Raw genomic sequence first — 60,948 nt, 5'->3', positions numbered from 1 at the left:
AAGTCATAATCCCAAAGAGATCAAAGAAAAAGGATAAGGACCTATTGATACAAAAATATTTTTTGCAGTTATTTTAGTGATGGCAAAAATTGGAAAATGTGATATCTATCAATTGGAGAATGGCTGAGCAAGTTGTGATATATAACTGTGACAGAATAAGTTTGGACCATCAGAAATGATAAACAGGATAGGTTCAGAAAAATCTGGGGAAATTTATATGAACTCATATAAAACAAAGTGAGCAAAACCAACATAATACCCTACACAGTAAAAACATATAGTATGATAATCAACTATGAATGACTTAACTATTGTGATGAATATAATAATAAAAGACAATTCCACTTTTTGATACTTTTTTAACTTTTGATTAAAAAAAAAAATGCTAGCTATCTCCAGAGAAAGAATTGAACGTGACTGAATGCATATCAAAGCATACTTTTTTCACTTTCTTCATTTTTCTTATTTTTGCAACATGGCTAACATGGAAATATCTCTTGCATGATTTCACATGTATGATTTATATCATACTTCTTTCTTTCACAATTTGTTTAGGGAAATGAGAGAGAGAAAAAATTCTGAACTCAAAAATATTTGAAATGACTCTTAAGAATAAATAGATATTTTCTAAAAACAGTTATGAGGACAAGGGATTTCTTTCTGAACCATTAAAAGTCATGCCCCTGGACCACAGATAATTGAGAAATACAGGTGGACATAATTCTAGTCATATTCCTTTTGGAAACTGTAGAAAAGGCTACATATCTTTGTGGTTCCTGGGGCCTCTTTTCTACCCCATCCTCCAGCTACCTTGTTAGCAGAACAGGCTTTATCTCTGGCTTTCATCTTCTCTTCATAAAAGGAATGGATTCCAGAGACATCTTTCCCTATCCTTGTCATCTGCAAATTATATACATATCTTTAAATAACCCATTTGGATATGTCTATCTTTTTTCTGGATTACCAATCAAACATTTCTACCCATAACCTCAGACATATGCTTCCATATGATCTATCCATAAGTTGAGTGGAAAAGCATTGCTTGATGTTACTCTATCTTTTTTGATCAACAATGTTTCCAGGAGCACCTCTACTAACTATACACTTACAAATTCTTGAATTTATATTAAGTCTTCAGCTGAGATGCTACCTCCTTATCATGGGATCTAATATTTTTTAACTTAAATCCTAGAACCCTTTTGATCTCTATATTCTTTAGAAAGACAAAACTTCAATACACTCAATCCTAAGGCTAGAGAAATAATATTAGCAGTTTTTCCTCCTGTAATGTAAGTGTTGCTGTTCACATAAATTGAAATTGACCTTTCTTTTCTAGGAGGCTTACCCAAAGATGAAGAATTTTAAAACCAAAATTATCTCAGATAATTAATAATTTTGGAACCATCTGCATTTGAATTACCACTTCATGCTCATAATGAGTGGGAGGTTTGTCAGAAACCTTACTTTGATTTAGGGTTAGAAATTCTTTATTGGGGTAGGAGAAGGAACTGATTTATTCCTGATTACTAAACAATAGTTCACATCCATTTAAAACTTTGCTAGCAATAGTAGCCCACATAGCACACAGAATTTTAAGGTTTGTGAATCACTTTATATAAATGATCTCATTTAATCCTCACAAACCAAGTAAGGTAGATATTATTATTATCCTCATTTTTAGATAAAAAACTGAGGCTGGGGTTGCCCATAAGATATGTATAGCTTATAAATGCACTAACCATGTATATCCTCTAGAAGACTTTTTATTCTTTATTCCTTTCTTGCTATTTAATTTGACTTTGATTCCTTCTTTTGGGTGCCTTTCCTATCTGGTTCTCTATTGTTTTTACCAACCGATCCTCTGGTACCTATTGATTAAATAAACTAATAAAAAATAAAATTCTTATTCCCATAACTCCTTTCCCAAATGAATTGCTTCCAGGAATTGAAAGAGTTAGAACTGTTAACAAACATTAAAGAGATTAAATATAAACCTTTCCTTGTCCAGTTGAGGAAACTGAATTACAGAGCTTTAAAGCTGTGAAGTTGGAATTAAATGACCCCAGCTTGTCCTGATTCTAAATCCTGAATCTTTTCCCATGTTATCAACTTCCTTACCTTTCAACATCACTCTTCCCTGTTGCCCAGCAATGGAGTTTTTACTGTTATTATAGGCTGGCCATAAAAGAAAGAAAACTTATTTTGATTTCAAAAGACCTGAGTTTAAATACTGATTATTACATTCAGCATTTTGTATGAGACTACTGATAGAGAGATATCATTTCCGCCTAAGTGAAAGAAACACAAGATCTCAAAATTGGAATGGATCTCAGAGGCCAGCGTCCATCTCTGAGCAATCATCTCATTTTTGACATTCATTCTCGGCCTTCAAAGACATTGCTAATAGTATATTTTTTCTTTGTTGTTCATTCCTCGTGATCCCATTTGGGATTTTCTTGGCAAAAAAAAAAAAAAAAAAAGATTAAGCCCTTCTTTCTTCAATTCATGTTACAGGTAAGGAAACTGAGGCAAATAAGGTTAAGTGACTTACCTGATCATATAGCTAGAAAGTGTTTAAGATCAGATTTGAACTCAGGACTTCCTGACTCAAGATCTGAAGTTCTATCCATTGTACTATCTGGTTGGTTGCTGTCCTTTCTTGAAAAGGACCAAAATGATATCACTATGTTAGAGTCAAGTTAGTGTGTCTGACCATGGTTGATCAGACCAATACAAGCTTGGAATGCTCTGCCCACAGGTTAGACACAAATAGTCCCTATGAACATTTAGAGAGGATTCTCTAATTTTGCTTATTTTATGTTTCTTCTGAGCTAATTCAATTTTGCTTTGCTCATAGAGCGCAGCACCTTCTCTGATGAGAGAACGCCATGCTGGTCAGTCCTGTGCCAGTTATCTCCTATGTCATACAATCAATTCTAAAGTTCTTAAGAGAAACCTTGAGAGTGACCTTGTATCATTTTTTTTCTGACCACCTTGTGAGTGCTTATCCTGTATGAGTTCTCCATAGCCTGCCCTAAAGAATAGTCAAGTCCTGTGAAACTGGAAATGTTTTGAAAGTGAGCGAGACAATTAGTTAATATCCTATAATATGAAACCCCATCTAATTACATTGATTGTTGGTCACAGAGACGTAGCAACCAGAATTTGTCCCAGAGTGACAAATTTTCTCTGAAAATAATTTCAATCCTGCAGAAATATAAAAACAAAAGAGACAAACAAAAAGTGGAAAGTAGGATAAGAGAGGATAGAATTCTATCTCCTCTTCCACTCTCTGCTTCCTCCATTCCTAACTCAAACAAAACAACCCACTCACACCCATACTCACATCCATGCTGAGAGAGAGAGAGAGAGAGAGAGAGAGAGAGAGAGAAGAGGAAGAGGAGGAGGAAGAAGAAGAAGAAGAAGAAGAAGAAGAAGAAGAAGAAGAAGAAGAAGAAGAAGAAGAAGAAGAAGAAGAAGAAGAAGAAGAAGGAGGAGGAGGAAAAAGACACACATAGAGACAGAGAGACAGAGAAGGGAGAAAAAGAGACAAAAAGGAGAGTCAGATAGACAGATAGATAGACAGACAGACAAAGACAGAGACAAAGAAGGGTAGGGAGAGAGAGTTGTGACATGAATTTATTCATGAGGAAATATGGGCAAGAGGGGGTTAAAATGGTTCTCATTTGTTACCTGGTAACATATTTATGCCCTTGGGGGAAAAAAAAACAGATTAACAATGTTAAAGTTCTCTTCACCCAGTGTCCCTGGCCCTCACCTGAATGAGTTTTAATACAACAGCCCAAAACTAGTCCACTAAACTCTAATTCCTAGAATTCTGTGCGAATTAACCCTTCCGGAGAAGGTCCGGAAATGGATATATTGCGACACTTAGGGCAGGTAATTTTTCCAGTTTCTCCTGCCTACCTATTTCAGCAGTGGCCTCACTCTCACCTTAAGTTGACAGGTAAGTGAGTTGATTGTCTCTGTCAAACTGTGACCAGTTGAATGGGGTGCAGAACTGGCCTAAGGGCCATAAATAGCTAGCTCAGAGTAACTTGTCCTGATATTAGACAGTTCAAAGCACCTTCCTCTGCCCCAAGCCTTATTGGTTCTGAGCTCTGAAGACCAATGCATAATCATAGCCCAGTTTGTGTTCTCCTTACCACCCCAACCTCTTTGATTTTGTTCAGGGCAGCTGGTCTTTGCAGTCCAGTGTGACTAAAAGAAATCTTCACTAAAGTCAGAATATCTGGATTCAAATCCTGACTTTGGTGCTTACTTATATAATTTTGAGTGACTTCACACTTTCTTTTACTCAAATATTAGGAGAAGGGTGGTCTTAAATAACTTAATTAACTCTGAAGTTCTAAATTCTGTAGTCCATTTAATTGGGAAGCAATGAAACATAGAGAACAAATCCCATGAATCTTTTTCATAGGCTTATTGAGTCTAATATTATTGTATAACACCAATAGTAAGACTCAGTGGCCTCAAAAATTAATTTTTCTGATTGGTCTTATCCTCCCACTATTATGCTCTATATTTTTTACATTTTTAATTTTTGAAATTATTTTTATTTATTTCATTAGAGATTTTCCAATTACATATTTTTTAAAAACCTCCAAATGATTGCCTTCATCCTATCTCTCTTCCTTCTCTATCTCTTGAGGGGGCAAGCATTATTTTATTTCAATTATACATGTGAAGTCATACAAAACATATTTCTTTATTAGCCATGTTGAAAATGAAAACACAAATAAAATAATAAAAATACATAGTAAAAAGGAGTATTATTCAATTTGTATTCTGAATTTGTCAGTTTTCTCCCTAGAAATGGATAGAATTCTTTAACATAGGTCCTTTGAAATTGTCTTGCATCATTGTTCTATCAGAGCAGTTTAAGTTTTTCACAGTTGATCAAGCTCATATTGTCACAATATTGTTGCTATGTACAATATTTTCCTGGTTCTCCACATTTCATTTTTATCAGTTCATATGAGTCCTCCAAGTTTTTTCTTAGAAAATCCTGCTCATTATTTCTTATAGTATGATAGAATTTCATCAACATCACATTCCACTATTTGCTCAAGCACTTCTCAATTAATGACCATCCCTCTGATTTCCAATTCTTTTCCACCACAAAAAGAGCTGCTATAAATATTTTTGTACAAAGAGGATCTTTTCTATCACACATAGTAACCACAACATTGTGTGATCAACTTTGATAGATTTTGCTCTTCAGCAACACAATGACCTAAGACAGTTCTAAAAGATTCATGATGGAAAATGCTATTCACATTCAGAGAAAGAGCCATGGAATCTGAAAGCAGATTATAACATACCATTTTCATTTTGGGGGTTATATTTTTCTTTCTCGTGGTTTTTTCCCCTTTTGTTTTGATTCTTTTTTCACAACATTACTAATATGGAACTATATTGAATATGAATGTACACATATAAATAATAACTAATGATTGACTGCCATTTTGGGGAGAAGTGAGAGGAGGAAGAGAAAAAGAAATGAAAATAAAAATCTTATAAAAAATAAATGTCAAAAACTAAAAAAAATAAAATTTTAAAATAAATTTAAAATAAAAAAAGAGGTTCTTTGTTCTTTGATATCTTCGGATATAGAATTAGTAGTAGTATTACTGGATCAAAGGGTATGCACAATTTTATAGCTTTTTGAGAATAATTCTAAATTGTTCTTCAGAACAGTTGTGAATTAGTGCACTAGTTTTTCAGTTTTTCCACATGCCCTGTAGCAGTTATCATTTTCCTTTTCTATCATGTCATCCAATCTGAAAGATGTGGTGTGGTATGTCAGAGTTGTTTTAATTTACATTTCTCAAAACTGATTTAGATTATTTTTCATCTGAATATGGATAGTTGTGATTTCTTTGAAAACTAGCTTTTTGTATATTTTGACCATTTATCAATTTGGGGATGACTTATTTTTATAAATTTGTGTCAGTTACCTCTATATTTGAAAGATAAAACTTTTAGCAGAGAAACACTGCATTTTTCCAATTTCTTGCTTTCTTTCTCATTTTGGCTGCATTAGTTTTGTTTGTGCAAAACTTTGTAATTTCACATAATCAAAATCCATAATCCCCTCTAGCTTTTGTTTGGTCACAAACTCTTCCTTTATTCATAGATCTGACAGGTACCTTTCCTCATGTTCTCCTAATTTACCTATAATAACACAATTTACATTTAAATTCTTTAATCATTTTAATCTTTTCTCTGTATATGTTGCAAGATGTTGGTCTATAAGTAGTCTCTGCCAAGCTGCTTTCCAATTTTCCCAGCAATATTTGTTATCAAATATTGTATTCTTATGCCAAAAGTTTAAATCTTTGAGTTTAAAATTAAAACACTAGATATTGCAGTCATTTCTTACTAATATTATGTATACTAGTATTATTACTAATCTATTCTACTGATCTACCACTCTATATCTAGTACTAAATTGTTTGCTGAAGAGCAAAATCTATCAAAGTTAATCACACAATGTTGTGGTTACTGTGTGTGATAGAAAAAATCCTCTTTGTACAAAAATTGTAGTACTAAATCCAGTTTAAAATCTGATACTCTTAAGGTTACCCTCCAATTTTTTTTTCATTGATTCTCTTGATATATTTTATCTTTTTTTGTTTCAGATGAATTTCTTACTATTTTTCTAGCTTTATACAATGATTATTTGGTAGCTTAATAGGTATGACACAATAAGTAAATTCATTTAGATAGAATTGTCATTTTTATTATATTGGCTCAGCCTATCCACAAACAATATTTCTCCAATTGTAGAGATCTGTCTTTGTGTGAAAAGTATTTTGTAATTGTGTATATATAAATCCTGCGATTGTCTTGGTAGGTAAATTTCCAAATACTTTAAGTAAACTATAATTATTTCAAATGGAATTTCTCTTTCTAGATCTTCATGATAGACTTTGTTGGTAATATATAGAAATACTGATGAATTAAGTGGATTTACTTCGAATCCTGTGATGTTGCTAAAATTGTTATTTCAACTAGTTTTTTAGTTGATTCCCTAGAATTCCCTAACTATACCATCATATTATTTGCTAAGAGTGGTAGTCTTTGTTTTATCTTTGCCAATTTTTATTCATTCTTTTTTGGGGGTCTAATTGCTATTGTTAATATTTTCAATACAATATTGAATACAAGTGGTAATGAAGGACATTCTTACTTCACAGTTGATCTTATTGAGAAGACTTCATTTATCCCTAATTCAGCCCAAATCATGATTGCTCTTGGTTTTACATAGAAACTAATCATCATTTTAAGATAGGATCCATCAATTCCTATGTTTTCTGGGCATTTTAATAGGAATGGGTGTTATATTTTGTCAAGGCCTTTTTCAGCATCTATTATATAATCATATTATTTTTGTTCCTATTGTTATTGATGAGGTCAATTAAGGTGATAGTTTTTCTAATATTGAACAGCCCTGAATTCCTGGTATAAATCCATCTAGTCATAGTATATGATTGTTGTGATATATTGCTTTAATCTATTAGTATTTTATGTAAAAAATTTCTTACCAATATTCATTAAGGAAATTGATCTGTAGTTTCTTTCTTTGTTTTTGTGCTTCCTGGTATAGATATCAAAACAATATTTGTGTCATAATAGGGATTTGTTAGGACTTTTTCTTTATCTGTTTTTTTGTTTTCAAATAGTCTATATATTATTGAGACTGATTATTCAATAACTGTTTGATAGAATTCATTTGTGAATCCATCTGATCCTGAGAATTTTTTTTTCCTTAGGGTGTTTATTTATGACTTGCTATTTCTTTTCCTAATTTCTTTTTCAGTTTATTTTTTTTTGTAAATATTAATCTATTTCACTTAGATTTTCAGTTTTACTTTCATATAATTGGGCAAAATATTTTCTAATAATAGTTTTAATTTTTTTTCCTTAGTGATAAATTCACCCTTTTCATTTTTCTTCTTTCTTTTTTAAAACAAATTAACCAATCATTTATCTATTTTGTTGTTCTTTTTATTAAATCAGCTCCTAATTTTATTAGGTTTTTTAATTTCCACTTAATTAATCTCTCCTTTTTCCAGAATTTCGCTGTTTCATTGACAATTTTTATCTTGTTTTTTTTTCTAGTTTTTGTTATTATTGATGTTGCATGATCAATTTATTTATCTGCTTTTTTTTCTCTTTTATTAATGTAAGCATTTAGACATGTAAATTTTCCCTTAAGTATTGATTTAGTTGCATCCCACAAATTTTGGAATGCTGTCTCATTGCTGTCATTCTCTTTAATGTGATTATTACTTCTATAATTTGTTCATTGACACACTCATTCTTTAAAATTAGATTATTTATTTTACAATTAACTTTTAATCTATGCTTTCATGGCCCTTTGTTAAATGTATTTTTATTGCAATATTATCTGGAAAGGATACATTTAATGTTTCTTCTTTTTTTTATTTGGTTTTAAGTTTTTGTGTCCTAATGCATTGTCAATTTTTGGAAAGCTGTCATTTACAACTCAGAAAAAGGAATATTCTTTTCCATTCTTATTCATTCCCCCATAGGTCTATCAGATTTAACTTTTCTAAAATTCTATTCATTTCCTTGACATTTTTTATTTATTTTATAATTAAATTTACCTAGCTGGAAGGGAAAATTGAAGAAGGCCTCCATTAGTATAGTTTTACTGTCTATTTCTTCCTGAAATGCATTTAACTTTTCTTTTTTCCTCTGTACTATTCACTTTCTTTTTAGATATATTCTTAGTTAATTTATTTTAACATTCTTTGCTTTTTTTAATTTTGAGTTCCAAAATCTCTCCTTTCCTCCCATGCTGATCCCACCCACCAAGAAGCTAAACAATATGATATCAATTATACGTGTGAAATCATGCAAATCATTTTTTCCATATTAACCATCATTTTAAAAGGAACCCAAAAATAAAGAGAATGAGAAAATCATACTTCAATTTGCATTAAAATTTCATTAGTTTTCTCTCTAGAGATAGAATTTTTCCATTATGTGACCTTTGGAAATATATTGGATCATTGTACTGATCAGAGTAACCAAATCTTTCACATCATCATTACAAATTGTTATTACTATACATAATGATCTTCTGCTTCTTCTCATTTCACTTTGAATCAGCTCACATAGATCTTGGCATGTTTTTTTCCTAAAACCATCCCTATTTATATTTTCCCACAGCACAATTGTATTCCATCACAAAAATAAGTCACAAATTGTTCAGATATTTTTCAATTGATTAGCATCAGCTTGATTTCAAGTTCTTTAAAAAGAAGCTTTTAAAAACTTTTTTTCAAAAAGAGCTGCTAAATATTTTTGTACATATAAGTATTTTTTTCTTTTTCTTTTATCTTTTTGAAGTAAAGTCCTATTAGTAGTATTGATGAATTAATAGGTATTCATAGGCTTATAGGCCTTTGGACATAATTCAAAACTGTAATCCAGCCTGGTTGAACCAATTCACTAATCTATCAACATTTCATCAATGTGTATATATATATATATTTATTTCCTCATTCCCATTAGTATTGGGAATTTCTGATGGGTGTGAGATTTTACATCAGAGCTTATTTTAATTTGCCTTTCTCTAATCAATGGTTATTTGGAGCATTTTTTTTTCATATGATGATAGCTAGCTCTTCTGAAAACTGCATATTTATATCCTTTGACAATATATCAATTGGAGAATAGGTTTTTATTTATATAAATTTTAATTCTATATTTGCTAAATATTTGAAAAATGAGGCCTTTATTAGAGAGTTATTATTTAAAAATTTATATTACTTCATTGTCTGTGGTACTTTTTAGAAATGTATTTTCCTGATTATACTTCTTAAGTCTATTTTTGTTTTTGTTTTGTTTAAGATCATGATTGTTACCCCTGCCTTTTTTCAGCTCAACCAAATATTAGATTCTGCTTCAGATCCTTATTTTAACTTTTTTTGTATGTTTCTCTGTTTCAGGTGTATTTCTTATGAACAACACATTGTTGAATTCTGGTTTCTAATCCATTCTGCTCTCTGATTCCATTTTATGGGTGAGTTCATCCCATTCATAGTTATTATCACTAATCATATGTTTACTTCCATTTCATTTTTTTTATTTATCCTTCTCTTTTCTCTCTGTCCTTCTTCTAAAGTTTGTATAACTTCTATCCATTGCCTTATTTTACTTGTCTTCCCTTTTATCATCTCCTCCCTTTTTTTATTCCCTTCCTCTCCTACTTCCCTCTGGGATAAGATAGATTTATATTTTATATTTTCAGTTGAGAATGTACATACATGCTCCTTTATTTCAACCAATTTAGATGTGAGATTCTATCATTGTTTTCCCATGCACATTGCTTTCTCCTCTATTTAAAAACTCTGAATAGTTCTTTTATATGAGATAATTTCCTCCATTCTTCCTTCCTATTCTTCCAGAGCATCTTTATTTCTCACATACCCATTTTCATATCATTCCAAAATAATTGAATAATTTCTGCACTCTCTTTCTATGGCAAATCTTTCTAACTGTCCTAAAAGTGATGAAGTTCTTTGAAGATATATGTATTAGCAAAAAAAAAAGATATATATATATATTATCTTCTCATATAGAAAGCTAAAAAATAAAACTATTGAGTCCTTTATAATTTACTTTCCATGTTTACTGTTTCATGCTTCTCTTGAGTTTTGTAATTGAAAATTAGATTTTCTATTCAACTCTGGTCTTTTCATCAAGAATTTTTGAAAATACTTCATTTCAGTAAATATTCTCCATTTTCAGAGCTGCCAGGTCAAAGAGAAAATAATTTAAGCAACAAGAAAAGAAACCATTTAAATTCTGTGGCACCACCATCAATTTCACTAAAATTTAGTACCTGTTATACCATAGGAACAAAAAATTTGGAATGTGATATTTTGGTAGGTTGTAAACCTGGGAGTTTGGAAATTGGGCTTTAATATCCCCAAGAGTTTTTGCTTTGAGATTGCTTTCAGATTGTGATAAGTAGAATCTTTTGATTTCTATTTTAACCTTTACTTCTAGGGTATTAGGGCAGTTTTCCCTGACAATTATTTGTAATGTAATGTCTAAGATCTTTTGTTATCATGGCTTTCAGATAATACAATAATTCTTAAATTATCTCTCCTCAATCTATTTTCCAAGTCAGTTATTTTTGCAATGAAAAATTTCAAATATTCTTCTAATTTTTTTAATTCTTTTGACTTTGTTGTATTGTTTCTTGATTTATCATGGAGCCATTAGTTTCCACTTGCCTGATTCTGTTTTTCATAGAATCTTTTTTGCAAATGAATTTTTGTACATCTTTTTCCATTTGGCCAATTCTGCTTTTTAAAGTGGTTTTTTTTTCAGTATTTGTGTGCCTCTTTTAGCAAGCTGTTGATTGTCTTTTCATAATTTTTTTTCCTTGGTTTTCACTTCTTTACCTAATTCTCCCTCTACTATTCTTATTTGATTGTGAAAATCATATTTTACTTCTTTTAGGAATTCTTTTGGGACTTTTATCCAATTCATTTTCCCATTGAGACTTTGCTTGTGGGTATTTTAACTTCATTGTCTTTTTCTGGAATTTCTGTCACTTCTGTCACTATAAAAGTTTTTCACAGTCAGTTTTTTTTTAATTGTTTGCTCATTTTTCCCACCCTTTTTCTTGAGTTGGAACTTTATATTAATGTTGGCCTTTGCTTCTGGAGTATAAGGTAAGGGGCTCTGTCTGAAGCTTCAGATATTTTTGAACTACTATTTTCAGAAGTAGTTTTGGAATTTTTTGGAAGTTTAGAATTTTTCAATGCTTCCAAGGTGGCATGATCTGAAGAGAACCCTGCTTTCTTAGTGTACAATCTGTTCCTTACCCAAGAAAGGCCTGATCTCTTGGAATTGCAACAAATACTATTTCTCGGGGCCCCTCCTCCAATGAGACTGGAAATGATACTGTTCCTCAGGGTTCCTGATCTCATGAGACCACAAGTGATACTGTCCTTTGAGGCTTCCAATCCCTCTTAATTGAAAGTACTCTCTCTTTGCTCTTGAACTATGAGCCTGAGGTGTGTATATATTCGGTGCATGAAGTTGCCAAACAGCATATGGTCCTGCACCTAGTACTAGTTGAGGAGTACCTTGTAATCTCTTTCTGACCAATTGCCAGGTCTTCTTATCAGCTTTGAATTGAGTGTTGCTGCTGCTTCTCTGTCTACCACCTACTCCCACCATTGATATTTCCTCCATGTGGGCTCCAGACCAGTCTTCTTTCCCATGTCATAAATCTATTTCCAATCTCCTATATTGTTTTGGGTTGAAAGTATGTCTTCCTCTGGCCTTTTGTTGGTTCTGCCATTATAAAATTATATTTGCAGCATTATTTTAAAATCATTTGGATAGGAATGTTGAGAGGGATCAACTTTTTTATTCTGCCTTCTTGGCTCCATCCCCAGAAGTATGCTGTACTTTATAAATATACAGCTATGAACAATGGTCCATCTGGTGTACAGAAGTGGAAGTCGGGCTACAGAAGTGGAAGTCTCGCTTCCGGGAAATTTAAATCAATCTGTACTCATTAAATATCCACTATAGGGAAAGAAAGAATGGTACAGGGGTAAACATTGGATTTAGAGTTGGAGAATGGATTTGATTACGAGTTCTTTTTATTACTAATTGTGTGGTATTGAACAAATCACTTTTATTTGCTGATTCTTAATTTCTTTCTCTATAAAATCAAGGGGATGAATTTGAAGCTTACAAAGATCTATTTCCTATATAAGTTATGTAATCCCATAAATCCAGCACTATGGAAGAAAAAGAAACTAAGACATAGGTCTCCTTTGTCCTCAAAGAGCTTATAATTACAGTAAAATCCAGGTAATATTATGAGGGTGGCCTCCACATAAGGATACAGGCATGCTATAGTGGATTGCTTGCTTTTTAGGGGAGTTAGGGTTTGGAAAAGAGAGAAAAACTTGAAACAGATTATTGCAAGAATGAATGTTGAAAACTATCTTTGCATGTATTTTGAAAATAAAAGCTATTATAAAAAAAAAAAAGGTGTGTTCCCCAGACAAAAAATCAATATCAGGTCATTTCTACAATTGAGAATACCCTGAGCACCAAATTCCTCCAGAGAAAATCACAACACAATGACAAGGAACCAAGATACTTCAAAGGGGAGTCAAAGCAGTCCAAGGAGGAGAAGAGACAGGGAACCTTTCACTCATGTAGTATCATCAATAGAACCCCTCCTCCCTGACATCTATTCTTGCTACCAAACTCTCAATATTTCTTTATCTCTCAATCCCAGTGATACTGAATCCCTGGCTTGCCACAAATTTCATCTTTCTCTTCCTTTCCCCAATACTCTTATCTTGATCCTCGCCCACCTCAAACTTAACTCACTCTAATTCTTCCTGCCTCTTCTATTGTGCTCTCTGGAATTTCTATTCCATAATAACAAATTTTCCCTCATTTGGAACACCCGTATCTCATGCTCTTTGCATTTTCTGATAATCAAAAACACCTGATTTTGCCAGCTGACACTATACCTCTGGCTATCCTTTTCAGAATACCAGAACACCAGGATACTGGTATATCTTTTCTTGTACTATTGTTTCTCTTTCATCACATAAGATTGCTAAAGTGGAGTTAGAATGCTTCTTTTCTCCATTGCCAAAATCTTACTATCTCTCTACCCCTTTCACTAAACAACTTTTCCTCTTTTAAGGTTTGCTCTACCCAGGAATGTGCTGGAGCCACATTGAACCAGCTCCCAAGAACTGATTATCAAATTTTCAGTGTAAACATTTACATCTCAGAAATAGGTTAATGCTACAAATTAAAGCTTGGTTTATTGTTTTACTTAAGAAAGTGATAGAGAAAATGTCAACAATATAGATTTAACTTAAAATTATATGTACACTTTTTTTTTGTAAAGTCAGTTGTTAAATATTTATCAACTCACACCTGACTTTACCCAAAGATATCACCCAGTCCAGATACCACCACTCAGATCATTGTCTTCTTTCTCGATGTTCTTCGCAATCTTAGTTTATGCCCTTAGACTAAGGGACTTGAAAACAATTGCAGATGTTATTATTCCTATAAACACTATAAAATCTCAGCCCTTTCCCTTAATTACCATGACAGATTCCTTTACTCCATCTAAACCATGCCCAGGAATGGTTACAACTTTGTTCCTGCCATCATTCCCAAATAGTCTGCTTTGATCAAGAACTTTTAAATTTTTTCAATTTGATTTTAGTCTCTTATCATTCAATCTCTCCTCATGTATTATACTTCCTAAATATTTTTAATTCTTACCTTGACTTCCAATCCCTTGATTTCTTGGTACATTCTTTGGACATCATCTAAGTTCTGGTTTCTCTTTCTTCCCTTCCAAACATGAAATCTAGTTGGTTTAGCTTTTTGTTATCTAATATCAACTGGGTCCTACATAATTCTATCACACTTCTCACAGCAGTTGTTTCAAATCTTTTCTGCTGAACTCCTCTCCAAAACCTCCTCCCTTGACCCTCTCAGATGATGGTATTATCTCATATTTCACTGAAAAAAATAGAGGATATATGCTCTGATTTCCTTTTTCTTTCCTTTTCAAACCTCTCAAAATCCCTTTATATCATCCCTCATCCATTTTTCATTTACTCAAGTTTCTGAAGAAAAGATAAGACACTCCTCATTAACACCAACTTCTCAGTCTGCTTTGCTATATCAATATCAGTATTCCACTTTGTAACTATGGAGATAACCCTTACTTTGGTCCTAGATTCTCTTCTTTCTTTATATTTTCTTTCTTGGTAACTTTAATAACTTCCACAGATCTCTATGAAGATGATTCATATACACAATATATAAATAGCTATATTTCATCAGCTATATGACAAAGTGGATAGAGTCATGGATCCAAAGTTAGAAAGAACTTAATCCAAAATCTGCCTCAGAAACTTAAATGCCTATGTGACCCTGGCAAGTCAAAACTATAAGTACTTGGAAAAGAGAGGCTAATTATTGCTTTTCTTTGTCTTTTTAGCAATTAATACATTCCTATAACATAGAAACAAAAAAATCTTCTTGGTTTGACATGACTTAACTGCTGTCTGCCTCAGTTTTTTCATCTGTAAAAAGGAAGATAATAATATCTATTTCATAAGATTATCGTGATAATAAGCTGAAATAATGTCACTTTTCAAAACTAAAGAACTATATAAATGCTGCTGATTGTTATCTGTATATATACATCATACACACACACACACACACACACACACACACACAAACAAAATACCTTGATACATGCATTGTCATGTTTCATTGCAAAATCCAATAGCTTTTTCTCAATCCTTATTCTCCTCAGCCTCCCTGTAGCCTTTGACCCTGTTGATTACTTTCTCTTCAGTTTTTCTAGATTTTTAGGACACCACTTTCTCCTGGTTTTTCTCCTATCCCCCAATGTATCTTTCTGCTCTTCTATCTACTTTGTTGAATCTTCTTCCAGGACATAACTATCTTAAATATAAGGGTTCTATAATTTTATCCTGAGTCTCATCTTTTTTCCCTTTATACTATTTCACTTGGTAATGCCATGAATTAATTGAATTACCATCTTTTTTGCTAATGATTCCCAGATCTACTTATCTAGCAAACCTCTCTGCTCACCTCTAATGTCACATTTCCAACTGCCTTTCAAACATCTCAAACTGTAATTACAATAAACTTCTTAGATATATTTTCAACATGTATAAAATCTTTTATTATTCATTCTCTTTAAATCCTTCTTTTCTATTACTATAGAACATGATACCATCCTCCCTCTGGCCTTCAATCTAAGTGCTATCCTTTACTCTCACCTCCCTTACCCAATCTGTTGCCAATATCAATTGAATTCATTTTTGTAACATCTCTTTAATATCATCCTTCCCTCTTTTGATACTGCCATCACTGTAGAGCAAGCCCTAATTACTACATGCCTGGATTAATGAAAGAGACTCCTGGTGAGTCTGCCTTCTTCAAGTCTCTCCCACTTCAATACATACTCCTTTCAACCACTTTCCTAAAGTTCAATTCTGACCCTCAATTCAAAAAATTCCAGTGTCTCTGGGTTACCTCTAGGATCAAATATTAAATTTGACTTTGTTTAGCATTAAAGTTCTTCATAGCCTATCATCCCAATCCCATCTTTCCAGTCTTCTTATATCTTACTTCACACCATGTACTCTGATCCAATGACACTGGACTTCTGGGTGTTGATGAAGAAGAACCTCCATCTCTCAGTTTTGAGATTTTCCTATTACTATTCTCCATTCCATCTGTACCTGGAATAAACTCCCTTCTCATTTCTGCCTACTAACTTCCTTGGCTTCTCAACTAAAATCCTATCTTCTACAGGAAGTCTTTCCCAGTGTCTTTAAACTTCAGCACCTTTCCTATCCTATTTATTCTGCAATTACCTGTTTGTATTTATTGGTTTGCTTGTCTTCTATTTAATTGTAAGTTCTCCAATACTTAGCACAAGGCCTAGCATCTAGTTGACAATTGAACAATATAATATATATTATTGTGTGACCCTGAGCAAGTAATTTAACCTCTATTTGCCTCAATTTCCTTATCTATAAAATGAGGGTAATAATAGCACCTATCCATCAGGGTTGTTTTAAGGATCAAATAGAATAATAATTGTAAAGTGTGTAGCATAGTGCCTGGCATATAGTAAGCACTATCTAAATATTATCTATTTAGTAGTAGTAGTAGTAGTAGTAATAGTAGTAGTAGCAGTAGTAGTAGTAGTAGTAGTAATAATAATATATAAAACAAGCCTTAGTAATTGAATACACACACACACACACACACACACATATACACACATACACATATAAGAAATTTAATTGATTCTGCATCATTTTTGTTGATGTTCAATCCACACTTCTTTTTTTTTTTTGCCTATGTGCTAAGTTTAAAAGTTTGCTGCTGATCACTCTTCTCTTCTTTCCTCAAGGAAATCTGCTATCCTAGAGTAATTCAGCTGAATATCAGGCAGTCTGAACCACTATCTCAAACAATGAACATTTCTTAATCATAGTTCAGCTATCCCTCTGAATCAGTTAAAAGAAAACTTGTTATTTCTCATACCTTCACTCCTGAAAACTTCCATGACATCTGTCTACTATTTTTGAAGGCCTACAGGCTAACATGGAATATTTCTACAAAATATACTGCTCAACTTTGCCTGTCCTTGTACAATTATGGAGAATTATCTCTCTTGTAGGAGCCAGGGAGTCTACAATCCCTGGTTCACTATCAATAACCTCAGGATGCTGAGGGGTCCCATAAATCAAGTCTTCCTCTAAGAACAGAGAAAGGAGTTACTAAGCTTACCTGAATTCCAGCCCATTCTTCTTAGTGTAATTGAACATGTCCTTGCCCTTATGATGCTGCCAACCCTATAAGCAAATATATTATTTTCTTCATCAACCCAGTCCTGTTCTTTGTTCTATGTTTATAAAAAGCAAAGGCATCTTCTCCTCTGAGGCATTGACCTAAGTGACATAGCCATTTGATTTGCTTTGTTACTTAGAATGGTGTATTTCATTGGGATATTTTAAATTATATTCCTTAAGGAATATAAGGACACAAATGTCTACAAATTAATCATTAAAACTGGGTGGGGGGGTTGTTTTTACTTCAAAAAATAAATTCTTTCCCATCTTGTCTGAAAAATTTGCTTTTTTTTATATATCTTTTCTCACTGTTCCTAGAATGTGATATAATTTAAGCCCTTATTATCAAATAAATTTAAAAACAATTTATAATTTTATAATATATCATATATAATATCTAATATTTATATAAACTTAATATGTATCAGCTCAAAGGAAATATGAGATGTGCAAATTCAGAGACATCTCCACTCCAAATGTTCATATGTATAATTTGTGCCCAATTTGTGGTAGCTTATATTGGATTGATAAGCCTCAATTGTCCACACTGTACCTGGACTCCAACATAGTGATGTTTGATCCTCTTCAAGCACAAAGGAAATAAGAACTATGTACCAAATACTGTATTAAGCATGTTACAATTATTATCTCATTTGATTCTCCCATCAACCATGGGAAAAGGTGCTATTATTATCTCCATCTTACAAATGAGGAAACTGAGAGAGACAGCAATTTAGTGTCTTGCCCAAAGTCACAAACTAGTAAGTGTCTGAGGCCAGATTTGAAATTAGGGCTATCTGAATGCAAGTGTAGCATTCTGTGCACTGTGCTACCTACCCTTCTTTATATAATATGTCTGATACTATGATTTATGTATAATGTATATAAAAGATTATATTAGAAATATCATTGTATAGTTATATATTGTGTTATGTATGTTATGTCATGTATAACTTTATAGAATTATAAATAAATATGTAATTTTCCTATCTTACATAAGTTGCAGTAAATCTCTTCTTTTTTCTTAACCTTTTTTTACCTAAAGACTTGTTGAATATGAAAACAAGAAAATATCATTTCTTGAATTCCATTTAACACAGAAAGAATTTCAGTGACGTACCGATCAATATTTTGGACCAACTGAAATGACAGAAGGAAGTCTACTTTTAAAAAACGGAGGATGAAATTTACTTCCATGAGTAAGAGTAGCTTAAAGGCTTTCCTCACTAGACTACAGATAGGTGGCAAAATTCAAAACACTGCACATGTTTCCACTTGGTATCAGAAAGGCAGAACATGTTATGAGGAGAATAATGATCAGAGAAGAAGTACTAATCCACAATCATCACTCTTGATTTCTCTTACTTTCTCAGAAACAATAGCTCTTGTCCACTCAGTTTCCTTATGAACTCTTATAGATTACTTGCTACCAACATACTTCTTTGCCAGATTTAAACTTAAAAATAAAGACAATCTTTTCAAGCTTCAGTATCACAAAGGAATATCAATATAATGACACAGAAATAGAAGGCATAATTAAGTTTTGAATGTAAACAAAGCACTTAGTCAAAGGGATACCAAATTTTTTCTGAGTTTATTTTCATCTGCTTTTATAGATTTTTCTATAACCTCCATCACTGTCAAATTGCCAGAATCTATTTCACATTATTTTCAGTATGCTTGCCTATAGAGCTCCTTTCCCCCATTTAAGATCACTGCTTTTTAATTTTCTGTGGGCTTACTAATCATACAGTTAAGTTTGTTAGTATTGCATATAAAACAAGAATAAATAGACTCTAAGCAAGATCCTGAAAAGATACACTATAGAAAATATTCGTGAGTCATAGTGATTGAACCACCAAAATGATTCTGCATATTTGAGGCAACATTTTGGAGAAGTACCCAGTCAATCAACAATCAGCTTAATTATCTGTCCCTGTCCTATGAGAATTTACATTCTATAGGAGCAGACAAAAATGTCCACATATAAGTTATACAGATGGATCATGTGCAAAATAATTCAAATAAAAGACAATTTATTTGGAGGGATAGCATTAGCCATTGGGAGAATCAAATCAGGCTTATTGGAGGAAGACTTATATGAACTGAAGTTTTTAGGCAACTAGAGATTTTCAGAAGCACAAGTTTAAATTAGGTAAAATGTTTCTCAAGTAAATATACATCTCTGAAGTCTCATCTTGCTCGGCCCCCCCTGGAGCTCATGGGAAGAAATATACTTTTGGCTTTATCTGCTGATGTGGAACATAAGGCAGACCCAGCACTGCAGTTTCCACTTCACTCCTGGGTACAGCCCTGGGCAGACTGCTGGGGGTGATCAAGGGGAAGGACTGGGGCCCTGAGAAAGAACACTAAGCCTTATTGCATTGTACCATTTGTGGTAAAAAGTATTAAATGAAGGGAATTACAGGGAAAGGATTTGGGAAGTTGGGTACTTTAGGATGATTTGAGTACTCATTGGGGAGAAAGGAGAGGGAAGAGTCTCATTTTTCAAAATTATTACCAAGACAATTATTACCATTTTTATGAGGGGAGGCAATCCATGGGAATACCAATAATAATATAGAATTATGGCATGAGGATGGACATAGTGTCTTCATTCTTGGTTGAATTAATAAATGTTAATTGTTTCGCATATTGTTTTGTACTTTCTGTGAGCAAATTACTTCATTAATCAATTCAACAATCTTACATTCTACTGTGTATATGAAGTAGTAAATACTAAATATATATGAAATAAATCTAAAGCTATTTCAAACAAGCAAAAACTTTAAGAACTATGGGGTGAGGGGAGGAAAAAAGGTCTTATGGAAAAGGTTGTACATGAAGGGAAGTAGGGATTCCAAAGATGAATAGAGAGCATTACCATTTGAAAGGACTTGTACATAAAATAAAAAGAACTTGTACATAAATATGAAGGTAGGATATGGAATGTCATATATGTGGAAAAGATCTTTTTTCTGGAACTGAAGTTGTATAAGAAAAAGTAATATGAAACCAGTCTAAAAAATAGGTTGAAATCAAACCATGAAGGGTTTTACATTGCAAACATAAATGTTTGAACCTCATCTTGTAAGCAAAAAGGAGTCAATGAGTCTTCTTCATCAGAGAATGACACAATCATGTTTTGTGATATTAATTTAGCAGTTGTTCAGAGGATGGATTAGAAAGGGGAAATTTTTAAATCAAGAAAATCAATGAGGAGGCTTCTATAATTGTCCACTTAGAAGGTGATGAGAAACCTTCATAAATATGGGAAAATTAGGAGAAGGGGGAAAGGTAATGAGTTCTTTTTTTGGACATGTTGAGTTTGAGATACTATGGGAGATCAATCAATAAAAATTTATTAATTCCTATTATATATCAGATACTGTGATAAAGATAGGGATAGAAAAATAAGTAAAAAACAGTCCCTGTTCTAAAGTAGCTGGCAAAAAGTTTATATTTTGACACACAGATGAAAGATGAGAAATGGATAGGTAGATATGGGGGTCATCTATAGCAGAGATGATATTTTGATATATGGGAATTAATGAGATCATTGAGAGAATATAGAGAAAATAAGGCCCAAGACAGGGCAGACATTTACAAAAGGGAAATATAGATGATGATCTAGCAAAGGAGATTGAGGAGTGAGTGGTCAGGCTAATAGAAAGAGAACCAGGAGAGATTGGTGTCATTAAAACCTAGTGAAGAGAGAGTATACAAATAAGAATGTGGTAAATAATGTTTTATGGTACAGAAATGTCATGAAAATTGAAGACTGAACAAAGGCTTTTGGATTTATTACTTAAGAGATTGTGTGTAATCTTAAAACAGTTTCAGCTGAGTGGTGAAATTGGAAGCTAGATTGGATTAAAAAATGTTTATTTGATTGTATTGAATTATGGTTTGAGGGAAAAAAATCTGTAGAAGTTTAACTTTTAATTTATAGCTCAGTGTCAATCAAAAAGTGAGTAATGGTATTGTGCCTCAAGAGAACCTTAGGGGTATAATGTCGGAGAAACTGAGACAGGAGAGAGATTAGAGAGTTTTTAATATTTTATTAATGGGAGATTAAGATTGACTGGACAGGACTCTCCTCTCAAATTATCCAGTCAGACAGAGATTAAGACATACTGGGACCAAGGAATCCATGTTGGTTCCAGGGCTGGAAGAGACTGTCATCTCAAAGAATCCAGCATCCAGCATACAGCCGCCAGCCGCCAGCCGCCAGCCTCCAGCAATGAATGGAGGAACCCCAACTTCTTAAATACCTTTTCTCTAAACAAAGGAAGGGGTAAGAAGCAAGGGAAAACCTCTATCAGGATAGGGAGGCCATAAATCCTAGAAAACCCAGAGACAGGCTGTCTGAATACAAAGAAGTAACGATATCAATGAGATATCTTGGAATATTTTAGAGGGATATTGTAAATCCTTGAGGACAGAAAAGAGTCAGGAGGCCTACTCTCTTGTTTATCTTGCTAATTTATAACCTTTGAACAAATAGTCCTCAGTCTTACTGGGTCATTTACAACTAAAGAGATTGAGACAGAACAGTTAAGGAAACTGAGACAAGGGAAACTCATACAGGGAAACTGAGTCAGGACAGTTAAAGAGAACTGTGGCACAACAGGGGAAAGATTTATTGTATATTTTCCCAAACTCTCCCTGCATGCCTACTAGATAATCATAAGATAATGAACAGAACAATTCTCTTCTCTGGAAGGTGACCCTTCAGGGTTCTGCTTAGTTACAGAATGTTCTCTGAAACCACTGGCTCTATGTTCTGAAAATTAAGACTACAGAGTAGAAGAAATGGGATGTCTAGGGGAGCATCTCATGAGCAGAAGTCTGCAGACTTTTAAAAACCAACACACCCATTATCAGAGCTGTAACCAGGAATTTTTATATCTGCAGTATGTACCATAAAACATGCCCAGGACAGGCAGTATAAAGCAAGACCTCAATATAGAGTCTGGGGAGTGTGAGTTGGAATAGTGGAGAACCACCTTGCCAAAAGATGGCTTGTTTATTGTTATGTATTGAGGGGTTTTTTGTTTGTTTTTACTTCTGTACTATTGAAGAACTTCAAGGACTATGAGTGTATTTTGTCATCTATATTCAGTATCCTGGGGAAAAGACCCAATCACTCCACCCTAACAATGGCTCTATCTCAGAGTTATCAGACTAATGGCCCCAATTAGCCTTAGTCTCTTTATTCAGTCTGTTTTTCATGAGAAAAAAGGGAGAAACCCTTCAGACTTCTTGACTGTGAATGGTATTCAAGAGTAGAAAGGAAATAATTGACTCATCCTGAGTCAGCCCCCATGAAATCATACATTAACTGAGGCCTCAAAGAGTAATAGTAGTGAATTCTGGCATGGCAGGAAATAAAAACCCTCTTGCATCTATGTTGAAAACACGACCAAGTTTTTTTTTTACCTATAGCTATATGTACTTGAGTATATGATAGGAAGGAAGAGAGTAATTTCTCTAATTATACATTGTTACTTCAATGTATCTATGATCTTAATGTCATAGAGACTCCCTTCACTATGCATATGTAATCTCTTTCTTACATCTAGCCTTGTGGGAGTCTTGTTTGTCTTTCCTATTGTATTTCTTGTTTGATGTTGCTACTCAGAGGATCAAGTGATCTCTGTGGTTCCCTCTATCAAGGAATTTTATATTATCTGAATGTATCCAAAGGAGCCATTCAAACGTATTTTTCTCTTTCTGGATCAAATGCCCTTTGAGATCATAAATAAAACAGAAATTCCAAAGGATCTTCAGTCAATTGTAGGACTGAAGATGCAGATTTGCTACAGAAAACTGTTGGTGAAAGCCTACCTATTCCCCTGACTAATACAGAGATTGCTGAATTTGAAGTCAGAGGATGTAAGTTCAATCCTACCCTGGCTACTCACTAGTAGGGTAACCTTGCATAAGTCACTCTGTGATTCATTTTATTGAACTGTTAAAATTAAGGCGTTGAACTAAATGGCCCTGAAGTTTCCTTTTACTCTAAATCTTTGATCCCTTCTCATGTATTCATCATTGATACATAACTTGATAAGTGTGTAGAACATTCTCATGAAATTTTTATAGAGATCACAAAGCATGATGGTAGTTGTTGGAAAAAAAGCAGGGAGAAGTAGATGGCTCCAAAAAACATTTCTAAGGGAGCATTATGGAAAAATCCAAAAGAATGATTCTATGGAAATTATAGTCTGAGAGGTCTTTGAGGAAAAGAAAAACACAAGACTAAGAAAAGGAACAAAAAATAAGTTGAAGATTAAGAAAGAGCTATTAGTCTTAGATATAAATTATATGAATTATTCAGTAAAATGATAGTGACAAAATCTCTTATGGAAAGAATTAGGCAAAAATGCAGTTGAGAATTGAAGTGATAGGTTCCTGAAACTTCTTCATGAAGAAGAATTAAATGGAATTAGTGAAAAACAGAATAAGGAAGATGAAAGACTACCACAGAATTGACTAAGCACAAAAGGAAAATGAAGGTGTTTATCTATTAGAAATTTGATGCAATGGAGAGAGCACCAGGTCTGATTTGAAAACAGAGTTCAAATCCAGTCTCAGACACTTAAAAGCAAGTCACTTAATCCCCATTTGCCTCAGTTCCTCTTCTGTAAAATAAAGACACCAGATACATCAGTAACTTTGCCAAGAAACACCATAGACAAATCTGGTCACAAAGAATTAGACATAACTGAACAAAATCAACAACAGCAATGTCATAGACTAACAGTTAACTAGTTTTTCAGGGTTACATTCAGGATTCTGCAGTTCTTTCAAATACAAACCTTTCTCAAAGTCTTTCTGGTTATATTCACTTTTGTTTGTTTGTTTGTTTGTATAAAATAAAATATTCCTTCACACACACATACATACACACACACACACACACACACACACACACACACACAAACGATAATATCACCCATCACCTTTTCCATTCTGGAATCTTTGCTCTTTTGAACTATCTTGAAAATCAATCCAATACTTTCAAAATTGTGTCACCTTCAGCTTGGATTTTTTCTGCATGGTTTTGACTACTTATTGTAGTTTTCCTTACTTCAGTTTCTGATGTACCATTATCAATGCCATCCACTACTTATTGAGATTGAAAACACTGATCAGAAAATCATAGAACTATGTTGAAGGAGTCACAGAGGCCATCAAGTCCAATTGTCTCACTTTTCAGAGAAAGAAACTAAGATGTAAAGAAGTTAAGCAACTTAAGATAATACATAGGAAATTACAAAGATTGGCCAGTCATACATATCCAGCATTTGCCTTACTATTATATTAGTTTTAGATTCCAGATTTGGTAGTACTACCATCCCCAATGATAATCTATATATTATATATAAATAATATATAAATATTGGCACATCTATTCAATTTTATGTCTTTTTGTTGTTTTTGTCATTCTGGTTTTATTTAGAAATGTACTTGGGAGCTTCTGGCATTATTAAGTTTCTCATCAAGGTTGCTACATGTACCCATTCATCATCATTGCTTAGTCATTTTTTATAAAACAGTACTCTTCACGATTATCCATGCTTTTCCTCCATTAGGAAATTACCTTATACTTTAAACCAATTTTGTCCTTGTTTGCCATTTTTCCCTTTGCAAGGAGAGAATATGTTTGCTTGACCAAGGTAGTAGGATTTTTGCTCTTTGTCTTTGTTTTGCCCTGGGAAAAGAGTCATAAAATAGTGAGACAGGAATCCTGAATCCCAGTCACTCCTGCACCCTAGATTTTCACATAAGTGCTTGTATTGTATTTCCGAGCAGAGTAGGGCTAGAATCTTCTAGTACCATGGAGGAGTAACACCTGATCCAACCTACCTGGGTGTCACAAATAAGATATACAGTTAAGATGGGACAACATTCTGTGACATAATCATAATGTCATCCTCTTCATATATCTTCAATCTCACAAGCCATGGTTACATCTATTATCTCTTAAAATGTAACAATGTCAATTTCAAGAACATGAAGATCATCAAGGTAATAATAACTTCTATGCCAATAATTACAGACATTTTGTATACCAGCATTGCATCTATCAAATTTTAAAAGAATACTTTGCAAGAGAATTCTGGGAAGATGGTGTAGATCAAAAAAAATCCCAAGCTCTCCAGATTGTCCCCACAAACAAAACAAAATAGCACCTCAGGGGAAAATGTAGAGAATAAAAACAAATAGGAATTGGGACAATTAGAGGTGATTTGAATGCAAAAAAGATTTAAAAATCAAATGAGAGATTGAGCGAAAACTTAAAAAAAAAAAAAAAAAGAACAATCCAAGAAATAATTATAGAAAATTGTCCCAAAGTATTAACCTATGATGGGAACATGGAAATATTTTTTTTCACCACCTGAAAGAGATTCTACATGAAAAGCCTAGGTCAAGGAAAAAATATTATGAGCAACAAGAGAAAAAATTGAATATAGTGAAGTAATAATTAGAATTACATAAGATCTAATAGCAACATTAAAAGATTGCAGGTCTTGGAACATTATATATCAAAGCACAAAAGAACTGGGGTTGTGGCCAAAAATATCACACCCAACAAAGTTTAATATAATCCAGAACAGGAAAAAAAATGGATTTTCAATAAATTGCCAGGCTTTCAGGATTTTGTTGCAAAAAGACCCAAACTTATTAGAAAATTCAACATATAAGATCCAAGAGAAGATAAAGTAAACATCAAAAACTAAAGGGAACTCATTAAGGACAAACTGTTTATGTTTTATACATGGAAACATAAACCATCTGTCTAAGATGGTCATCAATAATTGAGTAGTTTGAAAGAAAGATTGGGGTAGAGCTGAATATGATGCTAAAGAAGAAAATCATGTAGAAAAAGTTAAAAAAAAAAAAAAAGACTAATTCCATTATATGAATGGCATGTAAGAGGAAAAACTGACACAGAGGAATTATGTAGAGGAGGAGGACTGCTAGTTCTGGAACCCTACTCTCATTAGAAATGTATCAAAGAGTAAGCAATACATACATACATACATATATAGATAGATAGATAGATAGATAAATAGATAGATAAATAGATAAAGATATAAAAATCTTCTAAGTTTATTTTTTTAAAAAAAGAAGAGACAGAGGGAATAAAAGAAAAAGGGGAGCATAGAAGAGTATGTAGAATAATAGGAATGAGATAAAGTGTGCAGATTAATGGGAACCAAATAAAGAGGAAGTGAAAGGGTGGAAGAGAATATGGGAGGAATCCTTAGAGTTAGGGTAGGTTAAGTAATAGCAAGACAAGGTAGCAGATAAAAGTAAAGCAGAGGAGTCATCAGGGGTAGGAAATAAGAGATACACACAAATATAATAATAATGATAAGGAATAGAATTTATTAGGAAAAACAAGGATAGTAATCACTGATCTCAGACATAGTTAAAGCTAAAATATATTTAATCTAGAAAGAAAAATAGGGAAACATATTAATCAATATTGTTTTAAACTATTTAAAATAGACAATATAAGATTGTAATATTACTGTTGTGTAGCTGGTGTATTTATAAAAACATAAAAAAAAATTTGGACTTAAGAAGGATATTATTTGCCTTCAGAGAAACAGAGGATAAATGAATATGGCCTTACATAGATGTCTACAATTTATATGTGTATAATTATAAATATATGTGTGTTTATCTGCATGTATATGCATATGTATATATGCATGCATATCCATATATGCATATGTATACACATATATTTACATGTATATATAAATATACCTGCACTTAATTTTATGGGGGATATGGTAAGGGGAAGGAAAAGGTGGAAAAATAAAAAGTTAAAAAAAAAAAAGAAGAAGAAAGAAAAGAAAACCTACAAGGAAGCAAAGAAAAGATGGATAGCTCTAAAGTACAATATGTAGTGTTTATTATATATGCTTTCTTGAAATGAAAATTTATTGTTTTATATGTTGAATACTCATGTTTTGCTGTGTACATTGCATTTTTTTCTATTTTGTATTTGTTTTAAGTAAATAAATAATGCTTTAAAAAAAGAAACAAAAATAAATATATGAATGAATGAATACCTTTGCAACCAATGAGCATTTCATCTTCTGACTGTACCTTTTCACTAGCTGTCGCTCATGCCTCAAATACTTTCCCTGCTCATCTTCAAGTTTTGGTTTCATTTAAGATTTAGCTCTATATACCTTCCAAAGTAGTCCTTTTCTAGTCCTCCATTGTCTCACTGCTATTTTCTTCCTCTTGAGATTGCTGCTTATTTAGACTATATATAGATGTGTGTGTGTACGTGTTTATGCATGTGTATGTATCCTTTATGTATATACTTGTTTGTGTGTTATCTCCCCCATTAAAATGTGAACTCCTTGAGGGAAAGAACTTTGTCTTTTTTTTCTTTCTTTACATCTCAGCATTTAGCACAATGACATGTGTGTATACACATATACATACATACACAGGCATATAAACACATTCACATATATATGCATCTATATATGCATACATGTAGATATATATCTCAAAAAATACTTTTTGAGCCTGGCTCAAAAGGATAACAGATGTTCCACCCTACCCCTTTGTAGTAATATGAGATCTATGAGTGTGGTATTTGTGGTACATATTTTCAGAATTTTGCAACATATTGATCAGTTTACTGATTTTTTTTCTTTTTCTCTTTATGTCTTAAAATATTATTTTGTAATGGAGGATGGCTCTCTAGGAGGGGAAGAGGATAAAGAGTGGGGGAAATTTTGATTTATAAATATAACAAAGACATTATCAAAAATTTGTTTATAATAAATGTTTGTTGACTTAATCCAAGAAATGAAGATGATCAAGCTTAATAGCTTTAGGTTTTTTCTACTTCCCTTTTTTCATCATCAGTGACTTCTTTGGGTCAACATGAGCTATTATAATTGCATGCAGTCTCCTTCCTTCATTGTTATCCTTTTTTCTAATTTACTGTTTAGCAAAGATCTAAATGTAAATAGACAATTTATTCAGAAAATTCATTGCCATTGATTAATTGGCTTCCATTCTATTATAATAGAAAATATTTTAAAATATACTGTATCAAGTATCTTCTGACTTTCTTCTTGAAGAGTATATTTGTGATATATAAAAAGGAAATGGAAAATTGTGTATAAGCCTTTGGCCCTTTTTTTCTTAATTAGATCTCATATTTTCCAAATTATTTTTATCATCTTCTCCCAAAGAAAGAAGACTTTCACCTCTAAGATGGTTAAAATACTAGTTATTTGTCTAGCAAGTGTCAGGCTTGGCATTACACCTGAGTAGATTCCAACCTTCTTTAATGCTTAAAATTAAAGTGTTTCTTTGCAACCCAAATAAAAAATTTTAAATGAACTGTCTTTAGCCTTTCTCCTTCTTTTTCCCTAAAATACATATTAGCATATATTTGAGAATTGCCTTAAGATCTAGAGTTTGGAAATTCAGGTTTAAGTGATATATATCTTATAGTGTGTCTGATATCTTAACAAAGAGATGAGCATAATCTTCACATTGAAATACCATTTCCCAGTGCAGAAGTTTCCAACAAAAAAATGTAATATTCTTGAAGGTAGGAGTTGGTTCATTTTTGTCTTTGTATCCCAAAAGCTTATAACATGTTACCAGTATCTGACACAGATTAAGTACTCTGAAAGGAATGAGTCAGAGAATTTCACTGACAGAAAAAGTCATTTCTCTCTCCCAATTAAACTGTCAGTTTAAATCAAGTGAAATCAGTCAATCTAATATTTATTAAGCTCCTTTTATGTTACAGATGCTATGCTAAATGTTGGAATACCAAAAAAGACCAAAGAAATTTTAAAGTCTCTTCTCTCAAAAAGCTAAAAGAAGAGAAAAAATGCAAACACCTATGGACAAATAAACTATATATAAGATAAATTAGAATTAGTCTAGACTGAAAGCACTAAGATTAAGGAGGACTGAGAAAGATTTTTAAAAGAGAGTAGAATTTTTCCTGAATCTTGAAAGAATCCAGGGAATGTAGGAAACAAACATGAGGAGAGAAAGAGAATTGCATGCATTAAGGACAGCCAATTAAAACACTTGGAACCAGGAGATGGTGTGTTGAGTGTAAGGAATAGCAAGAAGGCCAGGGTCATTGAAGCCAATGGAGTTTATTGAAAAGGCAGATTTTAGGAAAATCAAAATGACAAGACATGACAGTTGACTGAATAAGGGGAGTAAGCGAAAATGAGCCATGGAGACTGATTATCTAAGTGGTGAATCTGGATGAATGGGAAAACGGCCCTAGCCTTGATAAAACTAATGGTTCTATGGAAAAACTAACACAGAAATTTGTAGTTATAATCATCATCATGAAACATTTATTAAGCATCTACCATGTTCCTGGCACTATACTAAATACTGGAGTTTTTTAATAGGGAAATAATGAGCTATAAAAGAGATAAGATCACAGCACTTTTTCTTATTATTTGGGATGAGGGTTTTGTTTATGGGATAGCTACATATCGTATGAAACTTGGGTTTTTTTCAGCACTCAAATAGCCCATCTTTCTCTTCTTGACACCAGTAAGTTGTTTATGTTCTTGTGTCTCCTTCTTTCTGGAAGGGGACCATGACATCAGGGAAGGGATGCCATGACATGTAAGGGAATTGGATTTAAATGAGGGAAGGCTGAGCAAGGTCACCCACCTCATTGTCCATTCTAGAGACATCTGGGTCCAAAGGTGAGACATAGATGAAGACAACTGGAGATGGCCCTGGACAAAATGAGAAAAAACTAATGAAATCATTTTTGTACATGTTGAGTTTAAGATGTCAATGTCACCAAGTAAAATTGAATAGGAAAAAAAAAAAAGACATAGGACAGAGCCTCAGGGGATGCCTCTGGTTAATGTGCATGACATTGATTAAAATCCAGCAAAGAAGAGAGAGAAGGGGACATCTAATAGGCAGAAGGAAAACCAGGTTAGATTGTAGTCACAAAAAACTACAGAGAAGAGAGAATTATAATATTATAGCTAATCAAAACTAACACTTATATAATGCTTAACTGAAGGTTATTTGGGAAAAGAATCTGAGTTAATCAATTCCCATATCCCCCAACACGTAGGAGCTGAGGCAGTTCTGCAGCCTAGATGTTCAATTTGTGTAACAGAGGAAGAGAAATCCAAAAATGACATTAGTGGGAAATACAAGAAATCGGTCAAGTGAAAAATGTCAAAAAGAAAAAAACCTCACTATAAGTCCAGCACATAAGCAAATAAAACAACAAGATAAGACATTAAAAATACAATGAAGAATAAGCAAGATTACAAAAAGAAACCAAAATGTTTTAACAAATGCTATATCATAAAGTAAAATAATCCAGTATTATTCACTGAAAGAATTTTATGAACTCCTCAAAGGTTATCACTAGCAAGAAAGTATATTTTCAAAGCAAACAAAATTAATAAAAAAGACATTTTAAAAATTGAGATCAGAAATTATAATTATCAGCACAGAAATAAAAAAAAATACTAACAAGAGAATCAGCAAACAGAGTAATTATTTAATTTAGTTCCAACTAAGGCCTGATGTAAACATCAATGTCTTGAATATAAAGAAACATAGAAAGACTTAACAAAAAGTGAAGCAAGCAGAGCAAGAAAATAATATACAAAATGAGTAAAAAAAATACAAAAGATAGCTAAATAATAAGACAACTAAAATGAAATAAAATGGAATTATGATAACCATGCTTGGGCCCAAAGAAGAGATAAGGAAAAAAACCTCTCCCTGAACCTCTGGAGAAGTTTAGATAATGGAGGGTCCATGGGTGTGAAATAGTATAGATAACATCAGGCTTTTTTGATATGTTGTTTATGGAATTCCTCCCCTTCCTTTTTAAATTTTTTTTATTCTAAGATATTGTTGTCTAGGGGCATAAAAGGAAGGGAGAAGCTGGGAAATAGAAGTGATAAATAGCAAAGTATATCATTTATAATATATTTTTAAACTGATCTTAGGGACAATTGGTAACTTCAAAGAAGAATGGGACAAAAACCAGTACAGAAGAAATAAAGGAAGTAAAAATACAAACTTAATGAGGAGAATTTTTAATGTGAATAGATTAAATAATTCATTGAAAGAAAAGAGAAAGGTAAAGTGGCTTAAAAACATGCAATCCAATAATATTCTATTTATAGTAAAATAGATATAAAAACATAAACATGAAGAATGAAATTGAGAGTTTAAAATAAAACTTACTATTCATTATTAGATGATTCAAAAGAACTGAGAGTTTTAATCATGCCATCAGACAAAAATAAAATGTACACTACAAAATTAATAAAGAAAATAGACTTGATGGAACTATAGACTATATATATATATATATATACTGATAAAAGCTAGAAAAACAAGAACTATGTACTTCAAATTCTAAGGCATAGAGTGGTTGAATTCCACTAACAAACAACACATTTTGAAAAGACCCAAGAGCTAAACCTTCAAATAAGAAGGAAATGCAATTGGAATAAAGCAGGATTATTCCAGTTTAGTCATTTTTTAATCATGTTTGATCCTTCATAACTCCATTTTGGAATTTTCTTGGCAAAGATACTAAAGTAGTTTGTCATTTCCTTTTCTAAGATCATTTTATATATGAAGAAACTAGAACACATGGAATTAAGTAGACTTACCCAGGATCATACAACTAGTGAGTATCATATTTAAATTCATGAAGATGAGTTTTCTTGATTTTAAGCCCAGTATTCTAGCCACTGTGCTGCCCAGTTTCCCAGGATTATTCCAATTTCACTGTAAGTTGCAAAAGACAATGTAATATCATCTTCCAAAAATCAGTGGCACCAGCTTGAACCCTATCATCATCAACAACAACAAAATGGATATTTTACAAATGATAGACATTTTGGATGTTATTGTAAAAATAAGAACAACAAACTGAATAAACCGAGTTTATTCAGGAGAAAGAGGTACAATTTTCAAGAAAATATTACTACATTACCTAGCATGGCTACTACTCCTACTACTACTTACTATAACATGCTTATTTACTATTTGCCAAATAATTTGCAATTATCTCACTTGATCCTCACAATAATTTATGGAAATAGGATTCCTATTCCCATTTTACAGATGAAGAAACTAAGGCAAATAGAAGTTGAATTGCTTAGGATCACGTAGCTAATTCTAGGAGCAGTGTTCTATCCTAAGTAGCACAGTGGATAGAGTATGGCCTGGAGTCAAGAAGATTTGAGTTGAAATATAGTCTCAGAGACTAGCTATGTGAGAACAAATGTTAGGCATGTTCTGTAAGAGGATTTGTAAAATAAATACTTGTTTTACAGATAAAAAAAAACTGAGTCTGAGAGAAATCAAGCAATTTACTCAAGTAATGTGTCACTAGTATCTGAGGCAGAATTCACAGCCAGAACGTCCCGATTTCAGGCTTGGCAATCTCTCCACTATGCCAATTAACTTGCTAGACAGTATAATAGAGAAGCAGAGAGAAAATTTTTGACCATTTTCCTAACTCGATGGGGGAAAAAAGGGTCACATGAGGAGAAATTAGTCAACTAAAAAAAAAAGAAAAAGAAAAAAAAATTAACACCTACTTTTAATAATAATAGCTTTTTATTTTTCTAAATACATGCATAGATTTTAGATTTCAATATTTACCTTTGAAAAATCTTGGGTTCCAAATTTTTCTCCCTCCCTCTCCACCTTTCCCCTCCCCTACATAGTAGGTAATTCAATATAAATTAAACATGTGCAATTCTTCTAAACATATTTCCCCATTTATCATGGCTGCACACACACACAAATCAAATCAAAAAGTAAAAATAAGAAAAAAGAAAACAAACAAACAACAACAAAGGTGAAAATACTATGCTGTGATCCACATTTAGTCTCCACAGTCCATTCTCAGGATGTGGATGGCTCTTTCCATCACAAGTCTATTGGAATTGCCTTGAATCACCTCATTGTTGAAAATAGCCAAGAACATCACAATTGATCAATACATAGTCTTCTTGTTGCTGTGTATAATGTTCTCTTTGTTATACTCACTTCACTTAGTATTTGTTCATCATATAAGTCTTTCTAGGCTTTTCTGAAACCAGCCTGCTCATCAAAGAAATTAACACATTAAATATAATATGAGGAGAGGAGTTGGTACCCTTCCACCCTAATTCCATCCTAAAGAAAGTAAGGAATAAGAAACAGAAATAATACAATGTCAATGTATAAATAAACTACAAACCCTACAAAGTATGAAGAAGTTTCGCTGATGAAATTGGAAGCCATTGACTGGTAAATTTAAAAAAAAAAAAAAAAACCACAAGTAAGCCTGCATTGAAAACACGAGTTATGGAACAGCTTTGTGAAGGTTGACCTATTTATTCCAGAGGGCAGCAATTGGAGAGGAGAGGAGTTCTCTCTCTCCCTCCTTTCCTGCCCCCCTTCTCTCTCTCTCTCTCCCTCTCTCCCTGTGTCCCTGTCTCTCTCTGTGTTTTTGTCTCTGTCTCTATACATCTCTATCTCTCTGTGTCTGTCTGTTTATCTCTCTCTGTGTCCCTGTCTCTCTGTTTCTATCTCTCTCTCTGTTTGTCTCTGTCTCTCTGTGTCTGTCTGTCTCTCTTTCCCCCTTTCATTGATCATGGCATTTAGAAATTGAGCTAGTTTCCAGTTAGAAGATGCTGCATAGAACAGGAAGATATCCAAATACACCAGAAGCTGAGGGAATTATGGCAAGAAGCAACTATAAAGAGTAGGACTTTAAAAGCAGAGACTCATGGATAGCTCTGATGGTCTAAAAATCATCTGTAAAGAAGATGAAACCCAGGAAGTCTTCTGAGCAACTCACCCAACAGAGTTGCTGCAAGAGGATTTGGAGGAAGAAGAGTAAAACTCCACAAAAAGACAGTAGTACCAGAGATTCTACAAGTGAATTTCTTAAGTGTGTGCCTATCAATGTACTATAAGTTTATTCCTACTCTTCCAGCTAACACTGTGTATTTATAGAAAAGCATGCACCAGGGGTGGGGGAGATTTATAGTTAGCCTCTATTTTTACTATGTTATCTTAGTAAATGTCTTTGCTTTGAGCTTATTTTGTCTATTAGCTGACTATTAAGATCTAGTGCAATTATGGGAGCTTGTAAGATATAGTTTTAGAAGTACAAACACAGAGTATTCTTTGACCCCAAGATATTAAAGGCTGGGAAATGGTGCACACATCTTTGTACTTTATATATTAATGCCTCTTTACCTCCATTATTAACTCCTTTACTTTCTTTTAATATATCAATTAACTGCTTTTAGGGGAAATTAGTTTTTTCTCATATAAATAAATGCAAAAAAAATTCTTGGGATTGAATAGGTAAATAAGATAGGTGGGAAGAACCTTGTGGAATATTCTAATTATAGAGCATGGTAGGCAAAATTAGACAATTTATTGACTTTGAGAAGGGAATAAAAATCAACACATAAGAAATAAATAAAGATTATGTCTGAAAAACCATGATTTTAAAACTGAATGAATTAAAATTCCAATAGAGTAAAAGAGAGTTGCAAATTATATGGGGGGGAAATCTTCTGAATAAAATAAACACAACTAAAAAATCAAAACAATAAAATTGAGGAACTATAAGCATACTCTCAGAAAATTAAAACTAAAAATTCACAGTATCAAGAGAGAAAAACTGTTAACAGTCCATAAAAGAAACCTAAACAATAAGCTAATATTAATGCTAATGTGATATTAACCAACTGTCAGAACATCTAAATTCATAAAGAACAGATGAATTGAATAGGTAAAATAAATCATAAAATCATAATTTTAGATTTAGGTGAAAATCATCTAGTACAATTCCCTCATTTTAAAGAAAAGAAAACTGAGTTCACACTGGAAACTCAAAGTCAAACAAGCAGCAAGTGAAAAGAATAAGATTTGGACCCAGATCCTGTGATTTCAGAATCAGTTTTTTTGGTATACTAGCATACATAGTGACACAATGATAACAGGAGACTTTAATTTTTTTCTCTTTTTGACCCTGGCAAACCTAATACAAACTTAAAGAAAATTACAGAAAGTGTCATATTGTTTGGGAATTTTGAGCTAGAAGATTTATTCTACATTTTATCTAGGAACATTAAAGAATATATATTTTCTTCTACATTAGATAGTTCTAAAACATAGAGCATATACCAGTGGTTCTCAAACTTTTGTTTTCAGTATATTTATCCTATTAAAAATTATTGAGGATCTCTCCAAAGTGCTTTTGTTTATCTGGATTATATTTATAGACATTTATCATATTGGAAATAAAAACTATTTTTGAATTTGTAGACCTTCTAAAAGGGTTTCAGAGATCCCCAGGATTCTCTAGACCATACTTTGAGAACCATTGGCTATGGCACAGGAAAAAATATAAATAAATATAAAAAGAAAGACATAATAAACTCTTCAGAAACAGACTTTAACATAAGGAAAGATCTTACACTTGGAAAAGATGCAGGTCTTAATGGAGAGTTGATAAAAGCATCCTGAATAGTGAAAGAGTTTTTTTTAAAAATGTGAAAAATTATCATAATGCTGAGACAACAAAACAATATTTCTAGAATGTAGCTAAAACAGTCCTAAAGGAAAAATTATAATTCTGAAATTATATGTTAATAAAAAAAAAGGAAAGAGAGAAGATTGATGTATAGGATATATAATTCTAAAACTAGAAAAATCAACAAATTAATCTCCAAAAAGCACAAAATCTTAAAATTAGAGGAGAAATAGGTAATACGCTATACAAAATAACTTTAGAAATGCGATTCAAAACTTGAAGTTGCTTCTTCAAAAGTGCCTTTCAAATCCCTTGCCAATGGCCTTTTCAAAATTTGAACAGGATGTCTTCTAAGTATTTCAAATTCAGCATGTTCAAAAGAGAACTCTTTCCATTCAAATATCGGTCATCCTAGTTCAGACCTCATCACCTTTGACCTGAATTATTACAACAATTTCATCACCTTTGACCTGAATTATTGCAACAATCTAATTGGTCTCCCTAATTTAAGCTTCTCTTCATTCAAATCCTTCCTCTATTCAGCTGCCAAAGTGATTTTTTTCTAAGGCTTCTATCTATATCATTTTACTACTGCAATAAATTGTAATCACTTATTATTCAACTCAGTGTCCTAGATTGTAAAGATCTTTTTGATCCTGAGTCTCTCATCCAGTATAACTGTCCTTCACAGTTTTGTGTATCTGCAAATTTAATGAGCATACCTTCTGTGCCTTTATCTTAACTATTGATCAGAATGTTAAACAGAACAGGGTTAACTAAGCATAGCTCCCTGAGGACACTCAACTAAAGACCTCTGGCCAAGCTTACATTTAAACTCTGCCTTCAGCCATTCACCCTGTTATGACCCCATGTAGTTAGATTATTGTCCAAGTCACATCTCTATATTTTTCACAAAAATTCTATGAGATACTTTATGAAATGTTTCTCTAAAATATAGATAAACTATATCCATAGCCCTCATCTATTAATTCAGAAACAATCAAAAAGGAAATAAGGTTTTTCAGGTATTCTTTTTTCATAGGATCATAGATATAAATCTAGAAGGGACCTTGGAGACCTTCAAGTTCTACTTCTTCATGTTATAGATGAGGAAACTGAAGTTGAGTATAAGTGACTTGCACAGGATCACACAGAAAATGTATAGCTTAAACAGGGTTTGAATTGAGGTCCTTTTGACTTCAAGTCATGCACTATATTCATTGTACCATCTTTTTTATGAAGTTAGATTGGTTCCTTGTCATTGTCCCTTCTTTTCATATATAATCACTATTTCTTTAATGCTCTATTTCTCTAGAAAATTGTGGTCAGTCTCACTATCTATTATTTGTAGACTTTATTCTCTTATTTTTTAAAAAATCAGAATAGTTGCCATTCTCAAGTTTTATGACACTTTTACCTGCTGTTCACCATTTTTTGATGTCATTGCTAATGGCTCAGCAATCATATTTGCTAATTCCTTCAGTCCCTGAGAATGTTGTTTATCTGGACCAGGTGATCTGAATTCATTAAGGGCAACTAGGTGGTTTCACTTTATTTCTATTTTGAGTATCAACTCCTTGTTAACTCTTTTTGTTCTATTATTTATAGAGCAAAGGTTATTCTCTTTGGCAAAGAAGAATACCTTTCCCTTCTATTATGTATCATATTTCTATGCTCCCTATAAAACTCTGCTATCTCCTCTTTGAGTTTCTTCTATTCCCAATATCCATTTTTAAACTTCCATATCTTTACTTTGCATCCCTATCTTCCCTACCTAGCCTTGGCTCATTCAATACTTTAGCATTCCTAATACTAACTTTTGCAATACGATATATCATATTCTGATATTTTGCTGTCTACTCTTGTTTCTTCTTCTGTTCATTTCTTAGAATTTAATATTAAATAATTTGTGCATACCTCTTTTTAAAAAAAAATCTAACTTGGTTGATGAGTTCCCTATGCATTATCATTGTTCTTTTCAGACATTTTCTCCTTTTCTTCCTCTTCAGAAATATTTTCCTTTCTCTCTTCAGACTTTGATTCTTGAGAGTTTCTCAAGAGACCCTTTCTGGGCTGACTTCCTAAATGAAATTTTGGTCCACTACGCCTTACTTGACAAAGTATTTCTCTTACAATAGCCTTAGGCGTTAGAAAATACAAGGATCCTTATGTCTTTTTTAGAGAAGGAATGAACAGAAGCCCCAAAATAAAGTCAGAACCAAAACTCAAATCTCAAATTCTTGGTTTCAGTATAAATTCTCTGTTCATTTCCTCAAAGGAAGAGTGTAAGATAATCTGACAATTGAGGGAATTGCTTTATTGGCACCAGAAAGGAGAAAGGCCAGAATGGCTGGAAATTACAGATTGTCCTAAGGTGGAAAGTTTTGAAGTCGGAGATAGTTAGATCACTATGGTCATCTATTCTTCTAGTCTGCCTTTAAGTGGAAGAACTAAATTTATCTGTGGTGAGCATATCAGGCCCTTCCAGATTTCATTTTGTATCTCCATGGAGAGTCCAATGCATATTGCAATTACTGGAGATTCAGTTCTGATGACTGAGATTATTGCAGCAAAATAATAATAATAATAACAATATTTAGACTTTAATGTACTTTAAGGTTTTCAAAGGACTATATAGATATTATCACATATGATATTTTTATTTAAAGTTTTGAGTTCCAAAGTTCTCTTCCTTCCCTCCTCCCCCAGAGAGTAAGCAATCAGATATTGGGTATATCTGTGCAATTGTGTAAAAGATTTCCATATTAGTCATTTTGTACAAGAAAACTTAAATAAAAGAAAAATGAAGGAAAAAAGAGAAATAACATGCTTCAGTTTATATTCAGTCATTATCCATTCTTACTCTGGAGGCAGATAATATGTCATGTGATCTTCATAACAACTCTCTGAGATAGTTGTGGCTATTATACTTATATTACATATAAGACTGAAAGAAATTAAATTCCTTGCCAGGGGTCACACAACTAAGTGTGTAAGGCAGAATTTGAACTCAGTTCTTCCTAACTCCAAGTTTATCACTCCATTTATTATCTAGTTGCCAATATAGAGCAATTCACTGTCACACATTCACATAAAAGAACCCCTACTGTTATGTCTACTCTTGTTTCTTCCTGATATTAGCATCAAGAAACATTTGGGTAAAACTATGATATCTGTAACATCAATTTCATTCAGTACTTTCTTGAACCTTCTTGAGGGAGATTAAATATAATTTTCCCTCTTTGTGCTAACAATAGGCTATCACTTTTGTCATTAATTATTGCTTATATTTTATTGAAATGTGTAAGATAGTTTACTCCAATACTCAATATACCCCATTCTTCTGTTTTGATTTCTCATTTCTGCTGTCTAAAATTCTTCTTTCTCTTTCATCACTAGCAGGTTGTCATCAGTCACATGTATATATAGTTTGAGGCCCCTTGATGTGGAATTCAGCTGTAATTTCTTGCTACTACAAGTGGGTCTTTTTCTCATGGGCTGTTCCTAACCTGTAATGGGTAGGAAAACTCAGTTTTTTTAGAATATTACATAAAGTAAGAAGAGTAGAGATAAATAAATAGATTTTAGCATAAGTTTATCATGGCAACTTTGCTGGCTATTCAGAAATCTTTTTTGTTTAATTCCAAGTTATGGAGATGTTCCAGGGGATTAAGTTGCTAAGATTCTGCCTACAAATGCATGAATGTTATTGTACTTTCTTTCATTTATTTTAAAAAGACCTCTTTGAAGCTTCTATCTGCATTCAGTTAAAAGCATGACCTTTTTCTGAAGGATCATGATAAATTGGGTGGTCATATCTGGCTGGGTGTCAAGGGCACCTTTGTCTTTCTTAGTCTTTCACCTTGCCCTCAGGACCCTGTAGGTTATTCCAACTTACCCAGCCCACACTCTAAGCATACCTATAGGATAGAGTAAGGAATTGGAGACATTCAGTGCAGAGAGGACAGTCTAGAGAGGAAAAGAGATGGTAGTTTTCTTCAAGTATTTAAAGGGCTGTTATGAAAAGGACAGAACTAATATCAATGAGTAAAAGTTACAAAGAGAAAGATTTGGATGAAATTTAAGGAAAAATAATTCCATTAATATTTAGAGCCATAGAAAAAAATAGAATAAATTGTTTTGATAGTCAGTGAAGTCCCTATCCTTGGCACAAGATGTATTCTTGTGCTTTAAGTAAAAGCTTGGACTGAATGATCTCTCAGGTCCCTTTCAGTGCTGGATTTCTAGGATCCTCTGAACAATTCCCAACAAATGTGCTCCTGAAAATATTAATTTCCAGGAAATGTTTAAGATAGTTTCTTTAACAGGAGGTGAGTTAGTAATTAGAAGTGACAAGATTTGACCAAAGGTGACACAGGCTTGGTGAGACTGGTGTTTGAAAGACTAATTTTCCTCAAGCTAATAGTTATTCCTTAATCCCTTGAATAAATTGCCACCAGGTGGCTTGTGGTATGTTAATCATGAACTCCAAAAAGTTGACAGAGAGACAGAGAGACAGAGAGAGAGAGAGAGAGAGACAGAGAGAGACAGAGAGAGAGAGACAGAGACAGAGACAGAAAGAGAGAGAGAGAAAGTCAGACAGAGACAAAGAGAGAGAGACAGAGAGAGAGAGACACAGAGACAGAGAGAGACAGAGAGACAGAGAGACAGAGACAGAGACAGAGACAGAGAGACAGAGAGAAACGAGAACTCTGGGAAAAAAAATACTTAAAAGTTGCCAAGTCCTATGCTACATGCTGGCAGTACATGATTTCCAGAAGCATATATGTGTATACACACACACACACACACACACACACACACACACACACACATATAGAAGCTTACATTCTTGTAGGAGAGAAAGCACAAATAAGGAGCATTGACCAGAAAAGTATGTTTCAGTTTGTGAAGTTTGTGAAGTCATAGACTGGTGAGTCAAGCCATAGAAGAATCTACTGAAAAATGATAGTACTGCACTGATTATTGTTCCCAAAGTAAGAAGCAGAATGGTAGTCTTCACTGAGTAGAAAAGGGAGAAAAGCAACAGTGAGAATGATAGGGGAATGGGCTGGGGGAATAATTAGACTAGATTATAACATTGTCATGGTTCTGAAACTGACCACAAAGTATGGAACAAGTGTTTTTGAGTTGGCTAACCCACTAGATGACAGAATAACCTAGAACATTGGACCCAAAGGTGAATTATTTGTCACCCAGCGTAAATTCCTTATAGTGATCCAGGAGGAATCACTTACTCAGCAAGGCAGATGAAAATTAGAAGAGTCAGATAGATGGTCAGATAATGATATGAATTGTGACTTTTACATTAAACTCTACTCGATTTCATCTTACTTGAGTTCCATGCTCTAACCTGTCATGAGTTTTTTTAAATCCTTATCATCAAATATACTGTGAGAACTAACCCTCCTATAAGGATGCCACCTGTGCCTTTATCTATGCCATGGATAATAATACTAAGCTGCAATGGAGCAAAAACAGCAACCTGGGTCATTTCTTTGGAGACCTCCTGCTAAGGTGACATAAAATTATTAACAATTATAGTTATAAATCAATCCAACTGTTCTATCTGGGCAGAGCTCTCCATGTTTTCTACTTAGTAGTATAAGTTATTTGTCAAACACTTTACTAAAATCTAGGGGAAATTATAGTTAGAGTATTCCCCTGGTTTGGTAGTTTAGTAATGCTGTTTGAAAAAAAAAAAAAAAGATCACAAGAATGTAAGCCCTCTGGGGTCAGGTACTATTTTTTTTTGGGTCCTCAGCAGCTAGCACAGCATTTATTCTTGAACATTTGAATAGCTGTCTGACAAGTCCTGTTCTTAATGAAGTCTTACAGGTTCTTATCAGTGCTTCCTTTTCTAGATATTTATTAACCATTTTAATAATCCATTTTAGAAGCTTCCTATGAATCACTGACAAACTCCTGATCTGGACTCTAGTCTCTTTCCTTCTTGGAAGTTGGAATGTCTATGTAATACCCTTTCTTCTTTTTAACATTCTTCAAATACCACAGACCATAGCTAAACGTATTTATCAGCTCTTTCCATACCAAAGATGTAATTCATCTGGTCAAGGGGAATTGAATTTATCAGGAACAGGTAGGACTTATTCATTTTCTTAGCAATTCTACTGTCTTTTCCTGTTCAGTTTTCTTTGGGGTGGGGAGAGTGGGGAAATAAGCAAAATTAAAGTTGAACAGTTCTGCTTTGTTTCACTAACTAAAATAGTAACTTTGTCATTTCTTTGATCTTTCTCTTTTCCCTAAATTAACTAAAAAGAATTCCCTTTTGTTTTCTTAAGCTTTTCTTGCCAGTTTTGACTATTTCTGAACCATAGAACTCTTGACCTTATTCTTACAATACCAAGCCATTCAATATATCTTTGAAAAAAATCCAAATTTGTTAGTAGATTTTCTATGCATACATAACATAGTCTCCTCAAACAGCTTCCATTTTTTCTTCTAAGAACAGGTGTTTTAATTTAATTAACAGTTTTTGGGGAAATACAAAAGGTTTTTGAATTACTAGGATCAGAACAGTACATTTGGACAATTACTCAGGCAATGATGAAAAGGTATTAAATGCTGTTGGCATCAAAACTACTTCCAGACCTTTTTATCAGCTGTCAGCTATCAGGAACTCCTTCAAGAAAGGAAGGAGATTATTATATGTCAGGAATGGCGCTATTTGCTTTACAAATGTCATTTTCATTCAATACTTACAACAATTCTGCAAGGTATCATTAGCCCCACTTTACAGTTAAGGAAACTAAGACAAATAAGAAACAGCTTATGAAAAACAGCTGAAATTTTTCTGAGACTAGATGTGAATATAGGCCTTCCTGAAACCAAGCTTAAAGCACTTTCTTTTATACTTAGTTGGATTTCACAAACATTATCTAATCACTTTGTTCAATCTGTCAGCCTATCACGAGGGCTTGCCATTACTAGTCAGCTAGTAAATCCTTGCTATGTTCATCCTGAATTATTGAACGCCTTAACTCACCTCCTGGTCACATATGAAGAAAAGATATTGGAGATATACTGAGAAAAAGAGATAATTCAGTCATGCCCATTTAAATCCTGCCCTAACAGCCCAATGTACCACTTCTCTCTGAAAGTCTCCTGTCTCTCTGCCCTCAAATTAGAGAGGGCTGTTGAAAAGGATAGCAACAAGCTTAGAGTCAGAAGGACAAGGAGCTTCATAAAAATGAGTAGAATATTCTTTCTAATTGGAAAAGTGGGGTCTTGGAAAGAAACATATAAATTGTCCTCATAGCTTTTTGTTGTTGTTGTTGTTGTTGTTGTTGTTTTTTACTTTTCTCTCAGGAATAGGCAGGGGAAGAATGGGGGTAAAAGAGATTGGAGAATTGTGAAAAGATTGTTTGGGCCCTGTGACTTTTCTTTTGGCTCACCCTGACCTCATTAACCTTTCATCTTGTTTTTAGGATCTGGAATCTAAACCATCCTCCACCATGAGAATCTTCTACCTACTTGTCACTGCTTTTTTTACCCTTTTCCAGACAGTGCCAGGTAAAGTACCTAATGAGAGTCCTATAATGACTGAACCATCATTTTCCCCAGTGGCCCATCACTTTCAGATAAGAGTTGATACAGAAAGTTGATATGGAGGAGTGTTAGGGTTGTGTCTACACTGGGCCCAAACAAATGATTGTAAAGTAGAAAAAGTTCAATCAACCTATTACTGATTGTATCTATGTAATGGGACTGATCTTTTTTTTTTCCCCAATGGGCTGGATAATTTGGATTTATTTATTCAAAGATTTGGGTATTTAATGGGTACAGTTCCCTCTTTTGTAGGTTTGAGATTTGCATTGAGCATGATAAAATAGAGGCAAGAGGGACCATACAAAAGGAGCAAGGAACAAGATTCTCGTTCCTGTTGGCTTGTCTTGCAAAAAAGGAAGACTAAGCATGTGCAAGTTCTTGGACTCCTGGAGGTGCCTTTCTCCTCTACTCAATCTCTCTTGGACTCCTGGAGGTGCCTTTCTCCTCCACTTAATCTCTCTTCTAATGGGAAAACCCAAGGTTCTCACTGTGTTTATCCTATGTAAGTGGTCATATAATCCCTGAGACAAAATTGACTTGAGTAACCAATTTTTTCTTGACTAACAGTGAATGAGCACCCCCTTTATGAAGAACAATTTCCAAAGTAATTATGTGTGTATATACATATACACATAAACATACATGTTTATATGTACATGTGAGTATATACATACACATACATGTATATATACTCAAAAAATATACATACATGCATATATACACACACACATATAGGGAATTTTTTAAAAACTATTGCTTTGTTGGAGAGGAGAGATTGTGACCAAAATGAATAACTGACAAAGCAACAGTAGTATTGTCACAGTGGTGGGAGCATCAGATTGGAACCCAAAAAATGGTTTTCTAATTGTGACTCTGGTATTTGCTTCCTTGGCAACAATGGACAAATCATTTCCCTTTTGTGGGCCTGAGATTTCTCCTCTATAGAATGCACATCAGAAAGACTTTAGAAGTATGCTAGTCTACCCCATCCACCACAATTTTACAGGTGATGAAATTGAGAACCAAATTATTTATGCAAGGTCACACTGATTATAAGCATCAAAGATGAGATTTGAATCTATATCTTCTGTGTACTCATCTAGTCATCCTTCCAACATACCATGATGCTTCCTTGATAATATCTATGATCCTATCTTGCTATAGATTTCACAACATCCCAGGATCTCAAATTCAACATCTATAAAATTAGGAGGCTGGAGAATTTTTTTTTTTCTGAACCTAGCCTGTTGCCTTCTAGCTTTTGAGCTATAATTCTACAAACTTTTAAATAAATGAATAAAGTAGCAAGGCATTTCTATTATATTCACCTTCAATATGCCATAGGTTGGTGGGTCAGGCTACTCAATATAGGTACCATTAATATCTGTGAAAAATAACATGACTTCCCAAAGAAAGGGACCCAGGTTCTTATGCTCTATAATTGAGTCACAATTTCAGACACTAATAATAAGTTCATAGATTTAGAACTGGAAGGGACTTTAAACAATTTTCTTTTATAGATGAGGAAGATCAAATAAAGAGACAGTGATTTATTCACATTTACATGATCAGTAATTAACTAGAATTTTAACCATGCCTCTGATATCAAAGTTGGACTCTTTCTATTTTACTAGATTGTCTTCCCTTAGTAATTCTTATGTGACCTGGAGAGGGAGTGAAATTTTGCCTCTCCTCCTCTTGCTCATAAATTATAATCCTCTGTAGTCTTACAAAATTATTTTATGAGTGTCCCATAAAGATAAAGCATAGCGTATTAGGTATATATGCAAGTTGTTAAGATTTCCCTAAAAAAAAAAAAAAATATATTGATACTCTATCCATACACTGCCTACCTTTGCCAGAGTTTAACATTACCTACTCCATGTATGAGGATGAGTATTAGTTGTTGGGACAAATTCCTGTAACAGAAATGATAGATCATCCTGAAAGTTAGAATTGAAAATTGAGTTTCTCATTGAGTCAGTGTTACTTAGTGCCCCATTTCTGCTTATTTACTGCCTGGTCTATACCAAGCTTCAGTTTTGGTCTGGTCACTTGCTTAATCTCTTCTTTCTATAATGTCATTTTCATTTCTGAATCCTTGATTGCCCTGATTCCTTATAATGCAAATACCTTCAAAATCTTTGCTGTATTAAAAATAGCTCTAAATTTGCAATTCATCCTTATACAAATCACTTCCTTCTCTCAGCCTTAGGTTTCTGGTCTGTAAATGGATTAAATTAACTATGAGTCCTTTTCTAGCTCTAAATCTAAATCTAAATCCAACAATCTGTGCTGGATCTATCATGTACTTACTTACCCCAAGACTGACTCTATGAAAAAAGACATTCATGATTCACGTTCTTGCCCCATTTTCAGATTAATAGTGCTCTGCCTTGCTTTCCAACCCTTGCCCTTGTTCATGCTACTAGTATTGCCTATTCCTACACAGCTGCAGCTTGTAAGGATATCCAGCTCTAGCCCTACCCAGGCCAAACAATGATAGCTATCCATAATATGTTGCTGATAATGGATATCCTTGGGAAAAACAGTACATCATATGGCCTTGGTTAAGAAGCTCTAGATGGACAGGGTATCTTCCATCTGGTTTCAACTTCAAACATTTTCTGAGCTGCTTTTTTCTTTGTGCAGGAAGCTCTAGGGGGTTCCATTATGAGAGACCCTGTTATCTCCGGGGTGGAGTCTGCCTAAAACGAGGAACACCAGGATGTGTGCCTTTCAGGGGACCCTGCCGAGAATTTACTGTTTGCTGCAAAAGGAAAAACTGAGAAACATCTGCACAGAAGATTTCTAGAAGGAAGGCCTGATAGCGGCCTAGAAACTGTGCTTATTCTTGGCTGAATAAAAGCAAATTGATGTTCAATTCTCACTGAGCCATTAACATGTCCTCAGATTTGGATGTGGGGAGAGAACTTGTCTTCAATTTAAGTGGCTGTGTGGGTGGGAAATGGAAGCAATTACACCTGTATCCTGGGAGATATTCATTCTCCCCTCAACAGTTTGAGAAGGGAAGAAATAGAAATTTATAGAATAGATATATATGTACTAGATATGAAGGAAACAAGCATTTATTAGGCACCTAATATGTACCAGTTCTTCTCTGAAGAACTTTAGAATTGATTGTGTAACATGGGCAAAGGATCGCCCAAAATGGTCGACTTGTATCAAAAGGCAATGTACTGAAGTATCTCAAAAGAAACATAAGATACACAAATTTAGAAAATCCACCCCAAATATTCACATGAACTGTTTGTGCCCAAATAATTCTGTGGAAGATCATTCTGAGCTCATATAGATCTGATCAGCCGCAGTCGGAGTCACTGTAACTTGAATTTAACATAGTGATGTCATTTTGGTTCTCTTTTAAAACAAAGAATAACAGTCAATATGTACTAGACACTATGCTAAACATTTTATAAATATAACTCATTTACTTCTCTGCAAATAGGTACTATTATGATCCCCACTTTACAATTGCAGAAACTGATGCCAAGATTAAGTGATTGGCTCAGTCATACTAGTTAAGTAAGTGTGTGGAATAAGATTTAAATTCAGGTCTTCCTGACTATAGGCCCAGAGTCCTGTCTACTGTGGCACCTGATTACCTCTAGGTGGGGATAGAGATATGTAGACTAGATCAAAGGTATCAAACCCACAGCTCACAGTACTTCAGAGTGCAACTTGGACTAGATTAAAGAGTAATTGGAGAATACAAATGAAAAACAATGGGAAATTTTATTTTAAAATTAAATATAAATTGGGGCCCTTTTTTTCTATTTGAGTTTGACACCCTTGGTCTGCAAGATCATATAGATAGTCACTGGTCCCGTAGAGTCAACATTAACTCTACTCTGTCAGCCTGGAGAGGGAGATATCTCTAGGGGTACATCCTCAGGATCTGTCCTTGGTCCTGTACTGCTTGACATTTTTATCACTGACATGAATAAAGGTATAGAAGAAATATTTATTGAATTTCCATATAATACAAAATTTGGAGGGAGAACTAACATACTATAAAATGATAGAGTCAATATCTCTTTGACTAGAATTTAGAGCCAAATCCATTAGGATGAAATTTGTTAAAGATAAAGATCAAATTGAGTTAGATACTGATTTTACAAGTACAAATTAGGGGAGCATGGCAATGTAATAGTTTGTCCAAAAAAGATCTTAGGGGTTTTAATGGATTGCAAGGTCAGTATGGGTCAACAGTATGACATACCAAACAAAAAACATTACTATAATGATGCATAAGAGGCATAATGTTCAGAACTAGGGAGATGATATTGCCATTGTACTCTGTCCTCTTCAAAACACATTGGGAATATTGTGTTCAGTTCTAGTCACTCTTAGAAAGGACATTGATAAACTGAAGATGTCCAAAGGATGGTAATGAAGGACACTGAGATCATATTATATAACAATTAGTTGAAGATGTTTAGCCTGAAGGAGAAAATATTTAGGAGGGACATAATACAGAGAATTTGAAGGACTGTTATAGATAAGAAGGATTAAACTTGTTTTATCTTAGCCTCAAAAGGAAGAGCAAGGAGCAACAGATAGGAAAGAATAGATTTAGGCTTGGTATCAGGAAAAAACTTCCTAAAAATTAGAACTACTTTAAAGTAGAACAAATTTGTTATTTATTACTAAGATCTTTAACCATATGTGTGTCATGTTGTATAGAGAAATCATTTGTTAGGTTAGATCATATGGCTATTCTTTCCAGTTCTCAAGTTTTATCTCATGTCATTTTGATCCTCTTTGAAAATGAAGGCAAAAATCATTGCCATCCACTCTTACATTCTAGCCTCTACTCAGGATTATGCCTAAATGGGAAAGTGAGGATCTCTAAAACTGTCCTACCATATAAGGAACATAGGTTTTGCAAATTCAGACTCAGATCAAAAAGAAATAAGAAATTGTTTCATGATTCTACTTTCGGGACTGACTTCCCTCACATCACTCCAAGAAAAGACGAGATTTGTTTATGCTTCCTAAAATCCACACAAAGATATTATTCCACATTCTTTCTTTTAAGCACCATTCTCAGACTTTAAGTAAGGAAACATTAAAAAAAAAAAAAAAAAACTAAAATTCATTCCAAGTAGTCTTCATTAGGATAAAAAAAAATTATTTCATAATTGTGAGGTTTGGCAGTGTAAAGAAAGGATTGTTTATGATTCATATTGTTCAAACCAAACACATGTTGCATTCCTTCTCTCTTTTTTTGCTTCTGTCACATAGTCCTATGATGTTTGTTTGTTTTTGTTTTTGTTTTTTAAGTAGAATACCATTCGTTGTAATATGCTTAACCGAAGAAAAGTGACCCTAGCAGATGATATTATTTTCTGAAAAGGTTATCAGTTAGGTACCTTTCTGGCAAGCTTTTTGAAAAACTACAGGGTACCTTATCATCTAAACGTTTGGAACTCTAGCTTGGTTAAAGTGATACTAGTCTCATGTTTCCAAATTTTGTGCAATTGTATGACAACTATTATAGTTATGGTAAAGGGGAGAGGGTTATTAGATAAATTTCAGAAAAATAAGAACCACTAGACTCAACTTTTGCTATTTATTATGGTATCCATATCCTAGCCCATTGTGTTTATCTTTCCTTATATATTAAAAGTCAATATAAAGAGACATAAACAACTTTTGTATGAAGATTATGAGATTCCCTATTCCTGACTTAAGTAATGTATACATGAATTGACCTTGAACCAGGAAATTTTATTAATCTCCATCATCAATGCTGGACATTTCTATTTATTAGTGAAGAATTGACCCATGTGATATTATTAGTCTTTCAGGAGACCAGTACTTGGTCCATCCAGATATTAACTAGACTGACTAATTTAGGGTCTGGGCATCATTGCCAGCCTGCATTCTCACAACACGAACATTTCCATATACAAAGAACAGGCTAACAAGATTACATATGCCCACCCCTCATTGTAATTTCTTATGTTATAATGCATAATGCTTCAAATGCTTGTGTAATAATTTACATTCATTTTTCAAGGATCTCATTTATGTCTCATTCCTCATTGCTTATATGTCATCTTTCCCACTTCCTTTTTATTTTATAAATAAAATTTTATTTTTAAAATGTTATGATTCTCTTTTCTCATTTCTGACATCACTATCATTGTGATGCACCTTTCCTCTTCTAATTCCTCACCTCTTATTTCTTATCTGAGAACCTTACTTCATATTTTACTTTAAAAAAAACATATGGCTATTCATATAAAGCTCCCTTTTTTTCCCTCCTCATATGATTCAGATACTTTTTGCCAATATCCCCTCCTTCACTGCTCTCACATAACAGCTCTTATCAAGGTTAACTCTTCTACAAGCATAAATGATCTTTTGTCATCTAATTTTCTTCAATGTATTGCCTCATCTATAAATATTACAATCTTTCCCACTATTCTCCTAGTGCTTACAAACATATTTAGTTCTCCTCCTTTCTCAAAAAGCCCTTGCATTCACCTTTCCTACTTATCATCCCATTACTTTTGTCACTGTTGTGGTTAAGGTCATCTGTAATAAGTGTCTCTACTAAATTTCCTCAAACTCTCTTCTTAACTTTCAACATGTTGAGCAATGATTTCATCTTTCAACTCAAACTTCTCTCTCCACAATTACTGTTTCCCTTAAGTGTAAAATTTCATCTTTTCTTAAGCCTCATTTTTCTTAATTTTTATGCATCCTTTGACACTATCACTCTCTTTTCTTTGATATCCTCTTCTCTCTAGGTTTTTGAAATATTGCCCTCTCCTGAATCTCCTCCTATTTATCTGACACTGCTCAGTCTCTTTTGATGGACATTTATCAAATTCAGTCTCACTAATCATGGGGTGTCTCACATAACTCTGTCCTGAGACCCCTTTTTTCTTTTCCCTCATCTCATTAGCTTCCATGGATTCAGTTATATTTCTATACTGATTATTCTCAAATCTTTTTATCCAGTCCTAACCTTTTCCCCACCTTCAGTCTCATATCTTCAATTGCTTTTTAGACATCTCAAACTGCATAACCTCTATCTTAAACTCAAATGTCCAAAACTGAATTGCTTTTCCCAAAAAAAAACTTCTTCCCTTCCAAAATTATTATTATCAGAGACACCAGAGTCCTTCAAATCACCCTAATTGCAATATAGATGACTTCCCCACCTCATCATATTCTCTCACCACTACTTCCATATCCAATATCAACAATGCTAAATCTATTGATTTTATCTTCATGCTATCTTTTGACTATGTCCCCTACACTCTGAACACTGCCCATGAAAAGACCCTCAACAATTCAACCTTGGACTATTGCAATAGCTTGCTAGTTGATTTGCTGGCTGCCCTAAGTTTCTCTCCAGGTCATTTCCTAATCTACTTAGCTGTCCAAAGTCATCTTCCAAAAGTGTAGATTTGACCATGCTATCCCTTTCTCAATAAACTCAGTGGTCCCCATCACCTCCAGAATGAATATAAAATTCTTTGCTTGGCATTCAGAATTCTTCATGCCCTCCTCCTTCACTACATCTCCAGTCTTCTTACACTTTACTGTGCCCCTTCCCACATACTCTATAATCCAGTGACATTAACTTCCTTATTCTTCAAACATTCCCTTCATTTCCCAACTCCAACATTTTCATAGGCTTTTCCCTATACCTAGAATTCTTTCCTTCCTCATTTCTGCCTCTTAATTTCCACATTTTCAAGTCCTAGCTTAAAACATACTTTCTATAGGAAACTTTCCCCAATCATTCTTAAATTTTAGTGTTTTCCCTCCATTGGTTATTTCCTAGTTAGCCTATGTGTAATTTGTGTCTTTGATTATTTGCATGTTGTCTCCCTATTACAGAGCTCCTCAAAGGAAGGAACCATATTTTGCCTTACTTTGTATTCCCAGTGATCAGCACATTGCTGGTACATAATAGGTGCTTAATAAATACTTATTGGCTAACTAAATCACATGAGATTTTGTATCTAAGTCATATATCCATTTAGAGTTTATTGTGTATATGAGATGAAATGTGAGCCTAAACGTAATTTCTATCAGTTATGTTTTCCAGGTTTCCTAGAAATTATTGTCAAGTATTTAGTTACCTACGTAGTTAAGGTCTTTGAGTTATTGAACATTATGCTGTTTTTTCCATATCATGTATGCTTAATCCATGTTATAGGTTGACAACAAATTTTTTTTAATGCTAAATAATCTTTGATTACCACTTTTTGTTATGGTTTTATATCTGCTAAATATAAGATGTTTATTAAGCATGTGGCAAATCTTAAAGTGTAAATAAATGCTAGTTATTGTTATTTCACTCCTTCCTTAAAAAGAAACAGTTTCTTTTAATTGTCTCAATATTTTGTTTCTCCACATGAATTTTGTTATTATTTTTTCGAGGCCAATAAAATAAGCTTTTCATGGTTTGATTTATAAGGCAATGAAGAAGTACATTAACTTAAGTTATATTGTCATTTTTATTAGATTTATAAGGCTGAACTATGAGCAATTAATATATCTTCAATTATTAATCTATAGTTTATTATGAATATTCTATAATAATATTCACATAATTCTTCTGTTTGTTTTGAGAGCCCCAAATACTTTTAAAAGTCTTTGTTGTTTTTTTTTTAATTTAGTTTTTAAAGACAGTTTAATTTTCTATCTCTTCCTGCTGAGCTTTGTTGTTAATATGCAAAAAAAAAAAAAACCCTTATTTTTATATATTGCTATTTGCTTAAATTGTTTTAACTATTTTAGTTGAATTTCTAGAGTTTTTAAGTACACCATCATATTATTTTCAAAGAAAAATACATTTATTTCCTCTTCTCTGCTTATCACCTCAATTTCTTATTAATTCAATAATTTCTATTTCTAAAACAATGACCAATAATAGTGGTGATGAGAAACAACTTTCATTTTTCCCTGATCTCATTGAAAAGCCTTTAGCATTTCCCCTATGCACTTAATTCTTGGTCTTGGTTAAAACACTAAATAGCAGACTACTTTTTTTATCCCTTTTAGTCTTTAAAAAGCAATGGATATTGCATTTTTACACAAGTTTTTTGTTGCAACTTGTAACCTAATCGTGTAATTTTATTTTATTTTTAATGTATTCTTTTAGGTTTATATTTTCCTTAACATTATACCAACTCTGTGTTTATAGAATAAATCCACTTGGTCTTAAGATATAATTTTTAATATGTTGTCATAATATTTGCAAATATTTTATTTGATATTTTGTATAAATTTTAGGGGCATTGTTTTATAGTTTCTTTCTCTACCTTTTCTCTTTGTAGTTTGGATATCAAGATAATATTTCTAGCACAGAAACACCTCCTTTCCTGATTTGGCAAACAGATTTTGTAATTGAATTAACTTTTATTTCAATGTTTGGTAGAATTTGCTTGCAAATCTATCTCATCCTGATTTTTTTCTTTTCAAATGGGAGTTTATCTATGGGTTACCCAATTTCTTTTCTCTGAGACTGGGTTATTTAATTTTTCTATTGTTATATTAATGTGAGCATTTTATATTTCTGCAAATATTCACACATAATCTTTGTGTTATCTCCTGGTGGCAGATAATAAGGCATAACATCTTCTAACATTTATTTCTTATTATTTTTTTGAATCCTTTAACATTTTTGATTCTGGAAATTGTTTTTTTTTCCTCTTTTCATTTGATAGATTATTTTATTATTTGTCTATTTTATTTTTTCCCCATAAAATCAGCTCTTAAATTTACAATTAAATTTTTTCTTTACTTTCAATTTTTTAAATCTTATCTTTGATTTTTGATTTTTCCAATTCTGTGATTAGTTGGAGTTTTTAATACTAATTTTCTAGAATTGTTTAGTTACATACCAAATTAATTGATATGTTCTTTTTCTCTTCCATTGCTGAAAAAGTTTAGAAATATGCATTTTCCTCCATAGGTATTACTTTGTATGTCAAAAGGTCTGACATGTTTCATTATGTTCTGTGAGCAAATTATTTTCTTTGGAATTCTTTAAGATTAAAGTATTTTATCTCTTATTAAGTTTTTTAATTGAAATTTTTATTTTATTTTTATAAGTTTTTTTTTTTTATTTTTCAAAACATATGAGTGGACAATTCTTCAACATTAAACTTTGCAAAACCTTGTTTTCCAATTTTCCTCCCCTTCTCCCATGCCCTCCCCTAGATAACAAGTAGTCCAATATATGTGAAACATGGTAGAAATCTACATTAAATCCAATATATGCCTACATATTTATACAATTATCACACTGCAGAACAAAAATTAAATCAAACCAGTAGAAAAAGAACAAAAGAAAAAGAGAAGCAAAATAAACTGCAATCAAACAACAACAAAAAGAGTAAGAATGCTATGTTGTGAACCTTACTCAATTCCCACTGTCCTCTCTCTGGGTGTAAATTGTTCTCTTCATCATTAAACAATTGGAACTGGTTTTAATCATCTCATTGATGAAGACAGCCAAGTCGATCAGAATTGATCATTATATAATCTTGCATGTATAATGATCTCCTGGCTCTGCTCATTTCACCTAGCATCAATTCATTTAAGTCTCTTCAGGCCTCTCTGAAGTCATCCTGCTAGTCGTTTCTTACAGAACAATAATATTCCATAACTTTCATATACCACAATTCATTCAGCCATTCTCCAATTAATGGGCCTCCATTCAATTTCCAGTTTCTTGCCACTACAAAAAACCTGCCACAAACATTTTTACATATGTGAGTCCCTTTCCCTCCTTTAAGATCTCTTTGGAATATAAACCTAGTAGAAACACTGCTGGGTCAAAGGGTATGCACAGTTTGATAACTTTTGGTATCTCTTATTAAGTTAAATTTTCTTCATGTGTCCTTTATTGTTTATAATTTTATTATAGTTAGTAAAATATGAGTTTAATATTTCTGCCTTTCTTTTTTGTCTGTGACGCTTTTGTGCCTTACATGGTCAGTTTTTGAATCCATGTGATATATAGCTAACAGATGCATTTCATTCTCATTTAATAATCACCAGGGAGTTATCATATATCATTTTCTAAAATATTATTGAAGAATTTAACTTCATTCCTGTTTATCTTATTGTGAGAGTTATTAAGTTCTCAAAGGGATATATTGAGGTCCCCACCTATTATACTTTTTCTGTCTCTCCCTGTAATTTGTTTTCCTAAAAACTTAGATGCAGTGTCATTGGATGTGTGTGTATATGTAATATTGATATTATTTAATTACCTATGATGCCTTAAAGCATAATTGGTTTCCTTTTTGCCTTTTAATATTTTCTGATATCAAATCATGATAGCTTTTTAAAGTTCATTTGAGACTTAATGAATTCACCCTAGCACCTTTTTTTAACTTTGTAAATTTTTGTTTCAAGTTTATGTCTTTTAAATAATATATTATTAAATTGGGTTTTCTGGTCCATTATTCTGTTTTATATTTTGTGGGTGAGTTCATCACTAATTAAGGGATACTATTTTTTTGCAAAGTTATACTACCTTCTGTTTTAAGCTAACACTTCTCCTTCCAACTCTTTCCTTGTAATTTTGTAATCTTTTATTTCATTTTATTTTTATTTATTTGTATTATTATTTATTTATTTCATTTCTTTTAGCTATTCTTGTAGTCATTGTGGCCAACCCATTTTCTTCTCTGAGGCTCTACTTGTCATATTAATAAAGTTATTCTCTTTATCTGGTGTAATATTCTTCTTTAAAATGTAATGATCTCTGGGGACAGGTTTCTTGAGGGGCTTCTGGAAACAACCTTCCTTTCAGTTCAGTATAATCACCCCTTATGCAGGCAGGAGTTAAAGTCCAAATCCTTTATTGTCTCCTTCAAAGTCTTGTCTCCTTCACTTGGAGCTCCGCTAGTTTTTTGGAGAACTTCCGGATCTTGGTTCCGAGAACTTAAGCTGCCTTCCCTGGCTTGTGAAACTCCTTGACTGAATCCTGGCTGAGGCTCAGAGAGATTCTAGTGGGCTTGTCCTTTCTGGCCCCGACAGCTCCTCCTTATATATCCCACACTAAATACACACCAATCATTTTGTCACTAGGAAACCATTATTTGTTGTAGGATTAAATCAATGCTAAACTAGATTTAACCACTGTCTCCTCAATTCCACTTACTTAGCACCTTGTAAGAATCCTAACATCTCCGGCTTTCTTTTGTTTTTAGAACAAAGGTGGTTATGACCTCCCTGACTTCTCAAAGAGGTGAGAACCCTCAAAAGAAGGTGATCACGCCTTCCCTGACAGCTCAAAAAAGGAGTGAAAACACCATGAAAAGGAGGTGGTCATACCCTCTCCTGACATCTCCCTCAGGAAGAGAGATAAAAACACCAAAGGAAATGGGAAATCAAATCAGATTAGCAGGTTTCTGAAGGGGCTCACTCTTAAAACAGGTACACATAAATCCATCAATTTGGGAGGTATTCCACATAATTACATAAATTATATAAGCACATAGCAATATAACACCAGCTAGTAGTAATTTAACAAATAACATGAATCAACATGAGGAATTATATATGTCCATAAGTCCTAGAAATAGTCCAAAAGGAATCTATTGTCCATTAGTTCATGTGCCAGGAATCAATAATTCCTGCAAATTTTGAAGTCCTGCAATAGTCTCATCAACAATTTTTTATCTCAAGGAATCCAATGATTCCTGATGGTTTTCAGGTCCTGCAACGGTCTCATTATCAACCATGCTCTTTCATTGTCATATGTTTCTTAGATCTTCACCTTTGTTTCAAGGTTTTTTCCTCTTTTTCTGTCTCTCTCCAGGTGCTTGTTGGCACCCGTCTGATTCCTTCTCCATCTGTAGAGATACAAGCAAACCCTTTCTCCCAAGCAGTTAACCTATCTAGTCCCTTCTATTTACCATTTTGGGATTTCTCCTCATCATCTGGCAATTACATTGGAGCTGCTCATTATATTGAAGCTGCTCGTCCGGGACACTGCCCTTCTGTGGGGTTAAAAAACCTGTATTCTCCTCAGTTGTAATCCCTTTCAGCCATCTGATCACTTTTTGGCTAACTGATCACATCAGAGTATTGAGCTTCTAAAGCTATAACTTCAGCTGCCATCATGCCCTACCTGTCTTTTGATTGATATCTTGCAGCCCCATTTCCTTGGGTTAATCTACATTCTGAGGGCCAGTGGAAGCCCTTGTGGCATTTTGGACATGGGGTTTTAGGTCTTCTCTCCCCCTGTCTTCTCACTCTAGCTCTATACCTACATTGGGCTCTGAGATCCCCTATTTTTCCACATTGAAAACATCAGCCATTTTCTCTAGAAGTCCCTTGCCAAGAGGGACCCTGTTTTCCCAAGTTCATCATAGTCTGATATAATAAACATTTGGCCAGTGTCTTATGATCTCCTCTAAAGGAGCATCTTTGTTTCTTCACAAGAACATGTACTATAAAATGCTAAAGGGCTTTATATAAATTATTATATGATTATATATTATATAATTATGTTATGTAATACATAAAATTTATAAAATTTTGCAATGTAAGAAGTTTATGAGATGGAAATTCAATATCTTTAAACTTTTAGTCACCTAACCAATCAACATAAGTGACTAGCAAGTATATGAAATATTTACTTTTCTATAGGATCATGACAAGTGCTTATTAAATTATAAATTCAAGGACAGCTAAGTAGCGAAATGGATAGAGCGCCAGCCCTGAAGTCAGAAGGACCGGAGTTTCAAAATCTGGTCTTAAGACACTTACACTTCCTACCTGGGTGACCCCGGGCAAGTCACTTAACCCCGATTTCCTCAGCAATAATTAACTAATTAATTAACTAATTAATTGATTAACTAATTATAAATTCACGTTAAGTTCAATTGTCTATTTTGCTTTGTTTTTATCAATGTTTACATGTGAAATTACCTTTGTAAGGAAAGAATTTCTTCAAATGCAACCTTCTCTTCTACCACTAGTACACTGATCATAATCTCACAGAATCTTCATTGAGTGACCAGTATTGCTAACCAGTTCAGTTTTGGAGCTACCAGATAGAAGAATAGCGATATATGGGGGAGGGAGAGAGGAGGAGGGTGAGCTTCCAGTCCCGGCTCAGAAGGCAAACTGAGAAACCAGGCTGTTTCCCGAACAGAGCAGCTAAGCTACCCCCTGCAAACACAAAGGGGCGCTGTGCTCAAAGCCAAGGCTCAGAGCTACACGGGGAAACTTGGGACAGCGCCCCTGCCATCCAGGAGCAGAAGTACACCTTAAAAGTTAAAAAATAAAAAGAGGAAATATCAAAATAAAAAGAAAGAAAATAAACAGAAAAGAACCTTGACCATAGAGAACTATTATGGAAACAAGGCAGACCAAAGCGCAAACTCAGATGAGGACAGACTGTCCACAGAAGAAATTTCTAAGACTAAGATAAATTGGTCTCAAACCCAAAAAGGCTTCTTGAAAGTGCTCTTAAAAGACTTCAAAAGGCAAATAAGAGAGGGAGAATAAAAAATGAAAAACAAAATGAGAGATATACATGAGAAAGTCGACAGCTTGGGAAAAGAAGGGAAAAAGTTGTCTGAAGAAAACTATTTCTTAAAAAGTAGAAGTAAGCAAATGGAAAAAGAGATACAAAAGCTAACTGAAGAAAAATTAAAAACTAGAACAAGGCAAATGGAAAAAATTATTTTTTGAGATTTTCCTTACAAAGGTAATTTCACATGTAAACACTGATAAAAACAAAGCAAGAATCAAATAACACAAACTAAAAATAATGAAAAAATGGAAGAAAATGTGAAATAACTCTTTGGAAAAACAGCTAACCTGAAAAATAGATCCAGAAGAGACAATTTTAAAATTCCTGGCCTAACTGAAGGCCATAAACAAACAAACAAAAAAAAAAAAAAATCTGGGTAACATTCTTCAAGAGATCATTGAGAAATATTCTAGAAACAGAGGGGGAAATAGTCATTGAAAGAATCCATGCATCAATCATCTTTAGAAAAAGATCCCACAAGAAAAACCCCGAGGAATATTATTGAGAAACTCCAGAAGTACAATCTCAAGGAAAAAATTACTGCAAGCTGCCAGACAAAAGCAATTTAAATATCAAGGAGCAACAGTCAGGATTTCTCAGGATCTGGCATCTTCTGCCATAAAAGACTGGAAGTTCTGGAATACCATATTCCATAAGGCAAAGAATCTAAGGTAACAACCAAGAATTAACCACCCAGCAAAACTAACCATCATCTTTCAGGAGAGGCAATGGATCTTTAATGGAGTAAGAGATTTTCAATCATTTCTATTGAAAAATCCAGAACTAAACAAAAAATTTAACCTACAAACACAGGACTCAAGAGTAACATAGAAAGGCAAATGTGGAAAATATATATTACTAAAAAGTTAAACTGTTTGCATCCCTAGTTGGGAAAACAATATCTATAATTCTTGAGAACTATATATGTCACCAAGGCAGACAGTGGCATCACATTGACTGAAGGTGTGCTTGTGAATAGACTCTAATGTGATAATATTAAAGAAAAAGACTGGGATAAGGGCTGGAAAAAGAGGAAAAAGGAAGTATAACAAGACAGTTCACATGAAGAGGCACAAAAGACCTATTACAAATGAAGAGGAAAAGGGAGGGGAATGAGCATTGATTGAAGCTTGATCTCATCAGTTCTGGCTCTATGAGGGAATAACTTAATCATTCATTTGGATATAGAATTTTATCTAATCCTATAAAGAAGTAGGAGCAGAAAGAAGAAAGAAAAGGGAGAAGCAAGATAGCAGGAAAGGTAGAAAAACTAGGGGGGAAAGTAAGAGAAGGGAGGAAGGGATAAAGTGGGTAAAAAAAAAAACTAAGAGTGGGGAGGAGTGATAGGAGATAAAGTAATGAGTGGAGTGGATTAAAAAAAACACAGCTAAGGATAGAGAGGAAAGATAGAATAAAAGTATATACATGGGAGAAAATAGGATAGAAGGAAATACAGAGCTAGTAATCATAACTGTGAATGTGAATGGAATGAACTGTCCCAATAAAATGGAAGCAAATTGCAGAGTGGATTAAAAAACGGAATCCTACAATATGTTGTTTACAAGAAACACATTTGACATAGAGAGACACATACAGAGTAAAGGTAAAAGGCTGAGAGAAAATTTATTATGCTTCAACTAAAGTAAAAAAAAAAAAAAGCAGGGGTAATAATTCTAATCTCAGATAAAACAAAAGTGAAAATAGATCTTGTTAAAAAAGATAAGGAAGGAAAGTACATCTTGATAAAAGGTACTGTAAACAATGAAGGGATTAAACAAGGATGCGCATTATCACCACTGTTATTCAATATTGTCTTAGAAATGTTGGCTTTAGCAATAAAAAATTTTTAAAAAAGAAATTAAAGGAATTAAAACAGGCAATGAGGAAATAAAATTATCACTCTTTGCAAATGATGTGATGATTTACTTAGAGAATCCTAGAAAATGATCCAGAAACCTACTGGAAACAATTCTCAGCTTTAGCAAAGTTGCGGGATATAAAATAAACCCATACAAATCATCAGAGTTCTATATATTACTGACAAAGCTCATTAGCAAGAGATAAAAAGAGAAATCCCAAAATAAAATATTTGGGGGTCTATTTGCTAAAACAAATCCAAGAACTATATGAACACAATTATGAAACACTTCTCAGATAAAATCAGATCTAAACAAATGGAAAAATATCAGTTCATGGGTAGGCCAAGCTAATATAATAACAATAACAATTCTAACTAAATTGGTATACTTGTTCAGTGCCATTCCAATCAAACTGCCAAAAAAACTATTTTATAGAACTAGAAAAAATAATAAAATTCATCTGGAAGAAAAAAAGGTCAAAATATCAAGGTAATTAATGAAAAAGAAATACAAAAGATGGTGGCTTAGCAGTATCAAACCTAAAATATATTATAAAGCAGCAGTCATCAAAACCATTTGGTACTAAGAAATAGAGTAATGAATTAGTGGAATAGATTAGATACATACAACACAATAATCAAGGCCTATAGCAATCTAGTATTTAATAAATTCCCAAACTCCATTTTCTAAAATAAGAACTCACTATTTGACAAATATTGCTGGGAAAACGGGAAAATAATATTTCAGAAACTTGGTATAAACCTACATCTCACACACCATACCAAAATAAGGTCAAAATGGGTACATGATTTGGGCATAAAGAGTGATATAGGAAACAAATTAGGAGAAAAAAGGATAATTTGCCTATCAGATCTTTGA

General features: G+C 33.3%; 1 long non-coding RNA gene across 2 annotated transcripts; it reads left to right on the top strand.

The window, feature by feature from the left end:
- The first annotated feature begins 3,929 nt into the window (after positions 1-3,929).
- On the top strand, positions 3,930-46,519 carry LOC127552428 (uncharacterized). 2 transcript variants are annotated; one of them, XR_007951380.1, is made up of 4 exons: positions 3,930-3,967; positions 10,008-10,081; positions 43,536-43,620; positions 46,309-46,519. It is a non-coding gene; the product is annotated as an uncharacterized LOC127552428 (long non-coding RNA). The 2 variants fall into 2 exon arrangements; XR_007951381.1 differs by lacking the exons at positions 3,930-3,967; positions 10,008-10,081 and adding an exon at positions 42,089-42,187.
- Positions 46,520-60,948: the final 14,429 nt, after the last annotated feature.

This window comes from Antechinus flavipes, chromosome 2 (assembly GCF_016432865.1).
Source record: "Antechinus flavipes isolate AdamAnt ecotype Samford, QLD, Australia chromosome 2, AdamAnt_v2, whole genome shotgun sequence".
NCBI lineage: Eukaryota > Metazoa > Chordata > Mammalia > Dasyuromorphia > Dasyuridae > Antechinus > Antechinus flavipes.
This window is presented reverse-complemented; position numbering and strand designations above follow the sequence as displayed.